This window comes from Xenopus tropicalis, chromosome 6 (assembly GCF_000004195.4).
Source record: "Xenopus tropicalis strain Nigerian chromosome 6, UCB_Xtro_10.0, whole genome shotgun sequence".
Lineage (NCBI taxonomy): Eukaryota > Metazoa > Chordata > Amphibia > Anura > Pipidae > Xenopus > Xenopus tropicalis.
Window position 1 is genome coordinate 44,010,800 of NC_030682.2, and position 70,481 is coordinate 44,081,280.

A 70,481-nucleotide genomic window follows, 5' to 3' on the forward strand; every position below is an offset into this window, starting at 1 on the left:
GGGGGTCCCCAGGCGGCAGCCCTGGTGATCCCCTGCCACCCCAGGCCAACACTGGCAGTGAGCAAAATAGAAAGATGAATGAAAACTCTGCTTCCTACTGTATGTGTGCATGTGGCTAATTGTTGTTTCCCACTCTGCACAGATGCCTTCAGCAGAATTACGGGGAAAAACTTCCCATAGCCAGTGTTATTATCTGTTTTCACAACGAAGGCTGGTCTACACTTTTAAGAACTGTACACAGCGTACTTGATAATTCACCAAGAACATTCCTGAAGGAAATTATCCTTGTAGATGACCTAAGCCATCAAGGTAACCATCAACTTCAATCAATGTGGTTAGAGTTATCACTTAATAACTCTGTTTGTATTATATCAGTATTGGGCTCCTAGTTCATTGTATTTAATGGTAGAGAACATATTTGCATCCTGAATGAATTTTATTCCTGGAGCCTCATGACAAAATAATAGAGGCATCTTCTCTCATCTGCATCATAAAAAGAAACTATTAAGCTAATTTATATTATATTACTGATGGGAAAATAATGTTCTCAGCCTGGAGCTTCTTTTTTTCAGGCTTGTGGAATTAATAAGCAACATAATGACATATTGCTTAAGTAAAGCCATTAATTAAAACCCTTTGTATTTACAAAGGACTGCCTGATTAAATGGTACTGTTACTAAGAAGCAAAATGTATTTTATGTTCCTTGGTTAGGGATGGAATTGCTTTTACAAGCTTCAAGTTTCAACAGGTAGGTGAATATTTGAAGGCTGTTTACTAATTCTTTATTGTGAGAACGTAGTTGCGAGTATGATAGCTGGTTGGGTTAGTCACAAGTAGAGGTATATATAACCTGAACGGCAGGGTGAAAATAATCATCTTGAAATGCAGTGGAAAGAGGTCCCTGCTCATTTGGATCATATCAGAAGTCATGCTGTTTATCATAAAGATTTTGGCGGAAATAGTGGAGATAGCCCGCAACTTTAAAATATGGTTGATCCTAGTGGAACATTTGTGCAACAAAAATAGTGTTCATTAAGTAAAATGAAACATTCTTTTTAAGGAACACCTCATAAGGTAATCATTTATCAGTGATATTGTGAAGAAAAAATGTCCTTAAGAAGCATTCTATTTATAAATTGTACTTCTTTAAAGACTGAAATGGGTTTCTTAAAGAGAAGTTTTGCCTTTTTGCCCCTAGAGTTTCCATCTGAGATGCATCAAAAGCCAACGGGTCATGAAGTTGAAAAGGTTTTGTGTCCATAGGAGGTGCAGGTTGCTTGCCAGCCATATCCCTTACTATGTAGTTTTTATGATCCTTTTAAAACTTTTGCCTATTTATTGATGCCAAAAACTGCTTTAAGTTGTAGACAATTTCCAAGAAACCTATGCCAGGGTGAAAATGGAAAATACTGTGGAAATGTCATTAACCATTTCCATTTTCTTTCAAACCAATTCAATAATATTTAGGCGTACTATTTTTCTAAATATGTGCCTTGTGCATTGCCAGCTAAATGGACACAGGGCAAAAATATTTATATGGTACTTGAAAATAACCATATACCTAGGCTTCCATTTGCCTTGGGTAACCTGCTTAAGGGCCAGGCTTTTATTTCAACATGATTCCACATTTTAATTGTATGTATGTGTTCCAAAAAAGACATTCATTGGCCTGTGTTCAGTTTAGAATTGGGTTTGGAGAATTAAAGAAGTAATAGATGGGCTAAACAAATACCGAATCAATGTAAAGGAAAAGTTGCAAAGGTAAATGGCTGAAGCATATAAAGAGTATGTTGCTGCAGGTATCGGAAGGTAATTTGGCAATTGTTTATTAAAGCAAAATATATAAATGTACCTGTCGTTATTGCAGAACATCTAAAGTCCGCCCTTAGTGAGTATATCTCCAGGATTGGTGGAGTGAAGTTGATAAGGAGCAACAAAAGGCTTGGAGTTATTGGAGGCCGAATGCTGGGAGCAGCAAGAGCAACAGGGGAAGTTCTGATCTTTATGGACTCTCACTGTGAGTGCCACCCAGGCTGGTTAGAGCCATTACTGAGCAGAATCATGCATAACAGGTAAAGTAAGGCTTGTGTTTTCCATCTCCTGCTTATTGCTTACTGTGTAAAAGGCTTGCACCTTTCATGTTTCTTTTGTTAAGCACTATACTTTTATGGGGAATAAGTTTTATAGGACCTATTTTTTTATGTATTTGATAAAATGTATATCTCTGTAATTATCAAGGCAAATTGTTTGACATGGCAATTACTGTTTGAATATAGTTATGGGCAGAACAATTACTTTATTGTCATAGTAAGTTGGATTAAAAGACACACATCCATCAAGTTTTATGTCTACATGAAACCTGCCTAACTGCTAATTGATCAAGAGAAAGTAAAAAATACCCTTCTGAAGCCTCTCTAATTTGCCTTTAGAGGGCTAAAAATCAGACCAGTCCCTTGATTAACTTGTACCATGAGTTGACTTCCATAACCCTCTATTTTCTCACTTGCTAAAAAGCCACCCAACTGCTAAATATATATATATACAGTACACCTTCATAAACGGCACTCACGGCATAGAGTCCAACCATGGATCCTTTATTAAACCTCCATATCTACGCGTTTTGATCCACTGGGGATTGAAACGCGTAGATATGGAGGTTTAATGAAGGATCCATGGTTGGACTCTATGCCGTGAGTGCCGTTTATGAAGGTGAATATGAGAATTGATGTGCACCCGGTGCTTAATTTATGTCCTGGTGAGTGCCGACGACTGGACTTTATATATATATATACTGTATATATTTTTTTAACACAGATAAAACTGACTTCACAGACTGAAATAAAGCTATCATAGTCTGTCTGTTCTTGCTGGGGCCAATTCCCACCTATCCTTAGGCGCAAAGAGTGATTCAACCCATACCTTACCTTTTTCCATCGTGAAGTGATGGATTCTGGGACTCTGGGATCTTTAAGAGAATCTGTGCACCACCCACTATGGTGAGCAGAGGGACTTTCACACTCCATGACTTCACAATAAAAATACAAACGTTTGTAAACTTGCCCCATAATGTTCACATATCTTTGTTCCCTCATTATTATATGTTTTTTTTCCATATCTCTTGATTTTGCAAAGTTCATAGAAACCAGCCTAAGTTTTTATTTTTCTAAACAGGAATCGAATAGTCTCTCCTGTTATAGATTTTATAGACTGGAAGACATTTGAATATTCTCATTCGTCATTGCTGCAACAAGGAGTATTTGACTGGAAACTTGATTTTCACTGGGTTCCCCTGCCAGAACATGAGGAGAAGGTACGCCAATCCCCCATCATTCCATTCAGGTAATTTGAAATAATCGAGAATAAAATAAATTTGATTTGGTGCTGACATGGAGATTAGTGTAATATAATTTCTTTTAGTAATTAATGTTTAAGCACTTAATTTCAATTTTGTTTAAAATAATGATGAAATTAATTTATTTCCATGTAAGTGTCCAAATGGGTTTATTTTATTCTAATTTAATAGTCAACTTGTTTGCTATTGGTCCCCATATTTCTGGTTTGCACTTGTTAGACAGCGAATCAGCAGTATGAGGCTCCTTGTGCATCTCCTTTACTATGACCAGATATGAGAGGCTTATTTATGTGTAATTTAAAATGAAAATCCTTTGCGAATAATGTCTAAAGAAAATAATGAGGTGCCCAAAGCCAATGACTATTTTCATTGGTAGGATATATATATATATATATATGCTTAAAATGTTCTATGATCTCCCTCTAGAAGTCCAGTTATACCAGGATATGTGCTTGCATCTGATCGGCATTACTTCCAAAATATTGGGGGATTTGATACTGGTATAAATTCCTGGGGAGTTGAAACTACAGAACTATCAATTCGGGTAAATATCTATCTATCTATCTATCTATCTATCTATCTATCTATCTATCTATCTGTATATCTATCTATTTATTTACACACACACACACACACACACCCACCTACGTAAATATATATAAATAAGTAAACAAATAGTGTTGGGGTTTTGCCTGCCTGTGTTTTTAAAGGGGTTGTTTACCTTTAAATCAACTTTTAGAACTTTTTGTCTGAGACAATTTGCAACTGATTGAATGTTTTAGCTTTTTGTTGAGCAGCTCTCCAGTTTGGAAGTGTGGAAGTAAAAGACTGAACCAGGCCAGGCCCAGATTTGTGGAAAAGCTACAAAGGCCCAGAACTAGGGCAGCATACATTTAGGGGTGGCATGCCGCCAAGTCACACTTAAAATTTCTCACATATGGAGCACTGGGGACGGGAGGGGGGTTGGGGGGGCATAGATTGGGGATGGCCTCTGGGAGCATTTGACAGAAATCTGGTGCTGCCATTAATTGGCTAATGTGAGCTTACATGTATGTGTGCCCTTGGTGTGTTTGTATGAATTGTATGATCCCAGAATGTGGCCCCTAGTACTTAAAATTGCAATTTTCTATTTGGGATTAGCTCAGGCTAGCACTTAGAAGTGCACAATGTCTGTATCCATTAAGCATTCACTGACAGGGATCTTCTAAGGTGCATCTTTATGTAAAGAAAACTTATATGTGCAACCATTAAATTACTATTGTATATGTTGAATGTACATAAATATGACCAGATCTATACAAATACAGTCATATATTTATTAAGAGGCCTACAATAACACGGGTATCTAGGTGATACAAAATAATACGAACACATTGTTTCAAAACATTGCCAAATCCTGCTCTTGTTCATCTCTCCGCAGGTGTGGCTTTGTGGCGGCTCAGTAGAAATTGTGCCATGTTCACGAGTCGGTCATGCGTATCAGAATCACACTATGCACAACTCTGTTCAAAATGAGGATGTATTAAGAAGTAAAGTCCGAACTGCTGAGCTATGGATGGACTCATATAAGGCAATCTTCTATAGGAACGTTGGGAATTCTTTATTAAACAGGGTAATAATATGTGATAAAATATCCAATATTATGAACCCTTTGCATATAGATGATTAGACTCTCTTTGCTTAGATAGATAGCTAGATAGTCTGCACCAGACTTTCCTGTAGAAAAATCTTCAGAGGGACCCGATTGCACAGGAACTCCTACCTGGAATCCCACCCACCTACTCCAAGGCCCCGTCTAGGGAAAGCAGACCTTGTAGTGGTCCAGGACCCCGTGTCCCCTCCATGACTGAGAAGGTCTGCTTTCTCTATAGTTACACCAGTGGAAAAATAGAAAGGTAGATGGATATACAGTAGATATATCAGTCCCTGGGTGCCTGCACTTTCTGTTTCAATTTGAGGTGCACAATAAAAATGATATCTATCTGACCTAAGAGTAAAGGGTCCCGCAGGTTGCGGGTCAACCCGCATACCCTTAATAGACAGGGATTTTCTAAATATTTATCTTACTGTTCAGCAGCTCTCCAGTCCAATTGGGAGCTGAATAGGAGAGGGCCTGAATGTAAGATGTATAATAAAAAGTACACAACAATAAAATTGCAGACTCACAGAGCAATAAGTTTTTTGGTTGCCAGGTTCAGTTGCCCCCATTTGAAAGCTGTGAAGAGGCTGAAAAAGGAGGCAAATAATTAGGAAATTATAAAAAATTAAGACCAATTGAAATATTGCTAAGAATTTGACATGTGATAACATACTAATAGCGAACAACCTGTTTTAAGTGCTTTGTACACAGTTTATTTTATATAATATACTGACACCTGGTGGTGAAAATGGGATACAGCCCTACGCATGGAAGAAAACTGAAAAGGACTTAAAAGTACTTGCAACATAATTACGAACATGTGATTATTCCTTAGATTGATATTTTTGTACTGCTCCATACACTGTTGACAAATTATAATAAAGGATAATGATAATATTTTTGGGACCATCAACCACTATCTAGAATCAATACTATTTCAGAAAAATAGGCCATAGTAAAAGATTTATACACTGGCATGATTATAGGGAGCTCTAGGTGGGCTAGTGATGTAAATTAATACAACATCATGGCTGACATTACTGAATGGTTTTCAGTGGATAACTGCACTGCCAACTATCACATAACCATTAAGCACCCATCGGTTTGATATCCTGCACTGGCCATGGGCTGGCTCTGGACACCAGGACATTTCCTAAGGTGCAGGAAAAGGTGATTTACCATGTTAGCCAGTTAAAATGTTACAGGGTAACCCTTTTGAAATAAAAAATAACAAATATACCACTTTTGTTATTATTTTGTTATTTTTTTTTATCAAAAGGTTTACCCTGTAACTTATTAATTAAGTCAGAGCCCTCTGAGTTCTGTCTCAGAGGACATTTTCCCATCTGGCTGAAAGACAGTTTCAGTCTTAGGTGAAACACTGCAGGCATTTTTAGAGGCTAAAGAGATGTTTGACAGTTTCTATCTGGCTCTGCCTTCAATATCGGACTATCTGAAGCAGCCTATTGTGTTGTAGAAAGGTGTATCAAACTACTATACATTTATAGTTAGATAACATAACAGACTGCTTTTTCCTTAATAACTGAACTATTATTTGAATAGGATATGTCTGTTAGCTCTTATTGTACAAAGCCGAGGAAAGGGCCTGTCGGAAATCAGTGCATATATAAATTATCCAACCGTTTTAATTGATCTAGTACTCAAGTCCAGGTTGAGATATGGAGATCCTGAGGATGCCCTGGGTATTTTCCTCAGTCAGTTCCTGTAACAGGTGTGGCAAAATATTTCTCTTTGACAGATGTTTTATACCATCCCCAACTAAATAAGTCCAGAGGTAGCACCCATTTTTGAAACATAAAACTATCCCAATATCCAAGATCTCTCTCTCTCCTTGTAGGAGAGCCATATCATCTGTGCACATTAACCATGAATTTCCATATGGATTATTATGTGCATTATTCTTTATCCATATCTTTCTCCTATTTTAGATTCAAGAGTCTGATATTAATGAACATGAACAGCTGCGACAAAGGCTGGGTTGTAAGCGTTTCCAATGGTTTTTAGCTAATGTTTATCCAGAAATCAACATGTCTACATCTACACTGGAATCCTCTGGACAAGTAATTTCATTTTTATGGAAAAAATTATTCTAAATTTATTACAGTAAAAGAATCATTGGCAAATGAAAAGACGTGTACACTCCTTTAGTTTCATTAAGCTAACAACTGCAGAGAAATATTGGCCTACTGCCTCTTCTAAATGGAAGTAGCTTACTGCATCATTTATCATTATAAGTCACATAATTTTCAGGAAACATTTTATTTGTGACCCCTAGCTCCACAAAATAGACACACAGGCATGGGATCCTTTATCCAGAAATCCCGAATTATGGGAAGGCCATCTTCTATACAGTCCATTTTAATTAAATAATTAAAATTTTTAGAAATAATTTCATTTTTCATTTTCATAACAGTACTTTGTACTTAATCCCAACTAAGATAAAATTAGTCCTTGTTTAAGGCAAAACTATCCTAATGGGTTTAATTAATGTTAAAATCCTTTTTAGCAGACAATGTATGGAGATCCAAATTACAGAAAGATCTGGAAAACCCCAGGTCCTGAGCATTCTGGATAATAGATCCCATACCTGTTTACCAAATTTGAAAACAGATGCAAAGGGATTCAGTGCTGAGAAAAGTCCCCACCAGCTCTACCTTAAGGTGACCATACACTGTAAGATTCACTCGGTTGCAGCCTTGGAGGTTGGGTGGGCCTGTGTATTGCCACCTTAATGGTCTCTTGCTGTAACATAGGGTTATCAATGTTCAATTTTGTCTGGCAAATTATTACACTTAAATCCAACAGACAGTACTGTTTGGGGCACATTTACTAATCCACGAACGGTCCGAAGGCGTCCGAATGCGTTTTTTTTTTCGTAATGATCGGTATTTTGTGATTTTTTCGTAAATCGTCACGACTTTTTCGTAGCCATTCCGACTGTTTCGCAAAATGTCGCGACTTTTTCGTAGCGTTACGACTTGCGCGAATTGTCGCAACTTTTTCGTAGCCTTCGCGCCGAGTACGAAAGTTTCGGATTCATTCAAGCTTCAGTATCGTGACTTTTCTTGGGCCAGGTTGGAGCTGCAGAGTGCCATTGAGCCCTATGGGAGACTTTCCTTGGGCCAGGTTGGAGCTGCAGAGTGCCATTGAGCCCTATGGGAGACTTTCCTTGGGCCGGGTTGGAGCTGCAGAGTGCCATTGAGCCCTATGGGAGACTTTCCTTGGGCCAGGTTGGAGCTGCAGAGTGCCATTGAGCCCTATGGGAGACTTTCCTTGGGCCAGGTTGGAGCTGCAGAGTGCCATTGAGTCCTATGGGAGACTTTCCTTGGGCCGGGTTGGAGCTGCAGAGTGCCATTGAGCCCTATGGGAGACTTTCCTTGGGCCAGGTTGGAGCTGCAGAGTGCCATTGAGTCCTATGGGAGACTTTCCTTGGGCCAGGTTGGAGCTGCAGAGTGCCATTGAGTCCTATGGGAGACTTTCCTTGGGCCAGGTTGGAGCTGCAGAGTGCCATTGAGCCCTATGGGAGACTTTCCTTGGGCCAGGTTGGAGCTGCAGAGTGCCATTGAGCCCTATGGGAGACTTTCCTTGGGCCAGGTTGGAGCTGCAGAGTGCCATTGAGCCCTATGGGAGACTTTCCTTGGGCCGGGTTGGAGCTGCAGAGTGCCATTGAGCCCTATGGGAGACTTTCCTTGGGCCAGGTTGGAGCTGCAGAGTGCCATTGAGTCCTATGGGAGACTTTCCTTGGGCCAGGTTGGAGCTGCAGAGTGCCATTGAGCCCTATGGGAGACTTTCCTTGGGCCAGGTTGGAGCTGCAGAGTGCCATTGAGCCCTATGGGAGGCTTTCCTTGGGCCAGGTTGGAGTTGCAGAGTGCCATTGAGCATTATGGGAGACTTTCCTTGGGCCAGGTTGGAGCTGCAGAGTGCCATTGAGCCCTATGGGAGACTTTCCTTGGGCCAGGTTGGAGCTGCAGGGTGCCATTGAGTCCTATGGGAGGCTTCCAAAATCATGCTAAGTCTGAAAGTTTTGCCCGCTGTTTACGAGTGCTCAATACGAAAAAGTCGCGACAAGATACGAGCAAATCGTAATGGCTACAAAAAAATCAAGACTTTTCACGTAAGTCATAATGGTTACGAAAATGTCGCGACAATTTACGAAAAGTTGTAAAGGCGACGAAAAAATCGCAAAAAATACGAAAAAGTCGCAAAATGTTCGTTTTCCAGTCGGAATTTTTCCAATTCGGATTCGGATTCGTGGGTTAGTAAATTAGCCCCTATATGTACATGGTAAAATAGCAAACCAACACTATCAGTTAAGCAATACATAAATTCAATTGTGAATGTCCAAAGCAACCAATAAGCTCAAAGCAACCTGTCAATAATTGGAATTTATTGATATCATTTCATGCAATGTGCATTGCAATCTCATACACTCTTTATAAGACTGTTTTGTCTGTCTGTTTTGCAGCTGTTCAATGCAGGATTTGGATTATGCATGACGCATACATTTAGGGAAAGACTCTTTGTTACACCTGTTAAACTTTCCAGTTGTGATGAGAATGGCAATCAGGTATTATGCAAATTATGGAAATACAGAATTTCAAATTTTTATTAATTGCTATACTGGAGTAAATGAAACTAATACGTTCTACCGTTTAGGTTTTTGAGTATAACAGCGTTAATGAAATCAGGTTAACATCAGTGCCCCTTTGCCTTACTGTGAGACATGAGCAGATTTCATTTGAAAACTGTACAACCAGCAAACCTGCCGCCAGCCGATTGTGGCACTTTGGTCAGGTATGTGAATTTACAGTGTCCTATTTTGACATTATTGATATATTTGGTCTGAATTCCCTTGTTATTCATTTTTATCTAGGAAACCAGGCAGCAGAGCATTGTACATAACCAGTGCTCAACGAGGTGAAGATAGAGAAGGGATGTCACGTATGGCTTGTGTAGCGTGGTGTGGCAAAATAAGCCATGCCCAAATTATAAGCCTAATTAGAAGGCCTAATATTAGGTATTGGCCACCAACACTTTCTAGCTTGGCCCACTTTAAAGCAAAGATATTTTGCCATCTTCTGAACAGCTTGATGCCTGAAATGCAAGTGTGTGTTCCCTAAAAATACTGATTATGACTTTTCATATCTGGCAATTCAGCTTCTGCAAACAAGGTACCCAGGGGGCACAACCCCAGCATAACTATTAGAAATCATAGAACTCTATTTAACTTTATATAGCAATTAACAGTATAAGCTTTAGCTACTAACAGCTAAGGGTAAAGGTTTAAATATAAAACTAAATGATGAGGAGTTACAGGTGGCATTTGGGGAGGAACTGATGATTTTTAACTTCCTGCAACAGTTTGCTTCTTTTCCCAATAAAGTGTAAGCCGTGCTACAGTCCTTTTGAGAATGGATAGGATGGAGGGAGGTTCAAAGTTTCCTCTCCAGCATTAAGCTGTAGGGAAAAAAAGTTTCCCCTGAGGGGATGCCATTTTGCAGAAATAAAGTGGATGGCATCCCTGCCCAATTGCAGCACTGTACATAACTGAGCATCATGGGAACTATAATAAATAATTGCATGATGGGGCAATAATAGAAGTATTAAAAAATTAAATAGCTTGACAGTCACAGGTTATGCAACTAAAGAGATGTTTTATAAAAGATGGAAGACAAAGGCATATGTTAGTTTTATAATGATTGCTGTGGGATTTTATACAGGTATCTGTAGCACTTTCCTTGAGGTGGAGCCTCAGCGTATTATATTTCACTAGCCTCCTGTATCATCATGGGATGGAATGTCTTCCGTTTATATGATTGTTTAACCCAACAGTTCTATTCTACTTGTGCACATCTGGATTATCATGTTTATCTTTCCTATTCTTACAGGCTGGCTCTATCACACACATTCCTACCGGCAAGTGTATAGAGGCTATGGGCACTGGGGCCAGAAAATCATTGTACTTGAATCCCTGCAGTGACCATAGAAATCAGATCTGGAAAATGTTACCTGCTGTGTGTAAAGCATCTGCATAGTGTGTTGTACATTGTACTGGCTGCTAGAATGGAGACAGTTATTTATTAAATTTACACAACTGCAGATCTAAAATGGGTGGACCATAATCATTAATACGGAGTAACAACATAACTGGTCCCAGGATGGAATATATACTTGGAATCTGATTGTCACATACATGTGTATGGGGAACAGTGTCTGGCTATATAATTGGCAGCCGAGCAACAGTTCCGTTAGTGTTGCATGTTTCCTTCCTCCCATGACAAGGCTCCACTGGGCCAGATACTTTATTGTTATCAGATAACAGGTGGCACTGACCACACATAAATGCTCCCAAATATTACTGATGATTTCAATGCAGTCACCAACACTCTACCATGCTACAAACTACAGTGACTTTCCCATCAATTACAAGCCTCAAGATAACCAACTGAAAAAACTGGAATTGGTGCAGCCTAGAAAAATGTGGTGAAAGAAGATGAAATTCTCCAGGCAACAGGGTGAGCTCTATGTGCGTTATGGTGGAAATCTTTGCTCCCATAACTAGAGAGCAGCTGAACTTAAAAAAAAATCTTAAGACATAATAAAACGTAAACGTGTTGAATTATGTATAAGTGTATGATATTTATTCATAATGAGATGTATGTATTTATGTACACTGAATGTGAGGTGGGTAAAAATAAGGGAATGTCGTTGAAAGAAGAGATTTAAAAGAAATTTTAAGAAACGAAGATGCAGTTCAAGTTGTAATCGTTTTATAGATGTACTAAGAATAATGGGCGCTGTTGCTAGGTGGCAATCCTATCTATAGAACAAATGCTGTTTGCAGGTCATGGATTCAAACACTGCAAACACTTGTTTGTTCTACAGGAGATTGCCACCTAGCAACAGCTAATGGGAGAGTAGCCCACAATTAGTAGTTGCTTTTATGAATGCCCTTCATGTCATGGTGTTTCAAAAAGTTCTGGAAGAACAGAAAGGTAGAGACATCTTGGAGCAGCCTTTGTTGTCTTTTAAACTGGATGGTATCGATATTACAATTTTATAGTGAACAGAAATCAACTAATGTATATACTCGAGTATAAGCCGAGTTTTCCAGCACGAATAATGTGCTGAAAAAGTAACCCTTGGCTTATACTCGAATATATACGGTATATGGATTCTCACAGATGCAATGCGCTCATTGGGCGCACAACGCCCCCCCCCCCCGTGGACGACCTTATGGCATCATGCGCGGCGCGAATGTGCGCCCCGTATGCCTTTTTCAGTGAGTGTGTGCCACATTGTGGCGTGCCGCGGCTTGATGCGCGTTCCATAAGTTCGGTTATTACATGCACTAACAGAGGGCGTGCACGCGCGCTGCACCATTACGAGACATACGCGCTGTTAGTGCTTCTAATTACCGAACCGATGGGACGCACATCAAGCCACGGCGCGCCACAATGGGGCGCACATTCACTGAAAAAGGCACATGGGGTGCACATTCACTAAAAATGGCACATAAGAAGACCACTAAAAAAGTATAAAAAAAAACTTTTAAGAATAGCATGGACAATAATGAAATAGTAAATCATGCTTGACCAAATCATTCATGGCCTTCCACTTTGAGCATGAAGTACCAGACTAAAGATGTATTGTTTTGGGCATTTTGATTCTGGCAAACCAGGAAGTTCGAGATGAAGTAATGTAACATTGCAAGCATTGTTTTATTTTATAAGTATGCAAACTGCTACCATCCTCAATTCCTTAAGGGCAGATCTTTAGAAATAAAAAAGCTCCAATGATGCACTGTGTCTACTTAGGATTTGTAAGTACTGTATATACTCAAGTATAAGCCTAGTTTTTCACCACCCAAAATGTGCTGAAAAAGTCACCCTCGGCTTATACTTGAGTCGGGTGCCATGGGTCCCTCTAGACTAGCACCCTCTGTCCTTTGTGTGCAAATTAGGCCACCCGCAACCAGACCCTCCAGTGCCCTGGCCTAGGCTCCCACTAGCAATACTTATTTCCCCTTACATCCCTCCGGGACCGGGTCTGCGGCCAGTTTGCCAATGTGCAATCAGCGTGGGGAAGTACTTATATTGTTTTTGTTGACCTTCTTCCCTGCTTAGAGCTAGTTTACTGTTTTTCTTTGAAATAAATATTGAAAAACACATACCCCACTGATGTCTCAATTAATATAATTTCATTGGTATTTATTTAGATTATTAAAACTTAGCAGTAGCTGCTGCATTTCCCACCCTAGGCTTATACTCGAGTCAATAAGTTTTTCCAGTTTTCTTAGGTAAAATTAGGTACCTCGGCTTATATTCGGATCGGCTTATACTCGAGTATATACGGTAATTATTTTTGGTAATGGAGATTCACTAATGATGGGAGCGCACACAGCGCACAGAACCAATGGGACGAGCACAAAGCACACAGCAGGATGTCAAGTACTTGATAATTAGTATGGCAGCTTCCTTAGCCTTCCCAAACTTGCTTTTGTCTGCTGCTGTAGCATTTTTCTTTCTCTAAAGTTATCTATTATTTATTTATCTGTTATTTGATTATTGAAACTTAGCAGTAGCGGCTGCATTTCCCACCCTAGGGTTATACACCAGTCAATAAGTTTTTCCAGTTTTCTTAGGTAAAATTAGGTACCTCGGCTTATATTCAGATTGGCTTATACTCGAGTATATACGGTAATAATTTTGTGAGATTATCTGGCAGTTATTAATAATGCATAATAGTTCCTCTTAAGGAGTAAGTTCTGTGGAAATAAATTGAGTCCTTTAACTAAACACACCAAGGAATTATCAGTGTCTTATATTGCATATAATTCAACCACACTGCAGAAATACATTTTTGTGACCCTTTCAAGAAAGCTATGGCTAGAAGACATGCTCATTTAATGATAAGTGAGCACTAGTCAGGAGAATTATTAGATACATGTATTCATAATGAGAATGGAGTAGCCTCTGTAGAGGAGACACTCCTTACAGTTTGTTGTACAGGTATAGGACCCGTTATCCAGAATGCTCGGGACCAAGGGTATTCCGTATAAGGGGTCTTTCCGTAATTTGGGTCTCCACACCTAAAGTCTACTAAAAAATCAATAAAACATTAATTAAACTCAATAAGATTGTTTTGCATCCAATAAGGATTTTTTATATCTTAGTTGGGATCAATTATAAGGTAAGGTTTTATAACTACAGAGAAAAAGATAATCAGTTTTAAAATTCTGAATTATTTGATTAATATGGAGTCTATGGGAGACAGGCTTTCCGTAATTCGGAGCTTTCTGGATAACGGGTTTCCGGATAAGGGATCCCATAACTGTACAAGCAATGTTTTGTAACTTACTGATATAATAAAGTAATTGCAATATTATAAGTTTGCAAAGAGGCAATGCAAGATCTAAGTTAAATATTACAGTAAGACCAACTGGATATATTAAGGCACAATTACACCCTTAGCTAGAGAAAAAGAAAGAGAAGAGATTAAATACTAACCGTTTTAGGGGCTGACAACCCCAATGAATAGATTCATTTCTGTAGAAACTCCTAGGCCTGAAAACATTCTGTTATAAACTTTAGGGAACTATAAGACCATGAAACATTTGTTGCAAAATATTCCACAATTTGAAAGTTAATGGAAATACTATAATGACGCATTGCCCTGTCTTGAATTATGTTATTCAGTGCTAAGAAAGGCCTGACAGGATCTGACAAGAGAAATGCAATTTGTTGTCTGTACCTGCCACCTGGTATAATATTCTCAAAAAAATTTGTTAGATTGGAATGACAGTATGACTTTATTTCTCTGAAGCTTAAGAAATCCCAAAAAAGATGTCTATGGTGGGAGATTACATATAGCATACTCTATAGATATCATAGCGTTGATTCACTAAAGTGCGATAAAATGAGCGCTATTTATAGCATGCGTTAAAAATGTTATTGCGTCTTATTTTTCGCATCTTAATGAATGATTCACTAAAAGGATACTTGCGTTAATTTAGACGCGATGCTGTTTGCGTTATTTAAGTCGCGAGACTATTTTCGTGCGGTATTTGACGCAACGTGTGCTAATTAACGCAGAGCGCACAAACTGTCACCGCATGCGAAAAACCACACGCCATATTAGCCATACACGCCAGTACTTTCGGAAAACTACTGTTCTGAAAATGACCATTTCCCTGCAAACTGGAGGCTGCATCACTCTAGGGCCAACACAGACTTGAATAAATTCCACTGCAAAGTCCATATTGTGTTGCCAAAAGCTCATTTACTGTACTTTTCTATAATTACCGCCTGCCCCAAGTAGGTGTTTTTTCGCATAGACTAATGCGCTATTTAGTGCGTCTAAGTGTTTGTGAATCATGCGTTAGAATTAACGCAATGCAGTAAAATTAACGCATTCGGTTGCACGCTATTTAATGCACACGATATGAGACTTAACGCATGCGATAATACTTTAGCGAATCACACGTTTTTTTGTGTCTATTTTAATGCAAAAAAGCATGCGTTAACACTTATCGCACTTTAGTGAATCAACTCTCATGTGTCTCTGATTAGCTAGTGTGTCCACTATACATGAATGTTTTTAGCTCTGAGCAATATGTTTCTATGAAGGGCCTATCTCTGAAGCAAAACTGCTTCTTAGCACAGAAATATATGGTATGGTGATATGGCTTTCCTGTTGGCTGTCTGAAGTACTAGGACTAGATATGGGGCAAGTACAGTTAAACTGCAAATTTGGCAGCCATGAGCTCTAGTAAATGTATATGGCAATGTTCTGTATTGGATACCAAAACCCTTTTACTGTTCTGATGTTGTGAAACTCCCCTAAACTAAATGATACATTTGTTGGTTGGAAGATCTATTTATCCTTTTATTCTAAAGTGCATATATACATATTCACATAACAGGTCCAACAGCCAATACAAATACTTGTGCAGGTAATATCTTTAAAGAAAGGGAAATACCCTTTTTACTGCCATGAATTCCAGGGATCTGATGTCATGTTTAACCAAAGCATTGCCTTCCCTGATTTCCTTTATAGAGAAGGTGACAATGGCAGGATGGAGGTTTTGTTGTGTTGTGGCGTAATAGCTCTGTTTAATAGATGGAAGTATCATGGACTCTTTTGAATACATCCACATCTATTAAAGCGTTTGTAAAGTGAGGCCAAACATGTAGAACAGGTAGATTTAAAGTCAGCCAGTGCAGCTGCGGTGAGACTTTCTTAGGCTCGTTACATGGTTGAAGGTTTGGCCAATAAATAGAGCTGCTCTCTAGAGCCAATTAGGAAGCAATAAGAGAGGTTCAAGGCAAAAATGTATTATCTAGGCCTTCTTGGTCTGCACTGACTAATAGGGGAGCCAGACCAATAGCATTGGCCACTTTGAACTGGACAGTTGAAATGAATTAAAGGAGAAGGAAAGGCTAATAAAGAGTTCATCTCAAGCTGCAGGCATACCTTCAGTTGTCTCAATAGTGCCCTTAAGTCTCCCCATATTTCACCTGTTCAGAAGATCTGAAGCCAAACAGGAAGAAAAAACGCTGAGCTGTGTAAAGAAAGTTCCCATAATGCCTCACTCCTGCACAGACATGGAGACCAAGTTGAACATGCTCAGTTAGTAAGACTATGGGACACATTTACTAATCCACAAATCCGAATGGGAAAAATTCGGATTGGAAACGAACATTTTGCGACTTTTTCGTATTTTTTGCGATTTTATCGTCGCCGTTGCGACTTTTTCGTAAATTGTCGCAACTTTTTCGTAGTCGTTACGACTTGCGCGAATTGTTGTGACTTTTTCGTAGCCGTTACGATTTGCTCGTATATTGTCGCGACTTTTTCGTATTGAGCGCTTGTAAACTGAGACAAGGGAAAGTCAGTTAGGCAGGCAAGAGATCTGGGTATGTGGGAGACAAGGGAAAATCAGTTAGGCAGGCAAGAGATCTGGGTATGTGGGAGACAAGGGAAAGTCAGTTAGGCAGGTAAGAGATCTGGGTATGTGGGAGACAAGGGAAAGTCAGTTAGGCAGGTAAGAGATCTGGGTATGTGGGAGACAAGGGAAAATCAGTTAGGCAGGTAAGAGATCTGGGTATGTGGGAGACAAGGGAAAATCAGTTAGACAGGCAAGAGATCTGGGTATGTGGGAGACAAGGGAAAATCAGTTAGGCAGGTAAGAGATCTGGGTATGTGGGAGACAAGGGAAAGTCAGTTAGGCAGGTAAGAGATCTGGGTATGTGGGAGACAAGGGAAAATCAGTTAGGCAGGTAAGAGATCTGGGTATGTGGGAGACAAGGGAAAATCAGTTAGGCAGGTAAGAGATCTGGGTATGTGGGAGACAAGGGAAAGTCAGTTAGGCAGGTAAGAGATCTGGGTATGTGGGAGACAAGGGAAAGTCAGTTAGGCAGGCAAGAGATCTGGGTATGTGGGAGACAAGGGAAAATCAGTTAGGCAGGTAAGAGATCTGGGTATGTGGGAGACAAGGGAAAATCAGTTAGGCAGGCAAGAGATCTGGGTATGTGGGAGACAAGGGAAAGTCAGTTAGGCAGGTAAGAGATCTGGGTATGTGGGAGACAAGGGAAAGTCAGTTAGGCAGGCAAGAGATCTGGGTATGTGGGAGACAAGGGAAAATCAGTTAGGCAGGCAAGAGATCTGGGTATGTGGGAGACAGGCAATTCAGACAGACAAGAGGCCTAGGAATACAGCATGCAATAACATTTAATTTAGCAGACAAGAGGTTAGGGCAGACAGCACACAATTCTGTTCCCTGACATCTTTATATACTGTTGAATAAAGAATGATATGTCCACATATGTTAAAAAAGGAAAAATCTGTACATGAGGGGTACTTACCTTTTCACATGACTGTATGATTAATAATCAGGTGACAAAGTGCCTTTTTGTTTTTTTCTATAATTTTAGTTCTAAAATTATAGTATAGTATAGTATTTGCACACAAATGATGTAATGGTGGAGTAGAACTGATATGCTCTGTTATGACAAAATATTTATAGTTCTAATAAACTATCATTTAATGCTATTATAACAATTCTACAGCCCATCTTTACATTATTATTGTTGGGTCTCCAAGGAGCTAAAGATCTGGACAATTAATGTATAATCACTGTTAGAGAATCTTGCCAAACTTTACAATAAATTGTTTCTTGGAACTTTGGCCAATCAGTTTTTGATTATAATATGCATGAATCATATTAACTTGATGTACTTTAGACATCTCAGCTTTTTACTACTGCTCAATACTAGCTAGTTACATAAGAATAATATATTAATAAGAAGAATAGTACTTGCTGTAAGCATCTGGCTGAGACTATGGGGCTGATTTACTAACCCACGAATCCGACCCGAATTTGAAAAGTTCCGACTTGAAAACGAACATTTTGCGACTTTTTCGTATGTTTTGCGATTTTTTCGGCGTCTTTACGAATTTTTCGTTACCAATACGATTTTTGCGTAAAAACGCGAGTTTTTCGTAGCCTTTACGAAAGTTGCGTAAAATCTTGCGATTTTTCCGTAGCGTTAAAACTTACGCGAAAAGTTGCGCCTTTTTCGTAGCATTAAAACTTAAAAGGTGCGAAGTTTCGCGTAAGTTTTAACGCTACGAAAAAAGCGCAACTTTTTGCGCAAGTTTTAACGCTACGAAAAATCGCAAGATTTTACGCAACTTTCGTAATGGCTACGAAAAACTTGCGTTTTTACGCAAAAATCGTATTGGTAACGAAAATTTGTAAAGACGCCGAAAAAATCGCAAAAAATACGAAAAAATCGCAAAATACCGATCTTTACGAAAAAAACGCAATCGGACTCATTTCGACCCGTTCGTGGGTTAGTAAATCAGCCCCTTTGTGTTGCAGAACTGTAAGATTCTAGAAACAGGTATCTATTTGCAATTACTGCAAGTGCAGTTTCCCTACTGATTAGGGTGTTTAAAGGGATTTTCTATATTGCAAATTATATATTTGATAAGGAAATGTACGCAAATCCTATACCCCAGGTTGTTTTATTATAATAGAAGTTCATTGATTTTACCTGGTTGCACCATATGGAATAGGAGCAGTCTGGGAACTGTATGTACTTTTATATTTATTTCTAGTTGTTTTGGTGGCAAAATGGTTGGACTTGAGAGATTTTGAGAGGTGAGGAGGGTCGAGGCAGGCCGGTAAAGGGGGCTTTATAGCCGAGGGTATGTAGTTCTCCTTTAAACATGCCTCAGTTCATAGAGCTTCTGCATTGAAATCCATTTTTCAAAAACAAAGATTTTTTAATATTTAATTTCTTCATTTCCCAGGGTGCTATAATTATTCGACCTGTGCTCTGATAAACATCAGTCACACTTTACTGCTAAACTGCAAGTTGGAGTGATATCACCCCCCTCCCAGCAGCCAATCAGCAGAACAATGGGAAGGTACAAGATAGCAGCTCCCAGTAGATATCAGAATAGCACTCAGTAGTAAGAAATCCAAGTCTGGCTTGGGACTCCTGCAGTTACATGGGAGTAGGAGAAACAATAGGTTACCCGAAAGCAGTTCTTATGTGTGACAGTTTGGCAACAGGGCCGTTTCTAGGTCACGCCAGGCCAACAAATAAATTAATTACAATTAATCACACAATTGCTGCAGATCAGGAACCAGGCCCGCTGGAGCGCTGGAACTAATGCAGCTTAATTGTACAATATCCTTGTGTAAACATTAAAACAAAAAAACACAGGGCCATAAGAAAGCTCAGTATAAATCTACTGAAAGGTGCACTAAAAATAACAGATATAAATATAGTCTGAAAGGAAGAAGCTTATGCAGAGGAAATCCTTTTAATGCTGCCAAGTTTTAAAGAGACACAATGAGTGTAAGAGATCCCTGTGTTTGCAGGTTATGGCCTTGTCATAATAGGAAGAAGTAATGTCATTTTGGCTGGCTTTCCTGCTTTTAATAACATTATATTTGTTGGTTTAGGATAGAAGCCTAGAATATGTTTCTTAAACATATAACAATATTTGAGTTAAATGAATGACCATATTTTTTATTAAAGCACATTTTTAGCAATGAAAACGTACAATGCACTCATTTCATACAGCTAGTGCAATCCCAAAGTATAATACCACGGAGGAAATATCTAGCAGTAATTATGATATCACTCTTATAGCGGGTCAGAGGGTATTATATGTGGCCGGTGCTGGACTGGGATACCTGGGGCCTACAAGCTAACTTGAGCATATTTACTTTAACTTTCTGTTAGAATGTTCCTAAATGTTATTTTCAATAAAAATATTTTATTTGTGATTATGGTATCATTTAGTGATCACTGTTTATTCTATTTGGAATATTAAGCCATGAATAATTAATGTGTAATCATTTTCCCTTTCTATAAGGAAATGTGGGCAAGGCATAACTCAAAAGTTACTGGTTCCCACAACAAAATAATTTTAGGTCCCTCCCCACTCAACGTTGGGTATAAGTCTTTTTTCATGAAGAGTCTATAATCCTACTAGTGGCCATGTCTCTAGTATAGTGTAAAATCATAAATCAAAGTCCTCATAACAAAGACAACTCCATGGGTTTTCTCATGTCCCTTTACTGGGAGATATCACAAAGTTTTGCCAGCAATTAGGATTTAGATTTCCAGACAAAGAAGATGTTTGCTACCATGGTTAATGAATTTCTTTCTCATTTATTTTTGTATTGTGTTATTTCTCAAAAACCATGGTTTTTAGGGCTGTGACCATGGTTTTTAGGGCTGTGACAGATGGGGAGATTAGTTGCCGTGCGACTAATCTCCCCGAAATGCCATCCCATCGGCTAGAATGTAAATCACCAAAGTCTCCTCTCAAGGCAACTTCAGCGATTTTGCTAAATCACTACGCCACGTATGCCATCCCACCGCGATTTACATTCTAGCCGGTGGGATGGCATTTTGGGGAGATTAGTCGCCCGCGACAAGGGAGATTTGTTGCGTGGCGAATAATCTCCCCATCTGTCACGGCCCTTATTAGGGCTGCTGACCTATATCACAAGATACACACCCCTGAGCAAATCCTGTACCTTTGGCACCTTATCAGACCTTGAGAAAATGTCAATAGGCAAGAGCCAGATCATTCCCTGGCTGGTGCAGGTTACATGGCTCTTCTTAAGGTGGTTGTTCACCTTTAAGATAACTTTTAGTATGTTACAGAATGCACTATTCATAGCAACCTTGCAAATTGTCTTCATTATATATATTTACTTTACATTTTTTTAATTATTTGCTATCTTTGCCAGCTTTCACATAGGGGTCACTGACCCTGCTAGCCAAAAAACTGTTGCTCTTTGAGGTTTTAATTTCTCTTTATATTTCTTATCTTTCTATTTAGTGCCGCCTCTATTCATATTCTAGTCTCTCATTCACACCTCTACCTGGTTGCTAGGGTAAACAATTTCTCAGCAACAAGATAGCTGCTGTAATTCCAAACTGGAAAGCTGCTCAACAAAAAGCTAAAAAACTACAAAAAATAAAGAATGAAGACCAGTTGCAACTTGTCTCAGAATATCAATGTCTACACCATACTAAAAGTTTATTTAAAGGTGACTAATCCCCTTTAACTCCATTCTGCCAACAGACTTTGCTAGCACCAGGTCCCCACCAGTACCACCATCAATAATGGGCAGTCACACATCTTTTACACCTCTTTATTCCTCATAGTACAGGAAAAAAATTGATTGAATTTCTTTGGGAAATTAAAGTCTCTACATGATTCCCTTAACAACCTTTATTCCCATTTATGGGATATTGATTCGTTTTGCAAACACATTTATTAATGTTACATAGCGATACAAGCTAATGATTAAACCTCTACATGATTAAACCACTTTACACATTTTCTTTTTGCACTGAATAAAAGCTATACCTGGAGAAAGGCGTAAGCTGTTCAGTTTGACCCAGGTAGGAATCATATAATTTATATATAATTTAAACATATACAGCAAATATTGTGTACACTGCAGGCATAAACTGTGATTTTTCTTGGCTATTTGTCCAGGGCTAGCTTAAGAGTTGGGGAGCAAGGGTACTTGCCGCTGGCTCCTAGCCTCAGAAATGTCCACTGGGGTAAAAGTTAATGACTGGTAGATAAATAATATATACATCAAGAATGTTCACTCAAAGGCTATAGGAGATTCAGGAAGTTTAACAAAATTTGGGTTCTGCAGCAATCCACTACAATTCTAAATGTAATAATCCCACCCCCCAAACCTTTGCATCCCACTGTGCCAATAAAGTCCATCACTTGCACTGCAGTCTATATGGATCTATTTAGCAAGGATTGTGTGCCCTCATCAGAAATATTGCACCCAGACAGCACATAAAAGCAATTTCTTGCAGAAATCTGCCCAATGTGAGCAGTTACAATGGACATAGGACTGGATCAGCATTTTCATTTGGGAGAAAACTCCTAGTCAAATATTAGCTCAGTTACATTATTATATTACAGAAATATTGCTGGGATTCCTTTATAACTACAATCTGTTTATGATTTTCTTATTGAGTAATAGAATATTATCCAGTAGTAATAAAAATAAGTATGCAGTAACCAATGCATCACACAATTCATTATCACTTGCTTTCTCCTGCTTATCTAATCACAGCCTGGTCTTCTCTGAGTCCCCCAATATTTTCTGGGTTTTAGCACTTAGATACCACATTCCTGATGCCTTCCTCGTGGCTCTCCTCAATTCATATGCCTCTCTTGATGTGACTGCAGATATAAGGCCTAAAAGGAACAATTATTATGTCAATAATTGTTTTAAAGGAGAAGGAAAGTAATTTTGGCATTTTACTGCCAATGGATTAGCCACATTAGTGCTATATTTATGCTGCAGAAAAATTTACTATACCTGAGTAAAGAGCCCTAGAAGCTTTCTGATTGCAGCTGTCATTTTAGCTAGGTGTTCATAGCTTCCTGTTTGCGGGTTAGTTCAGATGACACATTCTCAGGGTGGGGGGGGGGAGTGAGTTTTATGAATTCTTAAGGGAGGGGGAGGAGGAGAGGGGAGAGAGAACTGCACAGACTCTGGCTCAGGAAATGAAGGATTTTTCTGAGAGAGGAAGTCAGAAACCCTAAAGCTGGCCATACACGCACCGATAATATCGTACGAAACCTCGTTTCGTACGATATTCGGTGCGTGTATGGCATGTCGGCGAGTCGACCGATATTGCAGGAAGCTGCTGAAATCGGTCGACTCACCGATCGCCAGGTTAGAAAATTTTGATCGGGCGCCATAGAAGGCGCCTGACCAAAATCTGCCGTCAGGGCTGAATCGGCAGAAGGAGGTAGAAATCCTATTGTTTTTACCTCCTTATCTGCTATTTCACCCCTGAACAGTGTGTGGCGGATCTGACGATGTTTCGTGCGACCATCGCCACGTGTGTGGCCACCTTAAGAACATGTTCCCAAAAAGAAGACAAGAAATCCTGTGGTTTTTTTTGATAGAGGACTCAGTGTGGCTTTTCTGTGAGTGCTTATGGCTGTATTTGCATAGACCTTTCCATCTCCCCTTAATAGTTTAAGGTACTTTTAACGCCCCTGAACATTAGCTATCACATTTACAACTACTTGATGTGGGTTAAGGGTACTGGACTATGAAGCCCCAATGTCACATGGGGCCATGTCAAGCTCCAAAAGCAACAGGACAAGTGGAAAAGGCCCTCCATTGACTCCTTCGTTCCTCGCAGAGCAATCGTTTGGTTGCGCCCCCACTACTACTGCGGTTTCCCGCCTTAAACCTTTCTGCCTGGCTGCCCCTTACATTTGGAATGCCCTCCCTGATTTCCTCCGGAGAGTATCCTCCCCCAGTCTTTTTAAAACTAAGGTTAAAGACTACCTTTTGGAGCACTCGCCCAGCACCTAATCTGGGAACTGGCACTTATATTGTAGTGTCACCCACTGTGACATACAGCACTTATATTTGCCTATTTGTGTCTGTTAGTTACCCCTCCCATATAGATTGTAAGCTCTACGGGCCAGGGACCTCCTTCCTCTTGTGTCCTCGACTCTTAACTTATTGTTGCTGTATTTATTGTTATACTTTGTATTTATCTATTATCTTAACCCTGTTTGTATTAATGTATTCTGCTGTACAGCGCTGCGTACATAAGTAGCGCTTTATAAATAAAAATATACATACATACAATGGTAAGCATCAATCTGAGCCCTCCCGTTGGTTATCATTGCTCAAGAACGCACTACAAACCTAGGAACCACCTTGCATACCTATGGCCCTAAAACCAGTTTATGCAGGTATCTAACCCCATACAAACAAGTTAACTGGTTCGTGAAAAAATGATTCAAACGTGTTAAGCGAGAGGCATCTGTGGGGGGTTTGCTTATGGGCAGGCCTGACCCGGCTTGTACTGAAGCACAGTCTGCGCAGTCTCTTCCCCCTCGCACGCCGCCTTCCCAAGGGCCACTAATTAAGGCTTCGCAGCGCCGCCTTATGACGTCTTACTAACCAATGAGGCCGTGCGTATGCGACTGTACGTCACTACCCGGAAGTTCCCAATGTCATCTGATGTGAGAAGGGACCGGCTTTTCTGAGCTGCTGAAGTATTGCAGCTCCCCTGGCTGCACGGTGAGTGATTGGCTCTTAATGCACTTGGCGCAGGCGACTGGTCAGTAAATGGCACATGTCAGGGACTCTATGGCGCAGCAATACTGTTTTAAAAAATACTTTTTATTTTAATGTATGGAATCTTTTATCACAAGGCAATGTGGCTGGGTTATAGAAGGTAACATTTCCAGCCCCATCAGCCTGGGAAGCACAGATAATTGATCCCATGGTGTTTGTGTTGTAAAGAGAAGTTGTGACAATGTATTGTTCCCTCTGTCCCCTCTATGTCACTGTTTCATAAAAGGAACAGTAACACGAAAAAATTGAAGTGCTTTAAAGTAATTCAAATATAATGTACTGTTGCCCTGCACTGGTAAAACTGGTGGGTTTCCTACAGAAATGCTACTATAATTTATATAAGTTAACCGCTGTGTAGTACTGGGGGCAGCCATTCAAACTAGAAAAAGGGAGAAAAGGCACAGGTTACATAGCAGGTAACAGATAAGCTCTGTAGACTGTAATTTGATTGTATCTGTTGATTGTACCTGTGCCTTTTCTCCTTTGAATGGCTGCCCCCATGGCTACACAGCAGTTTTGTTTATATAAACTATAGTAGTCTTTCTGAGGCAAACACACCAGTTGTACCAGTGCAGGGCAACAGTACATAATATTATTAATTTTATACACTTTCATATTTTGGTGTTACTGTTCCTTTAAACTAGGGCCCCAGAAGTTGTTGGGCTACAGCTGCCAGCATGTTTTAACTCTTTATGATATATTGAAAAATGCTGGGAGTTGTAATACAACAGCATTTGGGAATCCAAAGTTAAGAAACAGCGCACTATGGAGATGCTGCTAGCATTAAAACAGATGCAGCCTGCCGTCATCATCATTCAGCAAGTTATGTGCTGTTTTATGGTAATTTATAACAAACAATGGTCTTACAATAATTATAGTCAAAAGTAAAATTAGGTAGAGAACCTAAAATAGATGTTGCACCTTTCCAACCTTTATCAGCACTAAAAAGACATTATTTTACTAAAATGTAACTTTTTTTCTTTGTTTAAAAATTCCTCAGTGGGGGGATAGATTTATGTGAAGTGTGGTTATCACATATTTTGCTTAAGATATTCCCCCTGTCTCTGATATAGGATGGTAGTCTAATAACAAATGGGTCAATCTCCTTGCCTGCTCACAAAAGTTGCCATTTCTTGACACTTATACACCTGCCTGGTGGTTTCTAATGGTTTTATGGATTTTCGGTAGCATATAGAACGTGGGGGTCCTAAATGTTTTGTTAATAAGTGCTTTATATTCCTATTTAATAATAAGTTCTGAGTTGCAATTATCCAATATCATGCAGTTATATTCCTCCTAAACTCTATTGTTGGGTCTTTACATAATTGTATATAACTCACTCTCCTATAATTGTTTTAATGCCTCAGTTAAATACGTTATTTTGGGCCAAATTACATTTACCCCTTTGTCAAAGGGCTTGATAACAACATTAACCCAGTGTTTAATTTGGGTAATGGCTCTTCTCTCATCTTGGTTTAAATTACATGGACAGTTGGCAGGTAGAACTGTAGAAATTGTCTCATAACCACCAGAGATGAAAACTGTTGAGCTTGTGTTTTTGTGTGGCATAAATTTATCCTTGAATTGAATTACTGATTCAGGGGATATTGTAACTGGTTGAGAAAGATAAACCACATGACAATAAATTATTTTGATCACCTAGGTTTATAACATTCAATAATGCCTGGCCTTCCTCCTCAGTCCCCTTTTCCAATAATTCTGTCTGAGATATGCCATCTGTCTCTATTTCATTGACTTGTGGCCTCCCCTTCATGTTCTCTTGGTTCTAAAAAAGACTGGGAGCTATAGGATGGATTGATTTCTTGATTAATTGTTTCTATGTCTGATCCTTTAATATGTGAGGTCATCATTAACTGATCCTTTTTCTTCTCTAGCCCTGTTTGTACACTGTTCCTATATAATAGTCAGTTACATCCCTAATTTAGTCCACTTTCTATCAACTGTTTATATTTCAATTCTTTCAATTTCTATATTCTAAGATGTTGGCTTGATATTTGTGCATTCTCATTTATTTCCTTTTATTTTTTTGGTCATTTCAGATACACCTTTTTTTCCTCATCATCCACCAATAAATGCATCAATGGTAATGATTTTTGGTGGAGTATTCCTTCCCATTTAGATCTGGATGTCACACCATCTAATTAAATGCTGGAAGAACACAGTCCACCAGGATTTGGTCAGCTTAATCTGTTTCAGTAATTAAATCCAAGACATGGACCCTGCTTGAGCATGCGCAATTGAAGCTGATTCCCGACTAGCCCCAACTGCGCACGCTTCTGTAGGGTCCATCCTGTAGGGTCCATCCTGTAGGGTCCATATCGACAGTGAGACCCAAAGCTTTTTCTAATGGATGGAAGATGGTGCCTTGGTACTCTGCTGCACTGCTCTACCTTTTTAGCTCATGTTTCTAATAGGGTCACTTATCAGTGTAATAGGATGTGTGAGAAGGAAGAGGTGAGGGGGGTAAATGGAGGGCAATTAAGGGGGCTTTTGTACCTAGGGGGGGTTTAGTTCTTCTTTAAGTAAGGAGTAAGTTGCAGAAGTAGAGGATGTTGGCAGATTTTCATCTATGATGCCAATTGTAGGATGTATGTGTGCCCCAGTGCAGACACAACAAAGATTTGGTGGTTACATAGACATTTTAAAGACCATTCATCTTTTTAAAGGTTCACAGAATTGCTACACTGACTTCTCTGAAAAAAGATTAGTTGTGTCTGTAATTCCTGTGCCAGAGGCACGCAGCTTTCTGTTCTCTACTCTTTCCTGCTCCCCCCTCCCTCAAGAATGCTAAGAACTCCCTCCCTTAGGAATGTGGATCTGAGCCAATCAGCAGGAAGCTGGCTGTCAGGATCAGCGGGATTCGAACCCCACTTGGGGTGTTCCTGACGGCATGCATTTGCCTCTATAGCCACTGGAGGCATTTGGGCTCTGTCTGTTTCTTCTCTTGTCTCCTACTTTGTCTGCTCCCTTTCCTCCGCTCACCTCATTAACCTCATGTGTTTCCCATCTCCTAATCTTCACCCTTTATAAGCCTTTCCCTGACCATTGCCCCTTGCTTGGTCATTAATTGTCTCTCGTGACCCTGCCTTCGTGTTCCCTGTTCCTGTGTCTGTTCTTGTTCCCGCTGGTTCCAAGCTCCAGTTCCGTGTCCTGATCCTGCCTTGTTCCTGAGTCCTTTCTAGTCCTGCCTTGATTTCCCGGTTTTGACCTTGGCCTGTCCTTGACTTCGCTTGACTGCCGCTTGCCCTGACCTTTTGCCTGTTTTTGGATTCTGCCTCTGCCTGCCGTTCTACATTCAGTTTGTATATTCGTTGTGTGTTGGGTTACATCACTAAGTTTATTAAAGTTCTTCACTTTCAACATGGCCTCCGACACCAGTTTTGTGACTTATGGTTACACTCCGGGTTACCCAGTCTTCAGGCTCCCACCTTCCTGGTACTCCACAGCGTCTCCTCAGGGAGATCGTGACACTGGCTCATAGTCTTACTAACTGAGCATGTTCACTTGGTCTGGGTCTCGGTGCAGGAGTGAGGCATTATGGGAACTTTCAGCGTTTTTTCTTCCTGTTTGGCTTCAGATCTTCTGAACAGGTGAAATATGGGGAGACTTAAGGGCAATATTGAGACAACTGAAGGTATGCCTGCAGCTTGAGATTAACTCTTTACTAGCCTTTCCTTCTCTTTAAATGACAACTAATTTTGTCCTCAGGAGCTTATATGCTAGGGATCAAACTTAGTTTTCGCCAGAGCACTGTTTGTTTGGACAAGAGCAATCCCAATATACAGATCCTACAAGCTGCAAACCACCATTAGTAAGGTTTCGACTTATTCTTCCCTATGAGAGCCTACAGCAACCTGACTGCCTAAAGCAGACTGCTGTATGTTAAAAAATAAAAGTGGTTTGGAAAAAAATTGTGCTTCAAGTTATTTACAGTTGAAAACTGCCCAACTTTTGTTTAACTCCTGCAAGATGGACATCATCCAGTACATTGCCAAGGGTGCCCAACTAACCCAAAGATAATTGGCAGAACAACAGGGGATGATACAGGAGGCATAGGGGAAGTTTAGCATCTTGCTCAGTGTATTCCCAGGCTGGCTGTCTAGCTCTCCATGCTAGGAAAGAGCAAGGGACAAGGTGCGGTGTAGTAGTGGGCAGAAAACGCAAAGGTGTGGGCAGTGTCTGAGACTGGAAGCATGGATCCACAGCTATATACATCATATATGTACATATGACAGCATCTCCCCACTTACCTTCACTGTTCTCATGCTGGTGAATGCTCTCTGCTTTTTCTTTTGTTTGATTTTCAGTTGGTTATCTCTCATGCATTCTGTATTTAACATTGTTTCCCCTCATATTTGATTTACTAATTTCTTTTTTTTTTAGGCCAGATATTTTTCCTTTCTTCTTCACTATTATAATTTCCTGTTATCTTTTCTTTTTTGTCTTCCCTACTCATGTTCTCACTCTCCTAGTCTCATTTTGCTCTTTTATTTTAGCTCCTTTATCTTTTACATTCTCACTAAACCTCTCCTTTTCTCTGCCCCTTCCCTCCTGGTCTTTAATATCTCTTCACATTACTTTTCATCCTTCTTACCTTTTAATTTTCATCTGTTATACATCTCTTCTATTTTTTCTACTCTCTCTTGTGCTCTAACTTTTACCCTCTAATATTTTCTGACCCCTTTTTATTTTCTTTCTTCTTCCCCTTTCTGTCCTTCCCTGACCTTTTCTCCCCTTTTTTCTTCTTTCCTTTTCTCATTTTGACACTTGTTATTTAAGGCTTTTGTCTCACTCACACCTCCTTTCCCACTTCTTAACTTCCTTATTTGTCTCTCCTATTCTCTCTTCTACTCTTCATTTCAGCCAGATAAGAGTTGTTAATGACATTCTGCAACGGTGCAACATGGCAGCTTATCACCACTGTGAGCAATGTAATTGTATAGCTGAAAGTAGTTTAAATTTCTGTGTATTCCATGACCACATGTTTCTGAATTGTAAATTAACCATTTTCATGCTGCTCTAAAAGTGTACAGCTCTTATCCAGAATTACAGACTGTTCTGTGGCTGCACCAAACAGCTTGTTTAATAGCTTACTTGAGAAAAGCCGATCCAGAGCCACTTGAATTGTCACAATTACGGGCAAGCCTCATAATAGTGAGGCATCAGTGCGCCATTTTGAAGTGAAAGTGTCAAGTTTACCAAATAACCACAATATAGCCTATATATACAGGGGTGGTTTATGTGTTTAGCAGGTTTTTATTTTATGTTTTGACATGTGTTCTGCTTTGGTTCAGTTTCTGTATTGTTACTATCTTGTAAACAACACACCAAACAGGGGACCTGTCACCCAGACAAAAGTTGTATACAAAAAAGTTGTATAATGAAAAAAGTTGTATAATGAAAGTCCTTTTGAAACCAAACATAAAACACAAATTCCTTTTTTTTCATTGACCTATCCATACCCATTATAAAGGCATTTGAAAATCCCAGCTGTCAATCTTATATTGCCTGCCCCGCCTCTATGCCTAAGGCATAGAGATGTGGCAGTCAATTATTTTCACTTTCCATTCAGCACTTTCTAGATGTCACTGCACTCCTAACATCCCTCCTCCCTCCTAACTATTCAATTTGTATTGCATGGGCATCAGGTCCCCCATTTTGGCACATAAACAAGATTTTGACATGATACAAAGCTTTCCTTAAAGGAGAAGGAAAAGCTAAGTCACTTGGGGGTCCTAAAATGTTAAGCATGAGACTTTAATCGCTTACCTCGAACCCCGGGCTGGTGCCCCTGTTAGGAGAAAACAGCACCAGCCCGGGGTACCTGGAGCAATGCGCTTCCTCCTTCTGCCTGTGTTTTGCTAAGACTTACACATAGGCGCATGCGCCGTAGAGTGAAAAGCCGACTTCTCTGTTAAAGTTCGGCTTTTCACTTTACTGCGCATGCGCACGCAGCGCTACAGGAAGGAGGAAGTGCTGCTACTACCCCGGGCTGGTGCTGTTCTCTCCGAACAGGGGCACCAGCCCGGGGTAAAAGGTAGGCTATTGAAGTCACTTGAGGGTGCCTAACATTTTGGCACCCCCAAGTGACTTTGCCTTTCCTTCTCCTTTAATAACAGTGTCCACAAAATGGCGCCTGCCTTCTTGCTGTGATTGTGAATTGCAAGAGTGAAGGACACAAAAATTAAATAACAATTTGGAATTATTTCTTAGGGTGACAGGTCCCTTTGAAGGCTGTAAAGGTCTTAGTTCTTTTCAAAACTGATACCTTAAATGTATTTTTGCTTTTAAAAAAGCGGCATGTTTCCTATAGCTCTGTTTCAGTATATGATTATTTAGAATACAAAGTAAAAATTATGGCACCTTCAGTCCCATATACATGTCCACCTCTTTAAAGTGTCTTAATTTAGGCCTTAAAAGATTTCCTTGATTGAAGAGAGGTCTGTCTCTTGAGTGCTACTCTAACCATTTCCTGTAATCATATACTTAATGGCACTACTGATTTTCTGGGGTGCAAGTAGCATTATTCTGCTTGATTAGCAAAGTTTTTAGTAGAAGTGATAGCATGTTGGACAGATCACCTCAAATTGCCTTTTACTAAAGTACTTTGGAATAAGTCTGTTAAAGCTTGTGTGTGAAGTGGTAAATATTCTTGCAGTATTTGATTTTTATTTTTAAAGGGAACTTGTCACCCTAGGAAATAATTCCAAATCTTTCTCTATGAAGTTAGCTGAGCACTGTATAAATTATTTAAACTTTGTTTCTTTCAGTCCTGGAATTCACAATCACAGCAATCAGGCAGGCACAATTTTGTGGACTTAAAGGAGAAGGAAATGCATTTTGGAATTTACTGCCAATAGATTCGCCAGAACGCTATATTTATTCAGCAGAAAGCTTTACTATACCTGAGTTAACAACGCTAGAACTCCCCCCTGTTTATTTTCAATAGCAGCTGCCATTTTAGCTTGGTCTCAGTAGCTTCCATGCTGCAGATCGCACATTCTGATGGGAGGGGGGAGTGAATGCTTATGAATTCTTATGGTAGGCGGCAGGAGAAGGGAGAGAGGAGAGAGCTGCACAGACTCTGGCCCCAGGAATTAAGGATTTTTGAAAGAGAACAAATCTGATACCGAAGAACATGTTTACAAAAAAGGAGACAAGAAATCCTGTGTTTCTTTTGATAGAGGACTTTTCTGTGAGTGCTTCTGGCTGTATTTACATAGACCTTTCTGATAAAGCTTACTTAGTTTTTACATTTCCTTCTCCTTTCAGACAATAAGACTGCGGGTTTATTCCTGACACACAAGCCTAACAAAAGCTTAGGAATGATGTGTGGCTTTTTACCCATTTCTTGTAGTAACACACCTGTATAGCCACCACCTCTCAGCCACAGTACATTCCATAAACTCTTCATTATTCTCAGTCCTAATTTCATGTAATATATCTGTAAAGTTATTCATTCAGCCAGGTCAGCGTGTAGAGTATCTAGTAGTGGTTAATCTTAGGCAATTGGGCATGAGTAATCTTGGAAAGGTTTCACCTCTTATCCTTGTAATATTCTTTTCAGGTAGGAAGGTTAGCTCATGGTCCAACAGGCATGATCCCAGCAGCTTTCAACCTGAGGGTTCCACATACAGGAAGTTGGGGAAATACTACAGCTTGTCTCACTCAGCGGCAATCAGTCTCTCCTAGGGGGACTCTTCTCTGAGGAGGTGGTAGGCAGTGCATTTGTCTGCCTGGTTGTGGCACTGAGATCCATCCCAGTGTCTGCCAGCAAGATTACTTCTGCAGCCTTCAGAGGTACTGATTGTGAGCCTTCCTCCATCGCTTAAGTCACATCTGCAGCCCTATACATAAAAGCCTATCTTAGGCAGGTGTCATATGCAGAGTTCCCACATGTGCTCAAAGAGCTGTACACTACCACAAGAACACAAGTACAGAAGGCGTGCCAGACAAAAGCAACTTTATGGGCCATTAGGGCCTGGTGATAGTTAAAGGAGAATGCAAGTCAAAATTTAAAAAGCATACTGCCCAAGAGTCCTCCTTTTGTTTTGTAAAAACGCCACACTTTTGGCTTACCGAATCAAATATTTACTCAGTCACACTTACTTCACATTTTCTAGAACAGGCAGCCATCTCTAAAAAGGTATTCTCCCTTCCTTTCCCTCCTTGCTTCATACTGCACATGTGTTTCATTCCCTTCTCCCCCTCCCCTCTGCCAGATCCGCTTCTGATTGGCTGGCAGGCATGTGTAGCTCAGAACAGGAGACAGGTTCAAGTTACACACATGCTCAGAGAATAGGAAGGCTGCCGCTGGCACCTACAGGAAGGGAAGAGAGATTTCAGTGATGTCACTGTAGGCTTCACACTGCTGTAGGCTGCCAGTACCATATCTCAGAGAAGCAAGCAGGGATCTGGGATTTTAGATATGCAGTAAGTACTTAAAAAGAATGCCTTTAGACTTACTTTTAATTTATATTAACCTTTCATTGTCCTTTAATGAGTCTTTGAGTCTGGCTGTCTGGCTGGAGACTAGTCCTTCTCTGCATTTTGAAGGACCTTATTGCATGAGCTGCATAGACTTCTATTCATACGTTCTGTAATACAGATGTGTTTCCCTGGTGGATTTTCCAGATCTGAAATGGCTGATGTAAGATTTTCTGGATATGGGGTTTAATAGCTGTACTACTTTCATCAGTAAAAACAACCATAATAGAGACAACTGTCAACATTATCCTTGTATCGGGTACTGGTTGCTTTGTATGAAATCCTGTATGCTTGGTGTATAATCCCACTTATTGTACAGCTCTGTGGAATATGCTGGCACTTTATAAATACTTGTTAATAATAACATTTTCTCATATTGGTTTTTTTGTCATGTGTTATCCTTATAATTAGCTCTTTTGGGAAGTGTCCTGTTCTGTTTGGCAAACAATCGCAATTAATACAATACTGAATCTAAATGCACTATTTGATTTATATTTTAAAATAAAATAAGATTATACTGAGTCATATAGAGATAACATTCTGACTTTATGACTCACATTTTTTTCACATGCAAATTAATTTGATCTTTATTTTCTGCCTTCCAGCTTGTGGAAATCTCTGATACCCCTAGTTAATTTCAAAATAGTTCAGCTACAGCTAATGGGCCACAAATCAGAGATCTTTACTTTTCATTAGGATTGGCATGCATGTTAATGATGTCCTGTTGCATGTTTTAGTTGTGAAATCTGACAGTTTGATTACTTGTTTCTGTGTTGCAGCCTTGGAAGCCCTATTGTTTCTTCCTCAGCCATGGCGCTTGTTGCTGGTTCTGCTGCTTATCAGGTGCTCAGAGGTGTTACTGGAACGTTCCCCACTCAGTCTGCAACATTACTGGCGAGGGCCCCTGCTTTGTGCGCTCGCACTCTGAATAGGTGGGTGCTCTCTCTAGAGGCATTAGTAAATATTGTTTGTAAAGCGATGTGGTTGCAGATCTGTTGTTGCCGGAGACAGTGGCTCATCAAACTCTCAAACAGGAGGACTTTGTTACTGCAGTTCTAGGACCGAGCCCTTTCGTAAATAACCCCTTTCCATTGACTACACAGATAGTGGTTGTTTCGCATTTAGCAGTCATATCCATGTGGATGAGCCTGGTGTCTTGCACTAAACTACTACTAAATATTTCACTGTACACTTTATTGGTTTCACATGAAATGAATTCATTATCTGTATGCCCACTAAAAAAAAAACATTTCCTTATATCTCTTACCTGTGGGTTTATTTGACATAGGCGGAGAATGAGCTCAAGACGACAAACTGATCACTTGGAGAGGACTGCAAATACATTTAGACAAGAGGTAAGTGACCTTTTTTCTTTGAGATCTTTTCTTAATATTGATTTATCTGTGAAACAGTGCTGTGCTGTATCACTGCCTTTAGCTTTATCTTTATCTTAGTGCACTGTGTATTTAATATGCACATGGTTGGTAGGAAAGTGTTAGTTTAAGTATATAAACAGAATTATTTTGGAGGGAGATATGACTCATAGTCATAGGATCATTTTTAGGCACAACACATTTCTTCTTTCTGGCAGTTAGTTTTTTTTCAATTCCATTAAAGGGAATATAAACATTCACCAAATTTAATGTAAAATTGCTTAGAGTGCCCTTCTGGGACTTTTGCACTTACATTAGTTTTTTTTTAGTTGCTGCTAATATCATGTTTTTTCATAGTTTTTTTGCTAGTGGGGGTGGCTCGGGGAGATTTTTGAAAATGAGGCAATCCTCCTTTACATGTGATGGGGACCTGTTCCTATATGCTGTATCTCTTTATGATATAAGTAACAAAACATTTTCACAGTTTAACATAATTTATTTCTGAGTTTGTGGGGGATTACTGGGGTTTATTAGTTAACTGTAAGTAAATTTGCACCTGGGCAGTAACCTACAGCAACCAATCAAATGTTTGCTTTCGTTGTTCATCATGAACAAGAATATAATCATTTGCAAATGATATAAACCATATGTTTAATTGCAAATAGTACAAAGACAATATATCATATTATATTAAAATATAGGAAGTTATGACTTTTTAAATTTAATGTCAGCAACACATTTTGGTATAGGCAAGAAAAGACTGAAAAAGTTGTGTGATACTTGAAAGAGTGAATCCCAGAGAGTCTGAGTCTCTCAGAAGTAAAAATGGGGAGGGGTACCCCACTCTGTGAAATACTGTGGTAAATGTTGCAACAATTTAAGAATGATGTTGGGGATATCACCATCTACCGTACATAATATCATTAAAATCTCTACACAAGTTAGAACAATGGCTGGCCGTGATCTCCGGGCCCTCAGGTGGCACTGCATTAAAAACAGACCCAATTCTGTAGTAGAAATCACTGCATGGGGCTCAGAAATACTTCTGAAAACCATTGTCTGTGAACATTATTCTGCTGAATGCACAAATGTAATTCTCCCTTGCAAAGAAGAAACCACATATAAACATGATCCAGAAACACCGTTGCCTCCTCTGGGCCCAAACTCGTTTAAAGAATAAACAGAATTAAATATTGGGTAAAAAATAATTTGCAAATCCCATTCTCTTTTTATTTTACACAGTGTCCCAACTTTTTGGGAAACAGGGTTGTACTAGCAATTATTATATACAGGTATGGGACCCGTTATCCAGAATGCTTGGGACCTGGGGTTTTTCCAGATAAGGGGTCTTTCTGTAATTCGGATCTCCTACCCTAAGGGCCAGATACATGAAATCACGAGTTCAAATCCCGAATGGGATAAATTCGGATAGGATACGATAATTTCTTAACACAATTATCACAAATATGCTTACGAAAAAATCGTATTAGTTATGATAATATCGTATTGACGATCCCAAAGTCACGAAATTTTCTTACCAAACGATCGTAAAATGCAGGAAAACCTTTCCGACTTTGATCCTTCTGTGCATGATTTTGGAAGCCTCCCATAGGAATCAGTGGCACTCTGCAGCTCCAACCTGGCCCAAGGAAAGTCACGATACCGAAGCTTGAATGAATCCGAAACTTTCATACTCGGCGTGACAATATCATTTTGTCGCACAAATTGTGTCGCAAAATACGAAAAAGTCACGAAAATAGGCTCAGAGTGTTCATGGATTAATAAATCTGCCCCTTAGTCTACTAAAAAAAATATTTAAACAGTAATTAAACCCAATAGTATTGTTTTTGCTCTGATAAGGATTAACTATATCTTAGTTAGGATCAAGAACAAGGTACTGTTTTATTATTACAGAGAAAAAGGAAATAATTTTTAAAAATGTGAATTATTTGGATAAAATGGAGTCTATGGGGGATGGCCTTTCCATAATTTGGAACTTTCTGGATAATGGGTTTCCAAATAAGGGGCCCGATACCTGTATACCTGTATGTGTATATATGTACAGTGGTGTGAAAAACTATTTGCCCCCTTCCTGATTTCTTATTCTTTTGCATGTTTGTCACACTTAAATGTTTCTGCTCATCAAAAACCGTTAACTATTAGTCAAAGATAACATAATTGAACACAAAATGCAGTTTTTAAATGAAGGTTTACGTTATTAAGGGAGAAAAAAAACTCCAAATCTACATGGCCCTGTGTGAAAAAGTGATTGCCCCCCTTGTTAAAAAATAACTTAACTGTGGTTTATCACACCTGAGTTCAATTTCTGTAGTCACCCCCAGGCCTGATTACTGCCACACCTGTTTCAATCAAGAAATCACTTAAATAGGAGCTACCTGACACAGAGAAGTAGACCAAAAGCACCTCAAAAGCTAGACATCATGCCAAGATCCAAAGAAATTGAGGAACAAATGAGAACAAAAGTAAATGAGATCTGTCAGTCTGGTAAAGGTTATAAAGCCATTTCTAAAGCTTTGGGACTCCAGCGAACCACAGTGAGAGCCATTATCCACAAATGGCAAAAACATGGAACAGTGGTGAACCTTCCCAGGAGTGGCCGGCCGACCAAAATTACCCCAAGAGCGCAGAGACAACTCATCTGAGAGGCCACAAAAGACCCCAGGACAACATCTAGAACTGCAGGCCTCACTTGCCTCAATTAAGGTCAGTGTTCACGACTCCACCATAAGAAAGAGACTGGGCAAAAACGGCCTGCATGGCAGATTTCCAAGGCGCAAACCACTTTTAAGCAAAAAGAACATTAAGGCTCGTCTCAATTTTGCTAAAAAACATCTCAATGATTGCCAAGACTTTTGGGAAAATACCTTGTGGACCGACGAGACAAAAGTTGAACTTTTTGGAAGGTGCGTGTCCCGTTACATCTGGCATAAAAGTAACACAGCATTTCAGAAAAAGAACATCATACCAACAGTAAAATATGGTGGTGGTAGTGTGATGGTCTGGGGTTGTTTTGCTGCTTCAGGACCTGGAAGGCTTGCTGTGATAGATGGAACCATGAATTCTACTGTCTACCAAAAAATCCTGAAGGAGAATGTCCGGCCATCTGTTCGTCAACTCAAGCTGAAGCGATCTTGGGTGCTGCAGCAGGACAATGACCCAAAACACACCAGCAAATCCACCTCTGAATGGCTGAAGAAAAACAAAATGAAGACTTTGGAGTGGCCTAGTCAAAGTCCTGACCTGAATCCTATTGAGATGTTGTGGCAAGACCTTAAAAAGGCGGTTCATGCTAGAAAACCCTCAAATAAAGCTGAATTACAACAATTCTGCAAAGATGAGTGGGCCAAAATTCCTCCAGAGCGCTGTAAAAGACTCGTTGCAAGTTATCGCAAACGCTTGATTGCAGTTATTGCTGCTAAGGGTGGCCCAACCAGTTATTAGGTTCAGGGGGCAATTACTTTTTCACACAGGGCCATGTAGGTTTGGATTTTTTTTCTCCCTAAATAATAAAAACCCTCATTTAAAAACTGCATTTTGTGTTTACTTGTGTTATCTTTGACTAATAGTTAAATGTGTTTGATGATCAGAAACATTTTTTGTGACATGTAAAACATGCAAAAGAATAAGAAATCAGGAAGGGGGCAAATAGTTTTTCACACCACTGTATGTGTGTATATATATATATATATATATATATATATCCGCCAATAGCGCCTGGGCGCAGCTTGGGAAATATCACAGATTCAAAGAATATCATTAGCGCACTCCAAGGACTTTTCATTTTCAGTCTTTATTCCAGTGTTCCAATTCCAATGTTATTTTATTTTAGTTTCCTTATTGTCAATTAACTAATAAAACTGAATATGTATCATCCATCTCCAGCAATGTACACTGGTTATGTTGAAAACTGATATCATTTCTCACCAACCAAAAGAGTTTGTGAGGATATTCAGCCTAATGCCGCTCTCTGAAAATAGGAATTGACACCAACTTTGGCATGGCTTTGTGAGGGCTAAAGTGATATTCTAAGAATCATAGACCTGTGAGGTGGAAAAGGGAAATTGTAAAATAAGTAATGCCCATATTAAATTATTGAATTAATTTTTTTCTTCTGCAGTTTATGTATAATTTATTGAAGAGAGGGGAACTAGCACTTAGGCTGATACCACACGTGGCGTAGGGCTGATATTTTCGGCAAGCGGAAAAACGCTTGGCGAAAATTCAGCCCTACGGCTGCTACTTGTGCCCGCACCCGAATGAATGAGATACGCGCGGGTGCAGGCACATGTAGCCGATATACACATGAAAACGCGAGACTTTGCATTCTCTTGAGTTTTTCCGCTTGCCGAAAATATCAGCCCTACACCTACAGCACTTATATTCTCCTATTTATGTCTGTAAATTACCCTCCCATTTGTCCTTTGATTCTTAACTTATTGCAACTGTACCTTGTATTTATTGTTATACTTTGTATTTATCTATTATTATTTTAATAACCACCTGTTTGTATTAATATGTTCTACTGTACAGTGAGCGTACATAAGTAGTGCTTTTTAAATAAATATATATATACATACATAGATAAATACATAGATACATACATAGCACCTATAAGAAAAGTGATATTTCTTCTTGCATCATAGAGAAAATGCATTTAATAAGGATATATAACGGCTATAATAAAAGTCTATATTATCTAAAGATTGTCAATGTAGTTTATTTCTGGCCACACATAACACCTTCTAGGCCACTCTGTCACATGTTTTGGAACCCTACTAGCAATGCAATACAATTTCTAATTAGTGATAGCACCCTTTTGGGTTTCATGCTGATCCTTGCCACACTACATTATTATATATTTTTTCCAGATAATCTCTCCTGCCAAGGTCTGTGAGATCACCAATGAATCTGCAACTGTAAAAAGAGTGCGCCTTGCTATTGCCAATAGGGAATTCACTTTTAAAGCAGGGCAGTGGTGAGTAATTTATATTTCCCAGCAGCCATTCTTGCAGTAATTTGCTTCCTGCGGAAAAGCCATTATAGCGGTAACCAGTGCATTAACTGATTGTGCTTATCCTGCGTAGTGATAAGTACTGTAAGACTAGGCTATAATAGTAACTAACCGTGTCTCAGATGTTTTGCAGGAATATAATCATAGAACAATAAGCTGGAATGGGTAAATTGTAACTTTTTAATAGGTTATCTTACAGGAAAGGGTTGAGAGATGCTTCACTGCAGTTGCACTTTTGTACTTGATAGCTTTGTCCCTTGCGTTTACCATGGACTGCAAAAGAACAGTACTATTGGCTTAGAATAAGTAGTCAAGCAACAGCTGAATAAAGTTTGGTTGACCAGTGCAGTGCACCAGGGTTTAATGTAATTTGCTTTTATGGTAGCTATGCCAGGATCCTTTTCATTGGCTCATCTTATTTTCTGTAATATTGTTTATGCTTCCTCTTGCAGCCATGTATAATAGCGGCTTTTATGACCGATACTTTTGGGTTTACCAAGCTCCTTGTCTTTACCTGTAACTACCTGACCTTCTAAAATTCAGCCTCTGGGGAAATGAGGGTAGCAAGTGAAAAACCTTAAATCCATTGTACCAACATTTTCATATTTAAGAATATAGGAAATGAACCCACCTATAGAAATGTCTTGAAAATAGCAGATTTGATGGCCTTTGGTGTGATGGGACTTGAGCTAATGCATTGTTATTGCAGATCAGTTATTTCAATATACAGATTGTTACATTTGATCACAATTCCCTTTGCTTCTCCCAGTTGCAGTAAATTCTGTACTTTTTGAATTCCTTTAAAGTCTTGGATGCTCAAGGACATAAGTATACTGCCAAATAGATGTTGCTGTGGAAATGCAGTCCAAATGGGACAAAGAGCCGCCAATAACCCCTAGAGACTTTTTTAAGGCTTGCGTGGCTTCTCAACACTTTCTATGAGGCTCACAAATACAAAAACGTTGTGGATTTCTGTTCCACACTGTATTTTTTTCCATTCATTATGAGCCTTCTTTATCTGAGATTGCACCTAGCCCAAGAGATATTCACTGAGGTTTTAAATCTCAAATCCTTTTAATAGGATATGGAGTGTTTGATGGTATTTCATAGAAGGCTCTAAGATTCTGCTGCTGCTGCAGGAAATTCTATGAAGATATTATATCACTATTATGAGTATATAAATTACTGGGAAGTGCACCTTGCTTTGTGAGACTTCCTAAGATGAATGCATTAAATATATAGGATTTTCTTGATGATTTAGGCCAGTTTTACAGGCATTGTAAAATGTAAATACTATCTCAGTCTGAGAATATTAAGGCAGGAAAAACTACTCTATGATGTAGGTCTGTGATGTCGCTTTTAAATATTGTTGTGCTAAAACTTTAAACTTTAAAAAATTGTATATCTTGTCAATCATGTGTGCTATTTATTTTCCTGTTAGAACGTATGCGCACTTGCAATTTAATTCACACATCTGCCACATTTTTGTTATCTTTCTTTTTAACCATTTAACTTAATATTCTTTTTATCCATCCTTCTGCTTCAGTCTCATGGAAGCTAGTGTGTGATTGGCGAGGGCACCTGATACATGGGCTGCGCACACTCACTGTTCTGTGGGCCGCATGTGTTTCTTGCTAAGGAGCTGCAATGATATGATTCCTTCTTTTGTTTGTACCAAGAGCCTCAGCAACATCTATCTATTTTAGCACTTTGTACATCCAGTGATTCCAAGTTGACCCTGAGGGCCCTAATCCTGACACAGTATGCTCGACAATCTTTGCAGCCTCAGTGATCTCTGTTTCGAGAGGAATGATGGAAAAACATTAAATATTGATAGAGAAATATACAAAGCATATTTTCCAGTAATTAAACATTTTATATAAATAATACATATTACTCATAAAATTCCATCTAAGCTGTAAAGTTGTGTGTGTGCAAGCTATTACACCTGCACGCTCTCTCTCTCTCCTCTATAACTTCTCTCTCTTCTCTCCTCTCCTATACAAACACTACACAAAAACGGATTTAAAACAGAGAAGAATGTTGAATGTTAATAAGTTATCTATTTGATCAATGTTCAGGTCTGCTTTGTAAAGAGCCAAAATTACTATCATAGAACTGAACACAGGATAATTACATGTATACTCTAGCCTCTTATGATTTGAATAATGGCTCAATTTTTTTGCTGTTACTTTAATGAATAATTAAAAGCCAAGATTTTTTTTTAATAACAATGGGATTCATTGAGCTGCTTTACATGGCTGAAGTACAACAGTGATATGTCCCCTGAACGTGACACTCTGCATCTATGGGTTTTTGTGTATTGGGATTTTACAGATCCGGCACCGTACTGCCAAAAGGTTAGGCTTGGGGTCGTTATCTTTGGAACACATCTCCATTGTCACAAGGATGCTCTACGGTGTACAACATGTAGTATTCATGTTCTTGATGATGCTATCTTATTGTTAGTTATTAGATCTTTTAATGCACAAAGTGAATAGTTGAATGTTTTTCTATTTCTTGGCAGTCCAGTGACTATTTTGTCTTGTGAAAAAGCATCTCACCTGCCATGTTGTATGCATGGGTGTATAGCTGCTTTTTATAACACAGCATTTGGCTCCAGGGACTTTGCCAAGATCACCAGTCCTCCAGCACTTGTTAAAGAATAAGTAAACCTTTTTATTTCTATGAAATTTACTCTAAACAGCCCCCATAATTACTTACCTTTGTCCCAGCATTCTCTCTGACCTGTTTCCTCAGTCAGAAGGTATTCTTTATCATTGCTTCCTTGTGCAGAGTGAAGCCCCGCCCCCCTACCTGTTCAGGTCTCTCATAAAAAAAAAAAAACCAAAAAACGGCTAATGCACAGACTGGCTCCTGCTGCCTCCAGGCATGCGCAGAAGGCTCTCCACTCTGACAACCTTCTAACTGAGGAAACAGGTCAGAGAGAATGCTGGGACGAAAGTAAGTAATTCTGGACGCTGTTTAGAGTAATTTTACTCATAGGAAAAAAAAAAAAAAAGGTTTACTTATTCTTTAAGGGCACATTTTAGGGCCACACCGACTGCTTGACATCATTCTTTCAAACATATATGTCCTTGAGATGTGATGTGATGTGGGGGAATTAGTGTCCTCCTGCCATCAGTAGATGTCTTAGGCCAAAGATAGAAGAGAGTAAATTAAAAAGAAAAAAGAGCTAACACCAGCATCCAGCAGATGTGTAACAGTAACTGTTGCCTGCACCTGCTAGTGACAGGATTATTTTGTTTTGGTGGTGTATTCAATCCTTTAGAAATCTATGGGACATGATCACAGTTTTTTTTTGATAGTTTTTATCCTTTTAATTAAATATATATCCATTACTGATCAATACTTATATAATTAAGTAATTACTGATGCCAGAATTGGAAGCTTGAAACAAGGAATCCCTGGGAAAATGATGATGGCAGCAGGGCGCATAGAAAGTATCCTGGGCCAGTATATGGTAAAAAGTACAGCCTGAGGTTTATATATAACAAAAAAAATTAAAGCACAACAACAAATTGGCGTTGACAATATAACTTAACGTCCCATGCCCTGAGTGAACTGAAGCTATTTTACATTGTGCATGTTCAAGTTCAAAATGTATGTTTCAAGGGCCCAATAATAATAAATGTCGTACAATATCCCTATAGTGCCTTTGGTTAGGTTGGGGGCTATACAATTTTCTTGGAGGGAAGCGTTTGCCACACAGTTATTCAGGTTGATAGTCTAATATAAAGATTTTTTTTAAGGAATCTCAAATAGGCAACTTTTGTCACTAGAGGGGGCTGTGGCCTAACGCTTACTGTAGCAATTGATGGGGAAAATAACCGAATCACAAATATTGTACAATCTCATGCTTTTCTGTGTCAAAAATAGGTCCTTTTGGTTTATTCTATTAGTTACTTGTAAATATATGACCAAAAATAATATTATTACCTGCAGGAAATCCGATTCAACATTCCTATTTAATTTTTGTTAGAACTAACCCAACTTAATATAAAAGAACTAGAGCCTGCCACTACTATACCCAAGCTAGCAGTTTAATAAGAGGTGGATTTAAACCTTTACAATGACTTCATGCAGGACTGTTGTATGTCAGGAAGCCATGGGTAATTGTAATATTATATTCTGTCCCACTCTGAATCAGTGTAATAGAACTGTTATGGGCATCTCTGACAAATTCAGAATACAATATAATTATATTCTTTAATAGACCTTTTTTTCTGTTGGAGCCATGTTCCAGTATCCTGGCATTTCCATTATTTTAATAAGTAAATGTGGTTACATTTATGCAATGCCTTATTATTTATTATGTTAGGATTATAAGTTGCTGCGTATTTTATTTAAAGTAAGGCTTGTAAAAGGTTCCTGCTGGTCTCTTAGGGCAGTGACACATGGGGAGATTAGTCGCCGAGTGACAAATCTTCGTTGTCGCGGGCGACTAATCTCCCCGCAATGCCATCCCACCGGCTAGAATGCAAATCGCCGGTGGGATGGCATATGCAGCGCAGTGATTTGCTGAAGTTTCCTCTCAAGGCGACTTCGGCAAATCGCGGTGCCGCGTATGCCATCCCACCGCCAATTTACATTCTAGCCACTGGGATGGCATTGCGGGGAGATTAGTCACCCGCGACAACGAAGATTTTTCACTCTGCGACTAATCTCCCCACGTTTCACTGCCCTTAAATGCGTATTTGATTATTTAATAAAGCAGAAACTCGGTTAAAGAGATATAGCAATTACTTTCTGTCCCCTTCTGTTTTTTTTTTTATATCTTATGTTAAGTTAAGGGTAATTGCAGAGGGACTATTTCAGGGTTTAGTTCCCTAGGCAGGGGACAATATTCTTACCCCCATATGTAATAAAAGGCACTAAGTTTGCCCAGGAGCAGTAACCCATAGCAACCAATAAGATGTTTGCCTTTAAACAGGTGACCAGTAAATGCTGCCTGCTAATTGGTTGCTATAGGATACTGCTCCTGGGCAAACATAGTGCCTTTTCCAACATTTCCTTCATTTAAATGGCTCCCCGTGCACTCTGTATGGCAATTGCCTTTAAAGCACCGCCACAGTTGCTGTGTACAATCGCTTGTACTCTTGCCTTAAAGCAGCAATTGTTAACCTATTGGTCAGAACCCAACATGGGTCCCTTCCCACTATGCTTCAGTTCGCAAGCCAGCTAGCTGCGGCACACAACCCATGTTCCACCCCTGCTGATTCCCTTTGAACCTTCCTAACAATTAGCCTCTGCAGATCACTTCCACCTAGTTGCCTCCTGCCAACTATGCCTGAAGCACCCGCCTCTCCAAAGTCCCAGTTCCTTCTACAACAACCAATATTAACTGAATGGAGATTGGTAATTAAGCCTTTCCTCAATTTTGAGTCCCAAGGTCGAATCCCAGGTTTTATCCTAATGGTTACATACTGTATATGTAAACAGTGGGATTCAGATGGAATCCATGACCTCTGTGTTTTTTTTGTAGGGTAGATTTCTTTATACCCGGTGTACCTAAAGTGGGGGGCTTCTCAATCTGCTCCTGTCCCGGCCTATTGGAAACAGAGGGAGTGTTGGAATTAGCTGTAAAGTATAATCTTCACCCTCCAGCTCACTGGATTCACTCCCAGGTAATAACATTTTGTACGGGATGTGTACAGGGAATGGCCACAGGTATTTATGCTGTGAGATTTAAACAAGTGCGAAATGCTTTCTTTTGGCTCCAAATGATAAATGAGTATTATATAAGTTTACATTGAATTTATATGTGCAGCATTTGGCAATATTCCCACTTTAACTGCATAGAATTAGGGTTCCCGTTAACTGCGCTTAAAGTAAAATGACAATAAATCTGAATATTTACTTCCAGGAGTTTTTGGGGATGTAGATCTAACTAATTTAGGGTTATATTTGCCCTTATATAAAACTCTTTAGTGTAATCTGCAGACTGACACTCATTACCCGTTGTTGGTATATGTGGAGGTTAGCCATTGTTAGAAATTTTATTTATTAAGAGAGTTTACATTCTATTGGAAAGGCAGATGGGGCAGGAAACCTTGTGTGTATGTCTGAGAGGGCCCCCACATTCTTATCTGTGCTGTTACCTTCTCAGGCCAGGGCCCAGTCACACCATGCTGTGAAGATTTCTCCTGACGATTAACGCTTTACAAAGGTTAATGCCTAGATGATAGACTGGGATAATTAGAAACTGATGTGTTTATTATAAACTAGGCTACAGTGCCATTACTAGAGGCCAAGGCATGGTTTCTATTAACTTTTTTTTATCCCAAGACTGTCAATGTGATCCTCGGCAAGCTGTTGGACTGTCCATGACCTTCCACCGGATCCTGCAGCTCTTATTGTGTTACATAACATTGTTACAGGGTGCAGCATGTGAATTAGAAATATAGACCTGGCCATGAAAATGCTGAGCAGCATGTTCTGTTCATCATCAAAGGACTTTTCATCTGAGCCCTGGTCATGCTGCTTAAGTCGACTGTAAAGCATTTTCAGATAGAAGAGCACATCAAACACTTGGGAGATGAAGCTGGACACTGCAGCGTGTCTTTCAAGAGTTTAATAATGTGAAATATAGGTATATGATATAGCACAGATCTCAGCCAACATATATAGAGTTACATGTTTGTTTTACAAGTGAAACTCTATGGTTGTTAATAATTATATCAAGAATAGGGTTCCAAAAATACCCTCTACCACTTTACTCTTTTTTTGGACTAGATTGCCATGTCTCAGAGATTCCACTGATTTTTGCTTCTTCTCTATACAAGTTCCCTTTTCGATCATCATGCTTGGGAAGCGGGTGGAATACAGTTTGGCCTGCTGTGGCAACTGCTGCCTACTTACCCTCCAGCTATTCTTCTACTTTTATTCTTAGCAAAGAATTTACATGATGAATGTATTTGTTCAGTTAATTGTTAACTCAAAATATTAACTTAAAAAAATGGGGCATTTATACACCAATGATTAATATGAGTTCAATGCATATGGCTTTTTTCCCTGCAGATTGAACGTCTCTTTATCTGTAAGACAGACAAACACAGCAAATGGGATTACGCAGGGATTTATTAAAAGAATAGGCAGAATACATTTTCAGAACAATTATTAGTTAATTATTGTGCCAATATTGAAAAAAGTGTACAGGTGCTCTGAAGCAGTCCTTTTATATTTATTACTGGCAATGCATAAGGTATTACAAACCAGTACAAATATTTGCCTTGCTTAACAATTCCCTTCTGTTCTTGCAGTGCACTCTGGGATCAGAAGTCGCCGTACGTGTGGGTGGGGAATTTTGCTTTGACCCTCAGCCTTCTGACCTGCCTTTGGATCTTGTCCTAATAGCTGGTGGAGTAGGAATCAATCCTTTATTTTCTATACTCTTACATGTGGCGGATCTTCACAAGACACATGAAATGACAGGAAGGGGTTTCCAAATGGGCAATGTTAAGCTCTATTACTGCGCCAAAAATACTGGCGAGTTGCTATTCAAGGTAATGGTTGTCACTCATGCTATGGATGAACCTACTCTTGTTCTATGGCAAACACAAACAAAGATGGGGTCCTGTTCTACACATTCTATATCTGTAAATAGAGCTCCAAAATTCCTATTTTAAAGCTGGAACTTGTATGCGTTATGAACCTCTTCTACTCAAACAGGCGTATGAGCCTTCTCATTTATCTTCTTTATGTTGCTAGATTATATAAGACAGAGCACATTCATACACACACATTATTGATCTTCAAAAAGCATTAATTTTAACAAATTGTGTAATACTTGTATGAGATCTTCCCCTTCTGCCAAGCTCATCCCTTTCTTACCTAGTCTGTAAGCATAATACTGCATCGTAGACCTATAAATCAGGGCTATGCCCGATACTTGCTACTGTTAACCTCTTGATCCCCAGAGAAATCAAGTTAAAGCCCATCCCCCCTTCACCCTTTCTACTTCAAAATAATTTTTTTACTGATGCAGTGCATTGAGTTATTATATCTTATTTGACAATAACCATTTGATTGTTAAAGGAGAAGGAAAAGCTTCATCATTGGGGGGGCCAAAATGTTAGGCACCATGCGCAGTAGAGTGAAAAGCCAACAAAAAAGCTGGCTTTTTCGCCTAACTGTGCATGTGTCTGCCCCGGAATTCTGAAGAAAGGAGACAGAAGGAAGAGGAGCCCTCACTCTTGTATACCCCAGGCTGGTGTAATTTTCTTTCTGGGGCACCGGCCTGAGGTATCGGGTAAGGATTTACAATTACTGTGGGTGGGGGGGGGGGGGCAACATTTAGCCTTTCCTTCTCCTTTAAAAGCTGCAATTGTGGGAACATTATATTTTATAGTCTTTAATGACCCAGTGATTGTGCAGGAGCATGCTGTGCATTCTCCTTGCCCATTGCTGCCTTGATGAATATATATGAACCATGTTCATTTATTCTTAGACGTTTTTAAGATACAAGAGCCTATTGTGCTTCTAATAGGAAGCCACAGTCTATATCCATTTGTTCCATTCAAGATGTTTAAGATTAAAATAGTGATGTTCATTGAGCTTTTATATTACTAGAATGTTTGCCTTATCCTAAAGCACTATGCCAGATATCTGAAGTATCTCCTGTCAAATCGGCATATCACCTTGAGGGAAAATGCTGTTTAATCCTTTTAACGTCTTACCAAATGGAGAATGTTCATACATGTTTAATGTGTTGTAATTTTGTTCTATAAACCAAGGTCTTTTATAGTCCTCTGTTTAGCTCAAGGATGCCAAACTCATACTGTTAGGACCTTTGTGAACTACAGTTTCTCCTGTGTGGCAGGGGATGCTGGTAGAGGGCATTAAGGAAAAGAAGACAGCCACCAGTTATAGAGGCCCTTGCTGTAACTTTTCTGTAACACATTCATGGCTAATTGCTCCTTCCGTAAGCAGCAATCGGCATTTCTGTCTGGGAAAGGTGTCCTAAATGAATTTGATTGATCTGTCCCTTCTTGTTTGAGAAAATGTTAAGTCTGGCCTGTCAGGGACACTCTGAGAGTGCAGCCTGTCACCACTACCTTGGTGAATGTCATTCCAGAATAATTAGCATGTAATTCAGCATCTCGCTAAATATGAAAACCCAGATTTTGACAATTTTGTGAAAATTCATGCTGTTCACACTGCAAAGTGGCACCCGTAAATGACATTTCTACTTGTAAGTCAAAATGGAAATGATTGCTGAAATCCTTTGAACAAAATTTCCGAGTCTTTACTCTGTGATTTTGTATTTCTATATTTAGAGGTGACATTTTAGCCCTGAAAGAAAGGCCTGCCGGTGTTCATTATAGGCAGGCACGCTTAGACCGGCTGCTTGCTTTATTGTGAGTGTAAGCGGTGCCCGGTGGGAGAGCAAGAAGCCATGCCTGGGATAAATGGCCTGAACAAAAGCGCACAAAATGCATGTTGCAGCTCATTTGGTGACTACGTTCAGTTTGTCAGGATATGGGTTGCCTCTTCCGCCTTCACAGCTACACGAATGAGAGGAGCAGCAGCTTTAATGCTTCTGAAATGCAAATCTGCACTTGTACAAATAACACTGCAGAGGTAAAGCAAGGGCTGTGGTGCTTCAGCTTCATTCTGGGTTCCTTTGTTTATGTATGACTTGCCAGGCATCCCACGGAACTTAAATTATTTGGGTTTTTCCATTCAAAAACATATTTCTATGCATTCAGTATTTGGTAGTAATCCCTAAATCCAGTTTCACATTGTAAATTCCAGATGTTTGGCACATCATTTATGTTTCTTTGTGCAGTGTTGCCCTTAGCTCTTATCGAGCTTGTATGACTTAGATCAGGGCTGTCCAGCTGGAGGCCCACAGGCTGGATTGTACTCTTCAGTGGATTTTTAGGGCCCTCAGCTCGAGTCACTTCTTTTTGTGCCATAATTGTTTTAATATGATCTGCCCATCAAATAAATGGTATGTTAAATCTGCCCACTGCTTTGAAAAATAGCCTTGGTACACAGGGCTACTTTAGGCAGTTTATGCACTGTGTTTTTCAGTACCCAAACATGGTGCCAAAGCAGCCCTCTAGAGCCATAAATGTAAAGTGCCTAAAAATCAACCATGCCAGTACCTGTAAGGCAATAGTATGCATTTACAGTCTATTCTTGTAGGTGCTAGCCAGCCTTATGCACATGCTATTCAGTTGGTATTTTTATCACCACTAGGGATAAGTGAAAAATTCACCACTGTCAAATTTGCAGGGGACTCTATGGCAAAGTTTTTTGTGAATTTTTGAAGTTTTAAAGCAAATGTTCACCTAGGGAGTGTAAACAAGAGATGTGATCAGGATTGCATCTCTGATCCCTACTGTTCGGCACAGGCATTGAGGACAGAAATGGCATCCAGGGCAACTAAGAGATACGGCTGGATTGCATTTCCTGTTTGCCTTGCTGTAAAAGGAAATGGCAAAAAATGTTGCTGTCTATTCGCTCTGAGTTTGTGAAAATGCCTGGATCACAGATGAAGCGAATGGGATGAAGTTAGCTTATCCCCAATTACCACCATATAAAGCAACAGTCAGAACTCCAGGTGTGCCAAAGCTTTTGTACAATAGAGTATTTCTTCCTACCCATTACATTTTTAGGGTTGTTTCACTGGGGAGCAAACCTGTACTGTAGTCAGTACAATATGACACACAGGTCCACAACCCTGGATTTATCGTTTATCACTCTACACCCCTGCCTCATGCATGTGGATTAGCTCCTCTCCTCATGTTTTTCCTCTGGGGAAAAAACAAATGCGCTTTGCGCTATGCCGCCCCTAATATTGGACCTCCTTAGACCTGGGCCTTTGTGGCCTTCCAACAAATCTGGGCCTGCAGGTCCATAAAAACGTATAGCCCGTCAGAACATTACAGTTCTTACAATGCACAAATGAACAAAGCAAACAGGAATACACTGTATACTGTAAGTAAATCCTTTCCATGTCAGAGTCCATATGATCTTACTGTACCAGCACAATGGTACCATAATTACAGTTTCTACAAATATATATTTCTACAAGCACTATAGAATCTACATTCTATAGTGCGTGCCACTAAAAAACTTAAAGGAAAACTATACCCCAGAATGCATACTTAACCAACAGACACACGAAGAATCTTATGATCTCAGGAGGTGGCCCTTAGTACTTAAAATGGAAACTTTCTGTTTAGGAGTACCCAATGGCACATACTACAAAAAATATATATTTTTTTAAAAACTGTTAACTAAGATGGAGCAGGGTTTTATATAAGAGCTGTTTTATGCAATATGTTTTCATAGAGACCTACATTTGTTTGGGGGTATAGTTTTCCTTTAATCAACCAACTTTAACACATACAAAAACAGCTGGACAAGCTATCTATATTTAGCTCCTGTACTGTGTTTTTTTTATTTCATGTCCCACGATATGTTTGACATGCAGCAGATTTGTGTCAAATTACTACAGGACCAGTATGTTTGTTTTTCCCCTACTCAGTGTATTAATTATGATATACAATTATTTTCAGAGAAACATTCTTGATTTGGTGAAGAGCTTTCCTGGAAAGATCACATGCAGCTTTCATGTCACGCAACAGAGTTCACCAGTTTGTGTGGAGCTCCAGCCGTTTATCACTGGTGAGTCCGCCTTCCTGGAGACAGTTCAAGTATCTATCATAAGAGATGGGGACACTGTGTTTAGGAATGCAAAAGGCCATCCAATTTGTAGAATGAGCAGAATTAATGCTTGTTAGCTGCCCCAAGCAAGGAATTATATATATATATATATATATATATATATATATATATAACAGTCCACACGACAGCACCACACTCCAAAATCCGCTGGTCTGCAGCTGCCCCTGTGCACGGGATATCATATAAATATCAAAATAAAGCAGCCAGCACCAAGGGTCTTTGTGTTTCAAAAAGTCTCTTGTATATTATAATTGCATGTACAACCGACGGACCGAAACGTCGGTTGTACATGCAATTATAATACACAAGAGACTTTTTGAAACACAAAGACCCTTGGTGCTGGCTGCTTTATTTTGATATATATATATCAATCATATATATGATCTCTTACATACCCTGCCATACAGTGACCATTATCATTCTAAATGACTAATTATCGCATCAAAACCCTGTTGCTTGCAGAACCAAGACAAGACAAATGGTGCAATCATCTTCTTATGCAGTCCTTTTTGTATTCACTTCATTTAATATTGCATTCACTGTTCAACAGTGCTGTATAGATGTCCGCTAGTCAAATGACATTATAATGAGAGCCTTGGGCTTGATTTTCTCTTCTTTTCATTTATTCTTTTCTCCATTTTTATTGGGTATACAAATCATCAGGCTGCAGGGTTATGATATGCTGAGTATGGTGAGGTTTGTGGTAGAAGAGAAACAGTGTCAGTCCTTCAGGCAGCAGCCTGCAGCATTTACCAGTGGCAGCAAAAAGCCATCCCTGCTAAATTTAAGAGCCAAAATTACATTTATTGCACAGAATTCAGTTGCTCTCTCTTCACTAGTGATGTTGGATGCCACAGGCAGAATGAACCAGTCATATGCCTTGAACAAAATAGGCATTTCACTGCAGACCAGTAAATAAGAAAGCAGGAAATGGTCAATAATATTATGACAATTGAAACAAATTACATTTTTCCAGCACAAATCCCTTTTACTAAACCATGCAGCTTTTTTTTTTATAAATTGTTTTCACATGATGTTACTAAGGATTTGCTTGGTGGCCTTTTTTAGTTATTGCCCCCTTGGAGGTCTTACTGTTGATTGAAGGTTACAGATATTAAAAAATGTTGGCTTTTGTTCCAAGAATATCTAAGACAACAAATAGGTGTTTATCCTAAATCTCACACTGACCTTCAAGCCATGCTTTCTCCCCAAATAGTATCAGAGCCCCCCTCCCCATCAGTATTCTTGACCCTCCACTGGGGCTAGCTTCACAGTTTGTAAGCCACTGCATAAGGCAAACTGGCTACATAGCTTTTTCATGTATGCAACCATGGACGTTGTGGTATGGTAGGGAGTCATAATTGATAAGCAGTATAAGTAAAATGCTGCTGGACATGTCTGTACTTAAAGGTTAATAATAAATCACAGAATGGTATGTGTAAAACAAATAATGCAGCTCTGATCGCTACTTTGTTACCTTCTGATACCTACTGTGTAGCTCTCTTTATCCAAGGTGGATGCACTGATGGGTTCCATGGCAGGACATCATCAAAAGTGACAACTAACACATTATTGCTAAATTATTTGCATTGCATTTACAGCTCTAGTGTACATGGAAGTGTACAATATGGGGTTATACAACCCCCACCTTTTTTAGGGCTTTAATTGTAAGTTAATTGAATTAAAATGTCTATATTTATATGTATATAAGTTAATTTCCATCTTTCACATTAGAATGTTGTCAAGTAAAACTTTAGCATGCTAGAATGATGCAGCAGGATATGTTATGAAACATATAATGGTTTTCCAGTGGCTCATCAGCTTCTGCAAAACAGCAGTTGTAGATAGTAACAGGGGAAAAACCCCACTTGGAAATTCCTCATTTGGACTCTAGTCCCAATGAGAATCAAACCTATATTTGAGTTTCAGTGCATTGCAGACTTAACCTATAGGTAACATTTGATTTCCTCTATCCCAACAAGAGGGTTATTGAGTTAGGCAGAGGGACGCTCTTGTCCAGTAATACCTCGCTGTACTTGAAAGCAAGATACTTAGCTCATGAGAACACTGGGGGAAGGAATTTCACACCTTATGGCCTGCTTTACCATCACATAAACTGCACATTTATGGGCTCATATGGTAGAACTTTACCATTTGCAGCCTGTTACGCTTTATATAAAAATTTGCAAATCGGGTTAATAGACTCTACAAGAAAAGTGTCAGAGTAAAATTTATTTTGGAAAAAGCACATTAAATCGCAGCCTCTTTTCAGCAGTAATTGGGCAGGATTGTTGTTCAGTGCCTTATTAAGAAGAGTGGCAGTACATCTCTTGAGACGAAAATATTTTTGTAACCACTAGGAGTTGGCATTTATACCCAACATGCTTTTAAAAATCTCTGTAGAAGCATTTTAATGACGGAAGGCTGTGAGCATCGGCTAAGGCACAGTGTTTAACCATTTCTGCTGTGCACAATGTTTACTTGAGTTATTTGAAGTGGGGGAAAGCCTTTCATTTCACATTTCTGTGGATGATACATCCTAGCAAAAGATTTTATAAGTTTTATAAGTGAGGAATTATGAAATCTTCTTTTTTTTAATTTATTTTAGTTATTACATTTTGTTCATTACATAACAAAGGGGTTGAACCATTACAAGCAAATGTGAAATTAACAGACTAGGAGCAGTTGTGGCCAACATCATGGCCAGTCTGCTACCCCTGGGTATTCTTTCATGTTAGCCAATTTATATGTGCTTGTAGCGTGTTCAAGGAATGCATGTTTGAGCACACTGAACTCCGGGCCTGCACTTAAATCTGAATAGAATGTATTGTGGATGGAGGGCAAAATACTGCACTTGTCAAATGCACAGGGAAGCAACATCTGTGTGTATCCATAATGATCTCCAAACATTCATTTTTACCTACCCTTTGTTTTTGTCTTGAAAATTAAGGTGTTACTGACTTGTGGATTCTGTCTTCTGTAGGATTTTGTCCCTTGTTTCATGCCACTTGAAATCAAGAGGGACCATGGCTTAGTGACAAGAGCCGTTATGTGGGGTTTTGACTATCTGAAAAAATAGCTGGTAGTAGAAAAGGCCAGGCAAAGCAGCAGCAGTCCTCAGTGACATTTTATCTTGCAGAGAGAGAAAACTATGTCAGGCTTAAATACTCCCTTTTTATACATAGCTTTTGGTTATATCAGTCCTGCACTGTGTTCATTCCATCAGCCCACAAGCTAAAAGAAGGATATCATACAAGAGGTAAGGCTGCCTTTCTATTATTCTGTTGGTTCAGGCCGGCAGCCTGAACAATTGGAAAAGCAGAATGGGAAGAGGAGCTGTGGCTCCTCTTCAGTTCCTTATCTGCTAAGGCACCATATATAAGCAGATATGGTCCTTTAACAGAATACATTTTCCACTGTGCAACCAGCAAACTGACTGAAATCCATGATACGTACATACACATACTAAAAGTCAAACAAAGCAATGCTATCAGTACCTGTAAAACCAGCTTCAGAGGTAACAGAACCAATGTACAGGTATATTTTTTTGCCATAGTCAATGCTGCTTCCTCATTGAATTTCTTTCCCTATTATTTTGTTAGAGGGAAGAATCACTGAAAAGGACCTGGCATCGTATGTATCCACAGACCAGCTATGTTATATATGTGGACCTCCTCCAATGATTGAATCCACGTGCAAACAGCTAGAAAGCCTTCATGTACCAAAGGAGCAGATTTTATTTGAAAAGTGGTGGTAGCGTGATATCTACAGAGGAATGCCAAGGACAAAATGATCAGCATTCCCTCCTCTTTCTGTGGATTTGACTTTCCTGACTTATTTGTGATTTTTAAACCAAGGCTTAGCTTGATGTCAGCGTAAAGCCATTACTCCAATGGATGAAATACAATGAGTTTTAGTGTATATTTTTTATATATATATATTTTATTTAAACACGGTTCATTGTGCACTCTGCTTTTCTTTAGGCAGTAGCCCACGTACCTGTCCTGCGGATCCTAACTGCAAGGTTGGATATCTGCATAGCAACTCAGGCGTCATTTTACTTCATAGATTGTTACAGAAATAATGTTTGTGGATTGAAATCTTGTAAGGATGATGGTTTGGAATCCACTGCGATAAAAGGAAAAAATATCAACATAAAAAAAACTATAATTTGCCACTTTCAAATGCACACACAAAATGCCATTTTTTGGGGGACTTTCTTTGGGATAGGGCAGTGCAGATATCCCCCTTTCCATATGAAAATCCTATAAACCCTAAAGGCACAATATACACACTCACTTTTAAAGGGAAAGAGTATAACCATGTAGTAACATGAGACATAAGTGCCTTCAAATCCAAAAACTTAGGGGATATACAATTAAGCCTTATAGACATATGGATTTATTAACTATACAGGAATGGGACCTGCTCTACAGAATGCTTAGGATCTGGGGATTTCTAGATAAGTGGTATTTATTAACAAACATGGTTCTTACAGAATAAAGTGTAGGCTCCCTCCACAGCCTAGGGAAATCAGTATTACAGTGTTACAGTATTACAGTGTGCCAATAGGAGAGAAGGATGTGCAAGCTTATGTAAATGTATGTACAGGTATTGGTACGTTCTCCATAAGTGCCATATAATGAAAGCTGCCAGACTTAAAAAATACATTAATAATACAGAAACAATTCTGTTGTCAGAAATACACACACACACTCACCTTCAGAAGTACAAGAACACAATTAGTTACTCCTATAGAAAACAGATGACTTTGATCATAATTCAGACAAAAGGTAGAAGGGTCCACTTATACTTCAGCAAACAGCTGAATACTAGAGAAGCCGGTATATACTTAAGCCACTTAAACCTCTCTTCTAATTAGAACTAATTGGCATAATAATACATAATTGGTCATTTTACTAGCTCCTCCTAATAGGGGAAGCATAGTGAGAAGACAAAACAGCTAATGTTTTAATTGGCTGGCTTTGGAATGAAGTGTTTTATTTACAATCTTACAGTTTTGCTGCATTTTATTTTGACTTGTTAATGGTTTTCTCAAGGCTTCAACCTCCACAATCTCATTATAGGGCTGTTTATATATATTAACAGTTGAGCTAGAGGATTGTATGCTGTTTACATACAGGGAAAACTTTGCCTATTTGTCCTGGGGGGGAGGGGGGAGGGGGTAATAATCAAACAATTATAAGTGTGTTAATGTTATCACAAAATGAACTCTTTAAACACCATTTCATTTTGAGCATGTTTTATAGAGTCCTGCTATTTTCTGTTAGAAATTCAGATTTCATGTATTTATATATATATATATATATATATATATATATATATATATATATATATATATATATTTAAAATCCAATTTAAAATTTTTAAGCAGTCTATCTCTTTCACTCTCGTTGTAAACTGATAACAAGAGTCTCCAAGTTGCCGTGTAGTAAATGCTGAGTCTTTGAGGCTAAATTCACACTGTGTGGAAGATCTGCTTTTCTCTGCCTACATTTTTTACACAGGTTGAGAAAAGTGTATCCACTCCCATGTGCCCCTTTGTGAAGCCCCACTGCCATAGGGTTGGCTTGTGTGCTGCTACACTGAGCATGTGAATTCAAGTAAATGTGATGTGTTTTCTGGCGCTTCTCCACCAGATGCCTCATGCATATGCAAAGTCCTGAGCAGAGGCACCGATAGTGTCATGAAAACTTCCTGTTGCCTTCTCTAGGTGTAAAGCTCATTTAGGTACTGGATACAGGGAACAGGGTTAGATACCAGGAGCAGGGCTGGATACAGAGAGCAATGTTAGATACAGGGTGCAGGGCTAAAGCCAGGGAGCAGGGCTGGATACAGAGAGCAATGCTGCAGGCGCTGGCTGTGGCAGGATCAGATATAACACACTAATATTTTTAGTTCAGAATATGTCTGCTGTGATTGTCTGTGCAGATAGAAAAATCCTTAATATTAACGTTATTAGCATATTAGTTTTCTGTATTATTTGGCAGTTTCCAGTTACAAGCCGGTGACACGTGCCAAGTGATGTGGCTAAATAACTTCATTTGCACGCTCAGTACACATTCCTGTTGGTTTGCTACCAGGTACGCTGCGTTTCCTCTTCTCTTCTTGCACCCAGACCTCACTGCTTCCTCTCACACTAGTTTCTCTTCCTGTTCAGTTATATTACAGGCTCCTGGCGTGGAGAAATTGGCTGTAGTTAAAGCAACACAAGCCATCCTTTTTTGTATTGCTGTTACTTTGCTCACTGCATTCTGGGGCCTTTGGTTGTAAAGATTATTATTATTAACAGTTATTTATAAAGCGTCAACATATTCCGCAGTGCTGTACAATAAGTGGGTTACTCTTTCTTCTTGATCTGTACCATGCAAATGCAACCAGAGGGGCCAGTTACAGAAACAGTCTAGGTTACATGTGCAATAAAACTGATACTGGCTGTATTTACTTGGAAGCTTTAAAGGAGAAGGAAAGGTAAAAACTAAGTAAGCTTTATCAGAAAGGTCTGTGTATATACAGCCATAAGCACTCACAGAAACGCTGCACTGAGTTCCCTGTCAAGAGATTAGTTGTGTCTGTTTTCCTTTGCCAGAGACACACAGCTCTCTGTTCTCTGCTCTTTCCTGCTCCCCCCTCCTTCAAGAATGCTAAGAACTCACTCCCCCCCCTTAGGAATGTGGATCTGAGCCAATCAGCAGGAAGCTGACTCATAGTCTTACTAACTGAGCATGTTCACTTGGTCTGGGTGTCTGTGCAGGAGTGAGGCATTATGGGAACTTTCTTTACCCAGCTCAGAGTTTTTTCTTCCTGTTTGGCTTCGGATCATCTGAACAGGTGAAATATGGGGAGCCTTAAAGGAGAAGGAAAGGCAAAGTCACTTGGGGGTGCCAAAATGTTAGGCACCCCCAAGTGATTTTAATCGCTTACCCCGTACCCTGGGCTGGTGCCCCTGTTAGGAGAAAACAGCCCGGGGTAGCTGCGATCGCTTCCTCCTTCCGGGTTCCCTGCGTGCGCATGTGCAGTAGAGTGAATAGTGGAACTTTTACTCTTCTGCGCATGCGCCGACCGCTGGCATTTTCGGAAAAGAAGCCGGAAGGAGGAAGCGCTACAGGTACCCCGGGCTGGTGCTGTTTTCTCCGTACAGGGGCACCAGCCCGGGGTACAAGGTAAGCAATTTAAGTCACTTGGGGGTGCCTAACATTTTGGCACCCCCAAGTGACTTTGCCTTTCCTTCTCCTTTAAGGGCACTATTGAGACAACTGAAGGTATGCCTGCATCTTGAGATTAACTCTTTATTAGCCTTTCCTTCTCCTTTAAGTTTCACCCAGGTAAAGCCCTTATAATACAGACTTGAAATGGAATGTGCTCACATGTGACCATTAGATTATTCAGCCCCTGCCTCTCAAGTTAAAATTGCAGACTTTGCCTTCTTATAGTTACAGCATCAAAGGCCATAGGGGGCAGCGGCAATATGGCACATGTTCAAGCTCTGAGCCAAGCCTAAGCCTAAGGTGGAAGTCCGGTTGAGAATGAGCAAAGGAAGTAGGTATCTTTTGGTCCATCCTACTATTAAAGGGTTATAACTCTAGTTCAAGTGAATTCACTAGGGGTGTTAATATATTAGGAACCCCCCAGTAAATTGTTACACTGTTCAAGGCAGAAAACATAACACAGTGTTGCCGTCTTTTTTAACTCTTTTGAGATTTTGAGTTTTTTTTACTCTACTGCACATGTGTGACTTTAAACGAGAATGCAAGTCAAAATTTAAAAAGCATACTGCCCAATAGTCCTCCTATAGTTTAGTAAAAACGCCACACTTTTGGCTCACCTAATCACATATTTACTCAGTCACACTTACTTCACATTTTCTAGAACAGGCAGCCATCTCTAAAAAGGTATTCTCCCTTCCTTTCCCTCCTTGCTTCATACTGCACATGTGTTTCATTCCCTCCCCCCCCTCCCCTCTGCCACATCCGCTTCTGATTGGCTGGTGGGCATGTGTAGCTCAGAACAGGAGACAGGATCAAGTTACACACATGCTCAGAGAATAGGAAGGCTGCCGCTGGCACCTACAGGAAGGGGGGAGAGATTTCAGTGATGTCACTGTAGGCTTCACACTGCTGTAGGCTGCCAGCACCATATCTCAGAGAAGCAAGCAGGGATCTGGGAATTTAGATATGCAGTAAGTACTTAAAAAGAATGCATTTATACTTTTAATTTATATTAACCTTTCCTTGTCCTTTAAGTCTGCACTAAAATGATCACCAGTCCTCAAAATAACATGGTGTCTCCCCCCCTGAGCCGTTACTATTCCTTGTCCTTTAAAATGTGATGTGTTGTCCAACAGCCTCAGAGATGGATGATCCAGTAAGTATTCTGCTTGCTCTGGTCAGACTTGACTGTCTCTTCTTGCCATACAGTTGTTGCCACAAGCAGGCAGCTCTCCCTGTTCTAGCTCTAAATCCGGCTACTATTCCAGCCTGCTGAAGTTTGATCACAGTGAGTTGAGATTAAAACCATTTTCGTTAAAGGTATATGTGTGAAAATGTTCTCTTTGTACTTCTGTATAGTTTAACTTGGCCCCCTCTTAGTCCTTTCTGCGTTCTGTTCAGGATTGGGGATTGCCAAGCTCATTGACAGAGGGGAAACCTGGAGCTAAATCCACCTCCTGACCAGGCCTTACCCCCAGAGCTCCCTTTGTGCCCTGTGTCAATAGGCGCGCCTTAAAAATTGGGCACAGACGTCACTTTGCAATTCAAACACCAGAAATGACACCAGACTGACTTCCATGCAGTTGCATCAGTTTGTGATGAAATGCCAGTGCAGTTGTATTCATTTTGCCAAATCGGGATCTAAACGAGCCCTATAGAAAATTTGAGCTCTTACCGGTTTTTATACATGCGTTCCACTGTGTGGGAATATATTAGTTAATAAAACACATTCTTTTGTTGGTGCCTGTACCCACTGAACTGCCAGTGTGGGTGAGTTCCAGTGTGCAGCTGTGCTACCATAACTGTCGGTTTTACTGTATGTTAGGATGGTGATGGGGTAAGTGTGAGATGTTTCGTGACAGGTGGGTAAAGTTATGAATGGGTTTCCAGGAAGGAGTAAGGAAGTGTTCAGTTCCTTATGCTGAATAGTGCCAGTGCCGCCATACATCTGCGCACATACTATACACCTGTATCTTTATGCTCCTTATCCTCTAAGGGCCGTGTCACACAAGGTGATCATGTCACACCAAAAACTATCAATGTTGGTGTTTTTACTGATAACTGCTGAACACTGTGTAATTGTCTGAGGATAAATATCCCATTTAACATGTAACATTAGATAGTTTTCCCCATGCTACCTTTGTATGACACCTTTAAGGCATAATACCGGGTGGCTATGAACATAAAGACAATTTAGCCTCTGGCTGCACATTCTCTTGTTGAATCAGATGAGACTCATTTTGTGGCACTTTCACATAAAAAGTTATTACTGAGAAATATTACACAGAGAAATGACTTTATAACAAAGCCGGTTTGTTTTACATGCACAATTATTGACTCTTTCCCGCCGCACGATTAAAGGTTCCGAGGGCAGAAGCACAGAGCCCCATTCTGTGGGAACACAGTGTCGCTCACTGAAAGGGAAAACATAGCCTTTTGTATTTAACATGAACATCATTATTTTTTCTTTTATTTAATGTAATAATTTCATAAATGGCTTTTTGAATGCTCCTCTTTCAGTTCTGCCTTACATTGAGCTTTGAAGCAAACAGTGGAAAAAAATAGAAATGGAAAAAAATGGTTCTTCATTTAATAATGAAATAAAAAATTGCATTTTTATTGCTGTTATTTTTAATAATTGTATTTCTATTTTAATTAAATTTAGGGCTCTAACACAGGAATATGGAAATTAACTGTCCCTGGCCTTTTTTATGGGGATGGTAAGCACGAGAGCTCATGCTAATGCTGAACACAGGAAAATCTGACATTTGCAATTTTATTTGTGTTCAGCATAAACATGAGATCCCATGTATACATTGCCCATATAGAAGAATTGGGTGAGCTGCAGGGGGCACAAGTTATAACTCCTGTGTATAAGGGTCTGTAATGTAATGATCCAGGGATGCAGAGAACTGCAATGAAGAACTGCTAGATTAATAATATTTTTGGCATTTCAGAAAAGAGGCAATGCCACTTGTTACTATGCGTCTAGTAATCATCATGGCCTTTTGGATAACAGAATGGAATTGCATTTTTCCATCAAATGTCTACATTTTTGTTCTAGGTTTTTATTTTTCAGTAGCTTTTCTCTCAGTTAGGAGCAGATCTTTTAGCCAGCATGACATATATTTGCTTGTATTCCATGGATTTGTTCAGCTAAACAATCAATAGGATTTTGTTTGTTAGGAGTCACATTACTGTAGAAATAAATGGGGACTGGCATTCTTTATTTTGGAAAATATTGCTGGGGTGTGAACTGCTATTAGAAATGTAAAGAACAGCACATCAGTGAAGGGGGTGTATATATACTGTATATGTATGTATATATGGGGAGGGGGGGGGAGACATACAACATATACTTAAGAAACCATACCCCCGGGTACTTGCATAACCTGATTTATATCTCTCATTTACTTTATTGTGACCATGCTACCCACTATACTAGCCCATTTGGGCACGTGCTTCTGTTTTCTGTATAGCAATACATTAGGGGGGATTTTTGCACCCTTTAACACCTTAACACTTGTGTCCCACAGAATAAAAAAATGATCTGTATTGTGTTTTATTGGGATATGAGCATCTAATGGTTCATGGCACATGAGCAACAGAGACAAAGAGGTCATTGAAAAGAGCCAGGTTGGTGAAACCATGAGAAGAGCTCATTGGATACATTGAATTTGTTCTTATTTCTTCATCATATTAACAGTCAGATTAGTGTGGGAGAATTACATACACATGAATATGAAGATTTTTATATGAGCAACACAATGATTGCCAGCAATGAAAACTTATGTTACCCTTTGACCTGTGGAATGATGAGGGAACTTATCCATAGGCTGTAACTGAACCATGAACTCTAGCAATGCCTTAGCCTTGAGATCTGGGATGTACAAGGGGCATGAGCACTGGAAAGTAAACATCAAAATAAGAGTTTTTCAGGAAATATAAGGGTTTTAATAAATCCTCTATCAATCAATGTAAAGGATCTTGCTAGGGATTTAACACTAGAACAAAACATTGGTCCTAACTTTTTTTTTTTTAACAACTGAGAGAGAGAGATCTTGCTATAGGCAATAGCAGTGGTGCAATGTATCCTCTAGTTTAATAAATGTTCGTGCCAACCTGCGCCTTCCAACAATTGATAAACTGCTATTCATTTTTGTTGATTGGATGCTGGCAGCTGCAGTCCAAAAATGCCTAAAGGTTAAGGACTGGACAGTTGTGTTTTTCCCAGAATTCCTGGTGTTCCCTCCACTCTAGCTCTAGCTCTGATCATTGCTACTCCAGAAATGGGAAACCAGGCCTCGGGTGCAGTTATTTTAAAGGGCAACTTTGGCCTTCCTGGTTTTCGTGCAGCACCTATTCATATCTTTATTCATGACAGCAGAGGCTTGCAGAACATACTGTACTTTTAATTAAACCATCAGGAAATGTTGTATCCGTGAATGAGTCAGCCTGTGGTCTTAAATCACTTCAGTGGGGGGTTTCTGGCACCTTCTATGTTACCTAATCCCACATAGGCTTTCTATGCTCATGCTCTGTTGCCATTGTGCCACCCAAAGCTGGGCAATATGCTAGCAAAGTACAGTGGATAGGGGGCCAAGTGTCCCTCTCTGTACACTGAGCAGGTACTAGAATTGTGCCTACCAGGGCTCCCATATTAATACTCATGGATCATTACAAGCTCAAAGGAAAGGCTGTTTAAGCAGAATTTTCAGCTGGAGGTGAATGGCAGGCTGGAAATTATATTTTATTTTCCATTTTACTGATCCTTTTGTGCTTCCTTATTTTCTAAAGGTGAGGTTAGGAAGAGTTCAACTCTAATCATCAGACCTCGTTTATTATGTTTCATCTCCATTGCTATTCTCCAGGCGATGTTTATTTCTAATTGGCTTTAGTTTCCAGACCTGCGCAGCCTGTGTGTAAGTGCAGCTGCAAGTAGAGGGGAGGCTGTACCAAGTGAGTTAAAGGGGCTATAGATGTTCAACATGAGTCCAATAAAAGACTGTCTTTAAAATGTGTTCTTTCTATCCTCTTTTAGAGCTACTGAGACGTTTGCACATAAAGAGCACATTAATAGTTGAGCATATCATTTTCCCATTGCTTTCTTCCTATGCTCATGGCTAAAGGCACACAAGGTGTTTTTCCACTAAAACAGCCCCCCTCCGCCCCATGGGTGCTGGAACTGACTGTGGTGGCATCCACCTGTACGGAGCTGTCATATTTTAGAAGAAAAATGCTCACAAGCACAAACCTCTAATTAAATGCAGCTACAGGTAACACACTTGTGGCCTTCATCCAAGACTGTACAAGGCCTTGCAGGGTCAGCGATGGTGCATGGCCTCCCAAAGGACCTATGGAATTCTTGCTATGGTCAAATATACCCTAGCAACCAGTCTGGTTTGAATGAGAGACTGAATAGAAAAATAAATGAGAGAAAGTATCAATAACAATAAAATTGTAGCCTCACAGAGCATTACTTATTTGCTGGGATCAGTGACCCCCATTTGAAAGCTGGAAAGAGGCAAAAAGGGTAGCAAATAGTTAAAAAACATTTTTAAAAATGGAGACCACTTGAAATGTTTCTAAGAATAGGCAATTCTATAACATTCTAAAAGTTGTGGTGCATTAAGTTATTTTAATAAATAATATTCCACTTAGTTACAATCAACCTTTCCTTGCCCTTTAAAAGCCAAGTGATGTCTAGGAAAGAGGAAATCTGATCCCCTTAATGCATCAGGTACCCTTATTACACATTTGCTACATCTCTACAAGTAGCGACACTTGATATGTGTGTGACATATATATCTGTTGTCTGCCTGGATTTTCCTTCATTGTCTGCTCAAATAATGTTTCCAACAATGTTAATAAGGAGTTCCCTATCTGTTAGAACTGGACGGGACAGTGTACATGCTCACTGAGCTCTGAGCAGGTATTGAGAAGCTGATCTTAATGGTCGTCGCAAATTATCAAGCAGAAAATGAGATTGGCCTGTCATATAGATTGATGCAACAGGGCTAATTATTAAATTCTGATGCTAATTGTACTGGTTTCAGAGCTGCCATATAATGTGAATCTGAATGAATTACTAATCAGCCTTATACTGTGACATTTATAATCTATACATACAGTATATTGTGAGTTATTCCCTAAGGTCAGTAAGTGACAGCAGCACAGAGCATGTGCAGGGAATCAGCAGAAAAGAAGATGGGGGGCTACTGGGGCATCTTTGGGGGCACAGATCTTCCCTGCTTAAGGGCTGTGGTTGCCTTGGGCTGGTACAGAAGCCCAAAACATAATGTACAACATTTCTAGCCTAATTTGTTAGTTGAGCTTTAGTTCCCCTTTAAAGAGGGTATAGGCAGGCTTCACCAGCTTGGTACAAAAGTACTCTTCAGCGCTGCATTACAGATAATGTTTTATAGTGGTACTTTAACTCCCAAAGACAGGAGCTCTTAACATTTGGTTTTACATCTAGTGATATGCAGAATCCTGGCTGTGTGAAAAACTGAGCCTCTGGGTAATGGGCCCATGTGATTATACATGCATTAAGGAAACAACTCACTGATTAACAAAAAGACTGTAAATTCTTCACGCTGCCCTTTCAGATAAATGAGGTCTATTAATAAAATGTGAATGATCTCTGGTGCATTATGCTTTAATCAAAATGGCATATTCTAAATAATAAATCATATTGATCTTCATGAATTAAAGTGTTTTAGGGCAAAATTCTTGCAAAACATTCATTTTAAGCTTAGGTTACCTGAGGGGTAGAACACATACACAGTAGATGAAAATAAAATGACAGAATCCAATAGGGAGAGAGATATTTAGAGTGCATACAGTTGAGAAACACCTTATTACAAGGGACTCATATTTCCAGGCTTTTGCTGTAGCCAGGGGCGATTCTGGACATATCGCCGCCTGAGGCGGCTCCTGGATGCACTAGCGGTGAGATCGCTAGTGCAGAGAGCGCAATTGCGCTCTCTGCACTAGAAGAGCCGAATTTCCGGTTTAAAAACCGGAAATTCGGCTCTTAAAGTTACCAGGAGCGGCTTTTTGCTGCCCCTGGTAACTGGGGAGCTTCTGCCGCCTGAGGCAAGTTTCTCAACTCGCCTAATGGCAGAAGCGCCCCTGGCTGTAGCCCTTTTTATAAGCTGAAAATGCCATTTTTGTGTGATGTAGGCAACAGACTTTTTTTAAACATTTACATTTGTTCCTCTTTAAAATAACCCAAGCAAGCAAGTAGCAAAGGGTGGGCAGGAGAGACACATGCCTAGGGTGCAAAGGTGGCTACAGGGCAAAGCCTTGCAGGTCCTTTCTACTGCTGACTGGCATGGCTTAGAACAGCTAACTGTATTATCCACACGTATCCCCAGGTCCTTCTCCATCATGGATATTTCCTAAGGATATAAGTGGTTTGCATATTTTTACATCCCAAATAATCTTGGAATTAAATGCAATTAATTGGTCTGCATAGTTTTGTGATATTAGTGAACCCAAAAATATTATTTCCAATGTCCTCTCCCAAGTCAATAATTAAGAAATTGAATAAAAGAGGACCCAGTACAGTTTTAGCAAATCTAAGTAGACCCCTAAGTAGATCTACTACTTAACTCATCATAAAAAGCAATTACTCTTTACTACCTTTTCCAGGTTCTGCTTCTATTTTGATACAAGATGCCTTAAGGGAGCCAAATGGGAAAAACCATAAAAGAAAGAATTTCTTTAGAACAGGGATGGACTAACTGACAGTTGGGCCTTGGACAGTGCTCTACCCCCTCTCCATCGCAGCCTTTAGAACTTGCAGAGGGAAGGAGAATTTTTCACAGGGTAAATTACAGACAAGGGTTACTGGATTATGTTTAAACCGAAACAGAGGTTACAGTTGTCATTTGTAGGCTTTTTGGCACTTTGCAAACTGTATTCTGTAACTAACCCCTAGTATGTGCACTAAATTACTATGTTAAAGGTAATTCCAATATGTCTACAAAATGTAGAAATGGCAGACAGCCATAGGGGTCATTTACTTTAATAAGGTTGTCATGTATCGTTATTGGTTATCAACAATTGTCACATGATATGAATGGCATTTTTCATTCTGTATTATTTGAGAAAAGGTCCTATAAAAGGCTGGCAACATTATGTCATTAATGGGAAAAAAAAAAAAAACTTAAAGGGATACTGTCATGAATTTTATGGTATTCTTTTTATTTCTAAATTACACTGTTTACATGGCAAATAATTCAGTCTATCACTTAAAATGTTATTCTTGAACCAACAAATGTATTTAGCTGTAATATTGTTGTGTAGGCAGGTATCTCAGTACATTGTGCCTGAGTCTGAGCTTTCAGAAGGAGCCAGCGTTACACATTAGAACTGCTTTCAGCTAACCTATTGTTTCTCCTACTCCCATGTAACTGGAGGAGTCCCAAGCCAGACTTGAATTCTTTACTACTGAGTGTTATTCTGATATCTACTGGGAGTTGCTATCTTGCTCCCTTCCCATTGTTCTGCTGATCGGCTGCTGGGAGGGGGGTAATACCATTCCAACTTGCACCTCAGCAGTAAAGTGTGACTGAAGTTTATCAGAGCACAGGTCACATGGCTGTAGCACCCTGGGAAATATGGCTAGCCCCATGTGATATTTCAAAATTAAATATGAAAAAATATGTTTGCACTTTTACAGATTTCAATGCAGGATTCTGCTGGAGAAACTCTATTAACTGATGCATTTTGAAAAAAACATGTTTTCACATGACAGTATTCCTTTAAGAAACTGGGATAATGGCCTAGGGCCAAACGGTCAAATGGTCAAATTACAATGATGGGTATAGGAGCTGTCAGACAGAGGACCTGCCCGATTGACACCTGGACGATTTTTGGTGGGTGAATCAGTCAGGACTAGAATCAGCAGCTTTAATTTGTCCCTGTATGGCCACCTTTACTCTGTGCTCCTCTCCCAGCACTTCCTCTGCAGGCCTTCCTTCCTGTCAGCACAAAGGAGGGGACAGACACAAACTACAATAGTATAAGGAATAGTGACACATTTAGGTTTTTACAGGATCATTTCAGGTTTATTAAAGCTGCCCTTACAGAGGTGTTTCTGTGCCTTCCCCAGCTGACTGAAAAGTGACGTATCTATAGGCTAGAGGAGAAATAGTGGCCCAGTCTCTTGGGACTTTACTCTAACCTTCCAACTCAGCATTACTCCTGTAGGGACCCATAGGGTTAAGCCCCCTATGGCTTTACTTCCCTATATATTCTTATCTGTACTGTTATAGGGCAGAGCCCTCTACACTCAGGTTACAGTTATTAGGCTATTCCCAATAGGTTTAGCCCAGGTTGACCACTCCCCCTGCAGACTATATAGTGTCTTGCAAGGAGGAGTGTCTTCCTCTTTTGGCTGCATGCTGTGTTCTGGGCAGAGCTCAAATTGAGCCTGGACCAGACATAGGCCCAGAAGCCATCTTGTGCCCTAGGGGACCTCATACCCTAGTGATAAGTCGGGGACAGGGCCCCGTGAACGAGGATAAAGTCAGCACAGTCAGTTTTACTTAATAGCACCCTCTAGGAGTGGTAAGCGTAGTCAGTCTATTTAGCAAGGGCAGTTAATAGCCCCATCCAGGAGTTGTAAAAGGGTTTAGCCTACCCGGCTCTGTTGTCGTTCTTTAGGGACCGGTTTTAGACGCCAGGTACCAGGTTAGGAGCTCTCCCCTGGACCACAGTCGGCTGGAACACTCCCTACTGAAAGGTCTTCATCTCAGGTATCAACTAATCCCCTGTGCATCCTCCAAGTGGGTATTTCTGTCCCTTGAGTGTCACATCTGCTACTTTCCATTGTGACCAATTCCTATACTGCTGTGACTGTGAGTATATACCCTGCTGCACTATTCAACTTGTGCTTAGTTCAATAAACCAGTTATTATTGCATCATAAGAATCCTCTGGCGTCCATCTTTTACTATTTGCACCACACACCTGAGCTAGCTGTAGTTCTACTACACCCTCGCTCCATCCTAATTCTCCCATATAGCGGAGGCTCACTCCTTTGTATTAAGTGTCGCATGTAACACATGCTCTCCATTATACTACTAGCCTGGATTTGTCCTTAAATAGGCCAAATAGGTGTTACACTCCTAAGACTGCTCTGCTGGCATCAGTATAACTGGCAAATAAAAGTCAATAATAAGAGTGTGTGGAAAGATGGGGCACATTTCATAGCGGACATATTCCTGTTTAAACCTGGAACATGTCTCTATAAGTTTAAGATAATAATGGGCTTGCTACTCTATGACTCTGTAACTCTATGACTTTATAGTAAAACAGAAACTCTCTTATATAATATGCAGTCTGGAGAGAAAAATACCTTGGAGAGGAAAACTATTTTGGTGTGGTGCTGTCTTAGGTGCCAATATGGTAAATACAGCCCTGCACCTGGGAGAATGGCACCTCCAAAGCTCACTGTGGTCCTCACTCCACAGGATTCTTCGGCCTTCCCAATCATACGCAAACCAGCTGGTGACTCGGACAATAATGCATATTACTCCCTTTAAAAATTAGTGCAATGTATAAACAGTGGTGTGAAAAACTATTTGCCCCCTTCCTGATTTCTTATTCTTTTGCATGTTTGTCACACTTAAATGTTTCTGCTCATCAAAAACCGTTAACTATTAGTCAAAGATAACATAATTGAACACAAAATGCAGTTTTTAAATGAAGGTTTACGTTATTAAGGGAGAAAAAAAACTCCAAATCTACATGGCCCTGTGTGAAAAAGTGATTGCCCCCCTTGTTAAAAAATAACTTAACTGTGGTTTATCAATTTCAATTTTCAATTTCAATATCAATTTCTGTAGTCACCCCCAGGCCTGATTACTGCCACACCTGTTTCAATCAAGAAATCACTTAAATAGGAGCTACCTGACACAGAGAAGTAGACCAAAAGCACCTCAAAAGCTAGACATCATGCCAAGATCCAAAGAAATTCAGGAACAAATGAGAACAAAAGTAATTGAGATCTATCAGTCTGGTAAAGGTTATAAAGCCATTTCTAAAGCTTTGGGACTCCAGCGAACCACAGTGAGAGCCATTATCCACAAATGGCAAAAACATGGAACAGTGGTGAACCTTCCCAGGAGTGGCCGGCCGACCAAAATTACCCCAAGAGCGCAGAGACAACTCATCCGAGAGGCCCCAAAAGACCCCAGGACAACATCTAAAGAACTGCAGGCCTCACTTGCCTCAATTAAGGTCAGTGTTCACGACTCCACCATAAGAAAGAGACTGGGCAAAAACGGCCTGCATGGCAGATTTCCAAGGCGCAAACCACTTTTAAGCAAAAAGAACATTATGGCTCGTCTCAATTTTGCTAAAAAACATCTCAATGATTGCCAAGATCAATATCTTGTGGACAGACGAGACAAAAGTTGAACTTTTTGGAAGGTGCGTGTCCCGTTACATCTGGCGTAAAAGTAACACAGCATTTCAGAAAAAGAACATCATACCAACAGTAAAATATGGTGGCGGTAGTGTGATGGTCTGGGGTTGTTTTGCTGCTTCAGGACCTGGAAGGCTTGCTGTGATAGATGGAACCATGAATTCTACTGTCAACCAAAAAATCCTGAAGGAGAATGTCCGGCCATCTGTTCGTCAACTCAAGCTGAAGCGATCTTGGGTGCTGCAGCAGGACAATGACCCAAAACACACCAGCAAATCCACCTCTGAATGGCTGAAGAAAAACAAAATGAAGACTTTGGAGTGGCCTAGTCAAAGTCCTGACCTGAATCCTATTGAGATGTTGTGGCATGACCTTAAAAAGGCGGTTCATGCTAGAAAACCCTCAAATAAAGCTGAATTACAACAATTCTGCAAAGATGAGTGGGCCAAAATTCCTCCAGAGCGCTGTAAAAGACTTGTTGC

At 39.7% G+C, this 70,481-nt stretch overlaps 2 protein-coding genes across 3 annotated transcripts in view; both read left to right on the forward strand.

Moving 5' to 3' along the window:
- galnt15 (polypeptide N-acetylgalactosaminyltransferase 15) overlaps window positions 1-11,637 on the forward strand; it is a 14,205-nt gene extending 2,568 nt beyond the window's left edge. Inside the window, exons 2-10 of the mRNA XM_002932790.4 lie at window positions 143-309; window positions 1,869-2,073; window positions 3,173-3,340; window positions 3,780-3,897; window positions 4,774-4,965; window positions 6,942-7,073; window positions 9,479-9,580; window positions 9,670-9,807; window positions 10,902-11,637. Coding sequence (XP_002932836.2) covers window positions 143-309; window positions 1,869-2,073; window positions 3,173-3,340; window positions 3,780-3,897; window positions 4,774-4,965; window positions 6,942-7,073; window positions 9,479-9,580; window positions 9,670-9,807; window positions 10,902-11,048 — 1,369 coding nt within the window. The 3' untranslated portion in view covers window positions 11,049-11,637. The remainder of the gene's footprint in view (window positions 1-142; window positions 310-1,868; window positions 2,074-3,172; window positions 3,341-3,779; window positions 3,898-4,773; window positions 4,966-6,941; window positions 7,074-9,478; window positions 9,581-9,669; window positions 9,808-10,901) is intronic.
- A 12,945-nt stretch (window positions 11,638-24,582) lies between these two features.
- Window positions 24,583-56,577, forward strand: oxnad1 (oxidoreductase NAD-binding domain containing 1). Of its 2 annotated transcripts, none has more exon segments than NM_001102858.1 (8): window positions 24,583-24,640; window positions 33,985-34,137; window positions 34,494-34,560; window positions 39,468-39,574; window positions 45,117-45,258; window positions 46,894-47,136; window positions 51,163-51,271; window positions 54,934-55,287. In NM_001102858.1, coding segments are annotated over 7 exon segments (945 nt in total). In that variant the 5' UTR covers window positions 24,583-24,640; window positions 33,985-34,015; the 3' UTR covers window positions 55,089-55,287.
- Window positions 56,578-70,481: the final 13,904 nt, after the last annotated feature.

What these genes read in the sequence shown, in the direction of transcription:
- oxnad1 (XM_031903173.1), top strand. An exon ending in ACTTTTAAAGCAGGGCAGTG is followed by an intron (nt 39,575 to 45,116) that starts GTGAGTAATTTA and finishes TTTTTTTTGTAG; the next exon opens with GGTAGATTTCTTTATACCCG. An exon ending in GCTCCAGCCGTTTATCACTG is followed by an intron (nt 51,272 to 54,933) that starts GTGAGTCCGCCT and finishes TTATTTTGTTAG; the next exon opens with AGGGAAGAATCACTGAAAAG.